Here is a 72089-nt window from a genome sequence, read left to right as displayed (position 1 = left end):
GATTTTGGAATAAGGAGTGGCAAGAGCCTAAGCTTGGGGATGACCAAGGCACCCCAAGATAAATTTCAAGGACAACCAAAAGCCTAAGCTTGGGGATGCCCCGGAAGGCATCCCTCTTTCGTCTTCGTCCATTGTTAACTTTACTTGAGGCTATATCTTTATTCACCACATGATATTTGTTTTGCTTGGAGCGTCTTGTATAATTTGAGTCTTTGTTTGTAAGTTTACCACAATCATCCTTGCTGGACACACCTTTTGGAGAGACACACATGAATCGGAATTTATTAGAATACTCTATGTGCTTCACTTATGTCTTTTGAGCTAAATAATTTTGCTCTAGTGCTTCGCTTCTATATTTTAGAGCACGGTGGTGGTTTTATTTTATAGAAATTATTGATCTCTCATGCTTCACTTATATTATTTTGAGAGTCCTTTAGAACAGCATGGTAATTTGCTTTGGCTATAAAATTATTCCTAATGTGATAGGCATCCAAGATGGGTATAATAAAAAGTTTCATAAAAGTGCATTGAATACTATGAGAATTTTGATACTTGATGATTGTTTTGAGATATGAAGATGGTAATATTAGAGTCGTGCTAGTTGACTAGTTGTGAATTTGAGAAATACTTGTGTTGAAGTTTGCATGTCCCGTAGCATGCACGTATGGTAAACGTTGTGTGACAAATTTGAAACATGAGGTGTTCTTTGATTGCCATCCTTATGAGTGGCGGTCGGGGATGAGAGATGGTCTTTCCCTACCAATCTATCCCCCTAGGAGAATGCGCATGGTGCTTGGTTTTTGATGACTTGTAGATTTTTGCAATAAGTATGTGAGTTCTTTATGACTAATGTTGAGTCCATGGATTGTACGCACTCTCACCTTTCCATCATTGCTAGCCTCTTCGGTACCGTGCATTTCCCTTTCTCACCTTGAGAGTTGGTGCAAACTTCGCCGGTGCATCAAACCCCGTGATACGATACACTCTATCACACATAAACCTCCTTATATCTTCCTTAAAACAGCCACCATACCTACCTATTATGGCATTTCCATAGCCATTCCGAGATATATTGCCATGCAACTTTCCACCGTTTCATTTATTATGACATGCTTCATCATTGTCATATTGCCTTGCATGATCATGTCGTTGACATCGTATTTGTGCCAAAGCCACCATGCATAAGTTTCATACATGTCACTCTTGATTCATTGCCCATCCCGGTACACCGTCGGAGGCACTCATATAGAGTCATATTTTGTTCTAGTATCGAGTTGTAATCATTTAGTTGTAAATAAATAGAAGTGTGATGATCATCATTAATAGAGCATTGTCCCAAAAAAAAGAGAAAGGCCAAAAAAAGGGTAAGGCCCAAAAAATAGAAATAAAAGGGACAATGCTACTATCATTTTTTCCACACTTGTGCTTCAAAGTAGCACCATGATCTTTATGATAGAGAGTCTCTTATTTTGTCACTTCCATATACTAGTGGGAATTTTTCATTATAGAACTTGGCTTGTATATTCCAACAATGGGCTTCCTCAAATGCCCTAGGTCTTCGTGAGCAAGCAAGTTGGATGCACACCCACTTAGTTTCTTTTGTTGAGCTTTCGTACATTTATAGCTCTAGTGCATCCGTTGCATGGCAATTCTGACTCCTTGCATTGACATCAATTGATGGGCATCTCCCTAGCCCGTTGATTAGCCGCGTCAATGTGAGACATTCTCCCTTTTTGTCTTCTCCAGACAACCCCCATCATTATACTCTATTCCACCCATAGTGCTATGTCCATAGCTCACGCTCATGTATTGTATGAAAGTTGGAAAAGTTTGAGATTACTAAAGTATGAAACAATTGCTTGTCTTGTCATCGAGGTTGTGCATGATGAGAGCATTCTTGTGTGACGAAAATGAAGCATAGCCAAACTATATGATTTTGTAATGATAAGCTTTCTTTGGCCATGTTATTTTGAGAAGACATAATTGCCTAGTTAGTATGCTTGAACTATTATTATTTTTATGTCAATATTAAACTTTTTTCTTGAATCTTTAGGATCTGAACATTCATGCCACAATAAAGAGAATTACTTAGAAATTTTTTGATTGTTCCATGCTATTATATTATCTGTTTTGGATGTTTAATGGGCTTTATTATGCACTTTTATATTATTTTTGGGACTAACCTATTAATCGAAGGCCCAGTGCAAATTGCTATTTTTTTGCCTACTTCAGTGTTTCACAGAAAAGGAATATCAAACGGAATCCAAATGGAATGAAACCTTCGCGAGGATCGTTTTTGGAACAAACGCAATCCAGGAGACTTGGAGTGGACGTCAAGGAATCAACGAGGCGGCCAGGAGGCAGGGAGGCGTGCACAGGGGGGTAGGCGCGCCCCCCACCCTCGTGGGCCCCTCGTGGCTCCACCGACCTACTTCTTTCGCCTATATATACTCATATACCCTGAAAACATCTGAGAGCACCATGAAACCCTATTTCCACCGATGCAACCTCCTGTACCCGTGAGATCCCATCTTGGGGCCTTTTCCAGTGCTCCGTCGGAGGGGGAATCGATCACGGAGGGCTTCTACATCAACACAATAGCCTCTCCGATGATGTGTGAGTAGTTTACCACAGACCTTCGGGTCCATAGTTATTAGCTAGATGGCTTATTCTCTCTTTGGATCTCAATACAAAGTTTTCCTCGGTCTTCTTGGAAATCTATTCGATGTAATTCATTTTGCGTTGTGTTTGTCGAGATCCGATGAATTGTGGGTTTATCATCAAGATTATCTATGAACAATATTTGATTCTTCTCTAAATTCTTATATGCCTTATTTAATATCTTTGCAAGTCTCTTCGAGTTATTAGTTTGGTTTGGCCTACTAGATTGATCTTTCTTGCCATGGGAGAAGTGCTTAGCTTTGGGTTCAATCTTGCAGTGTCCTTTCCCAGTGACAGCAGGGGCAGCAAGGCATGTATTGTATTGTTGCCATTGAGGATAAAAACATGGGGTTTATATCATATTGCTTGAGTTTATCCCTCTACATCATGTCATCTTGCTTAATGTGTTATTCTGTTCTTATGAACTTAATACTCTAGATGCATGTTGGATAGCGGTCGATGTGTGGAGTAATAATAGTAGATGCAGAATCGTTTCGGTCTACTTATCATGGACGTGATGCTTATATACATGATCATGCCTAGATATTCTCATAACTATGCGCTTTTCTATCAATTGCTCGACAGTAAATTGTTCACCCACCATAGATTATGCTATCTTGAGAGAAGCCACTAGTGAAACCTATGGCCCCCGGGTCTATTTTCCATCATATTAACCTCCTATCAACTAGCTATTTCTGTCGCCGTTTATTTTTGCAATCTTTACTTTTCAATCTATACAACAAAAATACCGAAAATATTTATCTTATTATCTCTATCAGATCTCACTTTTGCAAGTGGTCGTGAATGGATTGACAACCCCTTTATCGCGTTGGTTGCAAGGTTCTTGATTGTTTGTACAGGTACGAGGGACTTGCGTGTAGTATCCTACTGGATTGATACCTTGGTTCTCAAAAATTGAGGGAAATACTTATACTACTTTGCTGCATCACCCTTTCCTCTTCAAGGGAAAACCAACGCATGCTCAAGAGGTAGCAGCAGCGGGCGGCGGGCGGAAGCAACCAGTAGGGGCCGGCGGATGAGGGTGGCGCCGGCGGGTGGCGGGCGGCGGGCGGCGGGCAGAGGCAACCGGCGGGGGCAGGGGACGAGGGTGGGGCCGGCGGCCGAAGTGACCAGTACGGGCCGCTCGCCTTGCCCACGACCTCACCGTAGGTGACCTCGTCCATGGCCTCGGGGGTGGAGGCGAGGTAGGGGTGTGGGCGTGGAGGCGAAGCAAGGTAGGGGCATGGGCAGGGGCGGGGGTAGTGACTGCTGGTGGTGGTGAAGGGGCCGCTCACCTCGACCATGACAGGAACGGTGACCTCACCGCTCGCCTCGCCCACGACAGGAACGACGACCTCGCCCACGCATGGGGGACTCGCCGCCCCCGCAAGTAGACCTCGCCCACGTATGCACCCCTCTCCTCTCCCCCTCTCCTGTCTTTTTATGTCATTGTTTTGATGTAGATTTGTAAGGAGAATCTCCACACACACACACACACACACACACTGATTTGATGTAGGTTTGCTGTAAGCTTGCAAACTCTCTTGGAAATGGCATTGATGAATTTGGTAGAAATTGTGAAGAGAATTTCTGTTGATGAAACTATTTGGAGAATTGTTGTTGATGAAATTGTTAAGAATTCTTTTGGAATTGAGTCAATTGTTAGCGGTGAATTATGTTGTCAGAAATCAATAGAATAGAGCTCTCTGTTCTAGTTCTTCCATGAGTAAATTGCGGTGGTGAAATTGTTGTTGGTCTTTCCCTAAAATAGGATCCTTCTAATTATTTTGTCCATGAGTAAATAATGAATGCTGAGTAAATGGGATCCTGATCCATTTGACTTATTCATGCCATGAGTAAATATTGAATGCTGATTTATTTTGTCCACCAAGTTGGTCCTTCGCTGAAACAGGATCCTGGGGTTGATGTAGATTTGATGTAAACTTGGAAAATATGAAGGGAGTCATTCAACTTTGCAATGTTGTTATTGTTGGTGGTTTGATCACAATAGTTCTTTGTGGCAGCATATGTTGTCATTGTTGGTGGTTTAACCACAGTAGTTCTTTGTAAACCACCTCTGTTTTTTGTGTACTAGCAGGTTTTTGTTAGCTTTTCTTTTCTCCCATGTGAAATCTGTAATTCCTATGAACTGCTTTTTATTGCTCCCATGTGAAATCAGTAAACCATGTGAGCTGGACTAAAGTAGTGAGAAATTGGAAATAGCTGAATGTTGTGGTTAGGCAGTTAGCATATAAAGTTGGGTGCCATTACTGCCATCCATTTTCATTAATTAATGTTGATGCACTTAGATTGATTTCCTAAGTTGCAACAATTTGTTGTCTTTGGCAGATAGACAGAAGTTGGATTAGAAAAGGAGTTAGAAAGTTTTTGAAAGAACATATGAAAGGAGTTGATGATTTCGTGGCATTTGTTCGGGCAAAATTTGCCAACGATGCTCACATTCTTTGCCCATGCTGCGAATGCCTCAACCATTCAAGACAGGCTCAAGGAAGAGTGGAAGATCATCTCCTTCTTAATGGGATATCCAGCACATATGATAGATGGATATATCATGGAGAACCTTTAGACGGACAACCTCAACATTCTGAAGATGATACACATGCCCCTCGATGGGTGGTGGTGATGCTGGCATTGATTTCATGGAAAAGGTTTTGCGAAATAATGCTGGTTTGGAGGAAGAGGATGGGCATGAACATGATAGGATTCCTGACCTATTAAAGGATCTGTACGATGCTGAAGATCATGCTGATGGACAGAAGTCATTGTTTGCTGAGGTGTTAGAGGAGGCGAATCGTGCAGCTCATGAAGGGGGTAAATTTTCAAGACCTACATTCACCGTGAAGTTACTCCACATCAAGTCTTTATACCGGATTAGCAATGCTGCATTCAACGCAATACTCCGCCTTTTGAGCTTGCAATTCCCTGATAGCTGTGTTCCCAGATCTTATGACGAAGCATTGAGCATAATCCGTAGGTTGGGGCTAGGTTATGTTCCAATACATGTGTGCCCAAATAACCGTGTCTTGTTCGGAAGGATTTAGCAAAGCATGACAACTTTCCAAAATGCAATGCCTCTAGGTGGAAAGATGCTGATGGGAAGAAGTCAATACCAGATAAGGTACTGAGGCACTTTCCGTTGATACCAAGGCTGCAGCGGATGTTTATCTCGAAGAGATCATCGCTGGAGGTACAATGGCACAAGATGAAGCGGCAACCTGTGGACAATGAGCTGAGCCATCCAGCCGACGGAGAGGAATGGAAAGAGTTTGACAGTATACATGTAGATTTTGCTGCAGATCCAAGGAACATAAAACTTGGCATTGCCACAGATGGCTTTAATCCGTTTGGGAACATGAGCACGTCTTATAGCATGTGGCCAGTTTTTGTGGTGTCGTACAACCTGCCACCATGGGCATGCATGGATCAGTCCAACTTCATGATGTCGTTGCTTATCCCGGGTCCAGAGTCTCCAGGTAAGCATTTTGATGTCTTTATGGAGCCCCTCGTAGAAGAACTGCTCCAGCTCTGGACTGGTGTACCTACATACGATGCCTTGAGTCCGAAAGAAAAGTTCAATCTACGTGCTGCCATCATATGGTCCATCCATGATTTCCTGGCACTGCACACTCTGTCTGGGAGGATCACAGCGTGTTATCAGGCTTGCGTCCATTGTGACAAAGACTCTTGCTCAAAGAGAATAAGGAGCAAGATCTGCTATATTGGGCACCGCCGCTTTCTTCCCCGAAACCATCGCTGGCGAAGAAGCAAAGTTTTTAATGGTGAGAATGAAACCCGTGACAAGCCAGCTGAATTCACTAAAGAAGAGCTAGAGCAGCAACTTGGAAAGGTGAAAGATGTGAGACCGGGAAAGCTTGCAAAGGAAAGAAAGCGTGAGGAAGGTCAATGTTGGGACCGGAGGTCTTGTTTGTGGGACCTGCCATACTAGGCTGATCTGAAATTAAGGAATAATCTCGATGTAATGCACATTGAGAAAAACATATGCGAGAATCTGCTAGGGACGTTTCTGAACATTGAAGGGAAGACAAAGGACACGGTTAGTTCTATGCTTGATTTGGAGGACATGGGGATAAGGCAAGATTTGCATCTATAGCACAATGAAGATGAAGATTCATTTGAAATGCCACGAGCATGGTATACAATGAGTAAATAACAAAAGCTTGCATTCTGTGAATTCCTAAGAGCGGTGAAATTTCCAGATGGTTGTGCTGCTAACCTAGCAAAGGTGTTACGTCTGATGGATTCAAGCTTTCAGTACTGAAAAACCCATGATTTTCACATCCTCCTCCAAAGGATTTTACCGACGGGCCTCCGAGGAATCATGGACAAGGATATATATGAAGCGGTTGCTGAGCTGGGAAATTTCTTTAGAGAACTGTGCTGCAAAACACTCGAGTTAACTGTCCTGGAAAGACTTGAAAAAGAAATCCCAATTATTCTTTGCAAGCTCGAGAAGATTTTCCCTCTAGCTTTCTTCACCGTGATGGTCAATTTGGCGGTGCACTTAACAAAAGAGGCAATGCTTAGAGGCCCTGTGCAATACGGTTGAATGTACCCAATCGAAAGAAGGTTGCTTACTTGTAAGCGTTATGTGCGAAACACGGCAAGACCTGAAGGTTCGATTCCTTAAGCATATGTCGTTGACGAGTGCTTGACTTTTTTCTCTAGATACTTTGGCGATGTGGAAACAAGATGGAACCGGCCGAGCAGAAATAGAGAGCGGTCTGATTCACAAAGTGGTGATGTCTCTGTTTTCATCCATGGTGTGAACTTTCTTGGAGCCTCACAATACTTGGAGGCTGGTTATGAGTATGACAAGATGGTTTGGTACGTGCTCAGCAATTGCGCCGAGGTTCTACCATATATCGAGTACGTTATATCTTGTGCACTCATTATATATATTTTTGCTTGTGTTGTAAGTATGACAAGATCCATGTTGATAAAAGGGTTGCCAAGGGGTTTGCTAAGTGGTTTAAGAACCATGTATGATCTTTAGCCACATGTTTTATGTTTTTTGTGTTATTCACCAACTGTTAAATACCATTGTTGCTAAATAGTTTATTTGTGCAGATTGGAAAGTTGCATGAGGAGAAGAAGGTATGTGATGATCTATTTGCTTTGGCATGCTTACCAGATAAGCGAGTGAGAGTGTATTCAGCATGCATTGCTGACGGTGTCCGGTACCACACCATTGACCGCGAGGAAAAAAGTAAGACATAGAATAGTGGAATCATCACTGAGGGGTCACATGATCGTGAGATCATTGACTTCTATCGTCAGTTGAGAAGCATCGTAGAGTTTCAGTACAACTCTAGTGGAGGCATCCATCGCTCGGTTGTCTTATTTCGCTGTGACTGGTTTGAGCTTGGTAGCAAGAAGAAGAGAGACTCTTTTTTCAAATATGATGGCCACATCAAAAGCCTCAACACTGCAAGGTGTTGGTATAAGAGTGATCCCTTTACTCTAACAACACAAGCAACAATGGTGTTTTATCTGCCAGACACTCTTTTGCACGGAAAATGGCGAGTTGTGCAAAACTTTGAGCACAGACACTTGTGGAGTGTGACTGAAACTGAAGTGGAAAAGGGCCCCAGTGGTGGTGGACTAACATACCAGGATGATGACTCTACGGAAGTTCCGTTGCAAGCTGATGATGACTCTATGGAAGTTTCAGTGCAAAGCAGAGTGCGAAGGGACCGGGAACATGTGCTCATTGATGCTGCAACAGTTGAAGGCAGCAAGAAAAGAAGAAAGGTGGTAGCGGATGGACATGAGAGCAAGGATGAGGAAAACAGGACTGATCATACTATGGTGCAATATTGTAGTGATGATGAGGAAAACAGGAGTGGGCATAGAGTTCCTTGTTTTCGTATCGACGACGATGAGTAGCGAAGGTAATTTTTGTCTCCTTGGTGAGCTAATGCTATTTTGTCTCCTTGGTAGTTGTTGTTGATGTGATCCTGATGTAGTTTTTGTACTACAATTCTCTAGGTACCAAAATGCATGAGACTGTGTAGTGATGGAGAGGCAGATGATGGTTGAAGATACAATGCAAAATGATGTAGTTTTGGTGATCATGAAGTTTTGGTGATGGAAGATACAATGCAAAATGAAGATGTTGTTTTGGTGAACTGAATATGCAAAAGGATGCTCTAGTAGTGGTGATGTAGTTTTGGTGAACTGAAGATGTTATGGTGTAAAATGCTGTTTTTCTGAACTAAGTAGTTTTGGTGATCATGTAGTTTTGGTTGTGATGTAAAAGATTGCAAAATGATGTGATCCTTAAGTTTTTTTGAACTGAAGATGTTGTTTTTGGTGAACTGAAGATGTTGTTTTCGGTCAGAACTGAAGATGTTTCTTTAACTGAATTTTACACTACATGGGCGCGCTCCGTCAGACAGCCCATCTGATCCCACGCGTGGCTCCATTTCACTGTGCGCAAAAAAATATGCGCAAGCGGGGACTCGAACCCACGACCGTGCGCTCATTTCACTGTGTTTCTACCAGTGGGCTAGGGAGAGGCTACTGGTCTTCTCCTCTATTCCATCTCTTTTAAAATCATCAAACTAGTCAAGTATCAAACACACACCTCGCTAACAAGTGGGCCACTCGACCCACTTGCTGACAAGTGGGTCACTCGGCCCACTCGCTGACAAGTGGGCCATTTTGCTACTCTACCCAAGCTACCAAAAAATATGCGCGCGGCCAAACAATGCGCGAGCGGGGCTCGAACCCACGACCTGGCGCTTATTTCACTGTGTTTCTACCACTGGGCTAGGAAGAGGCCGTTAGTTTTGTAATCTATGCCCACCCTTTTCAATATATCAAACACAGAACTCGCTGACAAGTGGACCCACTCCTCCTCACTCCTCCTCTTTTCCCCGCTCCTCATCTCCATTCGACCCGCTCCTCCTCTCCATTCTCCACTCGACCCACTCCTCCTCTCTGCCGCCGGCATCCCCTTCTCCTCCATCGACGGCGACGGCCTCCCACCGCCACCGACTCTTTCCTCTCTCTCTCTCCTGACGTATGAATCCTTCCTCTCTCTCTCCTTCCTCTTAACTTAGTTTTTTGCTACTGGTTAGATTAGGGTTCTTGCCGCCGCCTAGATTGGATTAGATTAGATAGGGATTGGATTAGATTAGGTTTTGATTTTGTTAGGGTTTGATTAGAACTGCGTTAGATTAGATTAGGGTTGGATTAGATTAGGGTTTGATTAGTGGGAATTGATTCAGTTAAGGATTATGCTGTCAAGTTCATGTCTTAGTGCGGCTAAGAATGTTCTTTCTTTCTTTCTTCATTTTGTTTCTTTCTTTCTACCTTTCAGTTAAGGATTAGACTCCTTACTGCTACTACATCTCCACTTAAATACTCATAATGCTACTGTCCAGACTGACTATATATCTCTTGTTCAAATGGACTGACTATATATCTCTTGTTAAAATTGTGGTCTTGATCTTTTGTTTAAACCTGAGACATCATGCATAACTAGCTATTCCTTTTCAGTCTAAACGAGGAGCGGAGCGGGGAAGAAGAGGACCAGAACAGGGAAGAACTGGAGCAGAGCGGGGAGGTGCAGCCTATTCTGGCTGACGACGACCTTGCTATGGTGGTGGCTGACGACTACCTTGCTATGGTGGTGGCTGACGACGACCCTGCTATGGTTGCTGACGACAATCTCGCAATTGTGGTGCCTGACGCTGACCTTGCGATGGTGGCGCCTAACGATGACCTCACGATGGTGGTGGCGCTGGCGATCCCACAGCTGGGCGACAGGACCATGCCAATTGTGGTAGAGGAGTACATCCGCGTCGGCATTCGCCACTCTGAGCGCATCAGGATTATGAAGGAGAATAAGGAGAAGAACGAGTGAAGATGTTAAGAAATCAAGTGGCAATGTTAAGCGTGTTAATTTGAACATGTCAATGTTTAGTATGTCAGGTTTTAGCTTGTTAGTGTAAACCTCTTAAGTATGAGAGTGTCAGCCAAGGTTAGTTTGAAATTGATGAGAATTGAAATTTTGTGCATGCTCATGGATGCTCAACTATGAATATTCAGTTTCTTAATTATGAATATTCAGTTTGGTAATTGATGGGAATTGATATTTTGTGCATGCTCATGGATAAAAGATGAAAGTATGGGTTTTTGTGCATGCTCATGGATGCTCAACTATGAATATTCAGTTTCTTAATTATGAATATTCAGTTTGGTAATTGATGGGAATTGATATTTTGTGCATGCTCATGGATAAAAGATGAAAGTATGGGTTTTTGTGCATGCTCATGTATGAAACAATATAAGTTTCATTTTGTGATTGTTAAAAACATGTTTTTTGTTAAGATTGTTCATTAAGATTCAACAACATTATGAAACAATATAAGTTTCATGCTCAAGTATGACAGTGTCATATAAACATGGTTTTTGTAAAGAATCAACAATAGATTTGCACGATTCAAACCCTAGCCATGGAAGGCCGCCGTGACGAAATCGGCCGGTCTTTGAGATCATCGTAAAAAACTAAAAACATCAACAAAAGGGAGACCTTCGCATCACATCATCAAATGTGGCCTACCAACTAGCAAAAATACTAAACTTGGAATACCGATGTTTACTTGAAAAGGTGTTCTCAAAAACGGCCTACCATGAACGAAGATTCATGGTTTTCAAGCAAAACGAACAATGATATGGCCGCATTCGTTGAATAGTTTCTGATAATATGCCCAAATTTTGCGCATGCCTCCGTCTTGTGATGGCAAACAATGTTGCCAAAGCAAGGTTCCAACTTGTTTCAGCAAAAAAAACGTTTTTCATTTTTTGAATGCTAAAGACATGTGTTTTTCGTGAAGCGGCTACAAGGAGGGTCATCCCAAACGGCGCCATTCCAGGTCTAACTCAAAGCAGACCCTATTTTACGGACGGTCACCAAAAATCATGCATTTTCGACCTCGTACCTACTCCCGGCCATTCAGACAACCTTCGGTCGATTCAGCTGAAACCAGCTGGAATTTGAACTGTGGGTCCTCCATAGCTTGCCTATTATTTTTTCCAAAAATCATTTTTAGCTTCACAGGTAGGCATTTCATCAAAGAATCAACAACAGATTTGCATGATTCAAACCCTAGCCACGGACGGCCGCCGCAACGAAATCGGCCGGTTTTCAAAAAAATAAAAAAATAAGAGACCTCCGCGTCACATCATCGAATGTGGCCTACCAACTAGCAAAAATACTAAACTTGGAATACCAATGTTTTCTTGAGCTATTCGATATGATTTTAACCATCATTTCTACAAAGTTTACAAAAAAACCCTGAATTTTTCTGCCTCCAAACCTCTAAAAACAGGTGAAAATGTCCCTCCCACCCAACCAAAATTTCCCTCCTAGCACCAAATTTTCCCTCCCACCCCACCAAAATTTCCCACCACTTCTCTCCCACTACCATGCGGGACTCACCACCCCTCTCCCACTAAACACGCGGGATCCATTCCCCTCTCCCCAAAATTTCCCCATTCCCCTCCCCTCTCCCCGACAAACCCTAGGTTCTCCCCCTCTTGCTTCACGTCGCGCTGCCTTACATCGACCACATCGACTACATCGACGACGACGGCGGCTCATTGACTACATCGACGACAATGTCGGTTACATCGACTACATCGACGACGACGGCGGCTACATCGACGACGGCGCGATCGACGACGGCGCGATCGACGACGGCCACTACTGCATCATCAACATCATCCCCCCTAGGTACTTCTCCCCTTGATCCATATCCCCTCCTCTGGTGGATCCATCTCCCTTCTAGTGGTTCGATCGATCCCCCTCATGGGTTAGGATATTCTAGGGTTAGGATCTCCTGGTGGTTTGGTAGGTCCTTGTTCTTGGGGTTAGGGTTAGGGTTCATGTTTATTGTTGCGTGGGGATGATCTCCCTCTTGTTCACGAGGTTAGGGTTAGGGTTCATGGGGTCAGGGTTAGGGTTCATGGGGTTCATGGGGATAGGGTTAGGACCCCCTGGTGGTTCGTTCGATCCCCTTCTGGTAGTCCTCTTCATGGTTTAGGGTTCATGTTGGAGAGGAAGTGCATGATTTTAGGGGATGGGGGATGGATGATGAAGTGGATGATTTTAGGGGATGAGGAAGTGGATGATGTTAGAAGTGGATGATGTCTGGTTCATGGTGCTTGTATCAGTACTTGCTTGTGTATGGTTCAATTACTCCGCACTACTTGCTTGTGTCAGTAGCACTTGGAAAAGAAGCTACGTGCTTGCTTGTTTGTATCAGCAATTTGCTTCCTTGCTTGCTTGTTTCTGTCAGTAGCACTATGCTTGTTTCTATCAGTAGCACTTTCCATGCTTGCTAGCTTGTATTAGTAGCACTTATGCACTTTGCTTGCTTGCAACTAGGGTTTGTATCAACATCTACTTGATTGCTTGTAGCACTTTGCTATTAGTAGCACCACTCGGGTTTGTAGCAGTGTTCTTATTTTATGATATGGGCATGAAACTTGTGTTCTTCTTTCCAGTGAACAAGAGAATGCTTAGTACTTATTGTGGTATTGGAATTCCTGGTGTGTTAAGGCAGTATGACTAGTTTTAATATATACTAGATTGGTGCTAGATAATTTTGGATGTTGTAATATACAAGGTTGATTCTAATTGTCGAAATGTCTTAACTTGTGTCATCTAGTCTATAGCCATTTTTGGTGTGTAGAGGCAGCATAATCAATAGTTGAGTATAGTTTTTTCATTTGCTTTTGTACTGCTGCAAGTATAGTTGTTTCATGCTTTACTAGCGGCAACATCTAGTTGTTTTGAAGGTCCTAATGATATACACATCTAGCTTGCTGTCAGACTCTCTAAGCATGTGTACATGACACCAATTCACTAGTTCATGTTGCTTGCTTGCTAGCATACATGTAGCTTGCTAGCATACATGCTTAATTAGGGTTTCCATCAGCAGTACTTGCTTGTATCAGTAGCACTTGAAGAAGAAGCTACTTGTTTGCTTATTAATTAGGGTTTGTATCAATAGTACTTGCTTGCTTCTCTTCAATTTCCTTCATTGCTTGCTTGTTTCTATCAATGGCACTTTGCTTGCTTGCTTGCTTGCTTGTATTAGTAGCACTTACGCACTTTGCTTGCTTGCTACTAGTGTACATGCATGCTTGTTTAGTGCACTTACATGTTTGCTTAATTAATAAGACTACATCATTGTATTGTTGATCCATCAAGTTTGCTTCACATGTATTACATGCATGTGCATGATGGTCCAAATGCTTTCATTTATTGATACAAGTGCATCATTTTACTTTATCCATGTTGTATCTGATTGTTGGTTATTCTATTTTGCAAGCACCACCTCAAGATCATCCATGGCAAGGATGACAAGGTCAAACATGAGGCCAACCGTTGGTATGCAACTTGCTCCTTGTGGTTATACTGTCAGTTTTATAAAATCTGTGTCTTAATATGCTAAGTGAAATGTATTTCTACTTCTACAAGTATAGTTGTTTCATGCTTTACCAGTGGCAACATCTAGTTGTTTTGAAGGTCCTCATGATATACTCGTCTAGCTTGTTGTCAGACTCTCTAAGCATGTGTACATGACACCAATTCACTAGTTCATGTTGCTTGCTTGCTAGCATACATGCTTAATTAGGGTTTCCATCAGCAGTACTTTCTTGTATCAGTAGCACTTGGAGAAGAAGCTACTTGCTTGCTTATTAATTAGGGTTTGTATCAAATAGTACTTGCTTGCTTCTCTTCAATTTCCTTCATTGCTTGCTTGTTTCTATCAATGGCACTTTGCTTGCTTGCTTGCTTGCTTGTATTAGTAGCACTTACGCACTTTGCTTGCTTGTTTAGTGCACTTACATGTTTGCTTAATTAATAAGACTACATCATTGTATTGTTGATCCATCAAGTTTGCTTCACATGTATTACATGTATGTGCATGATGGTCCAAATGCTTTCATTTATTGATACAAGTGCATCATTTTACTTTATCCCTGTTGTATCTGATTGTTGTTTATTCTATTTTGCAAGCGCCACCTCAAGATCATCTATGAGGCCAACCGTTGGTATGCAACTTGCTCCTTATGGTTATATTGTCAATTTTATAAAATCTGTGTCTTAATATGCTAAGTGAAATGTATTGCCGCGATGTGAATAAGATGGCTTAATTGTGCATGTGTGCTGTTAGTCTTCCTTACCTGAATAACTAGGATTAAATGATAATAAAATCTCATAAGAAATGTTTGGCTGTCTGTCCATGCATTCCAAACATTCACCTAATAGTTATGTTTCCTTTATCATGCAAGGAAGAGCCTTTCACCGAGTACGAGAAGGTTAGGTGAGGCAGTCCTAGATTAGGGGATCCTCGGACAGCCGGACTATATACTTTAGCCGGACTGTTGGACTATGAAAATACAAGATTGAAGACTTCGTCCCGTGTCCGGATGGGACTCACCTTGGCGTGGAAGGCAAGCTTGGCAAATACGGATCTGTAGATTTCCTCCCTTGTAACCGACTCTGTGTAACCCTAGCCCCCTCCGGTGTCTATATAAACCGGAGGGTTTAGTCCGTAGGACAACAACAATCATACCATAGGCTAGCTTCTAGGGTTTAGCCTCTACGATCTCGTGGTAGATCAACTCTTGTAATACTCATATCATCAAGATCAATCAAGCAGGAAGTAGGGTATTACCTCCATCGAGAGGGCCCGAACCTGGGTAAACATCGTGTCCCCCGCCTCCTGTTACCATGCTCCTTAGATGCACAGTTCGGGACCCCCTACCCGAGATCCGCCGGTTTTGACACCGACATTGGTGCTTTCATTGAGAGTTCCACTATGCCGTCACCACAAGGCTTGATGGCTCCTTCGATCATCGGCAACGATGCAATCCAGGGTGAGGTTTTCCTCCCCGGACAGATCTTCGTATTCGGCGGCTTCGTACGGCGGGCCAACTCGCTTGGCCATCTGGAGCAGATCGAGAGCTACGCCCCTGGCCATCAGGTCAGGTTTGGAAACTTGAACTATACCGCCGACATCCGCGGAGACTTGATCTTCGACGGATTCGAGCCCATGTCAAGTGCGCCGCACAATCATGACGAGCATGACTTAGCTCTGCCATCGGACAGTGTTCAGTAGATCGCACCTGGAACTACTCCGGCCCTCAATCCGGAACAAATCGCACCATCTGAGGACGGGTGGATGGACCCCGCCACGGAGGCCGCACTCTCAGTGGCGATTGAGCCGAATACTGATTTCACCTCCTACGAGACCCGTGTTGCCGAACCGTTGGATTCATCCCCAGCCATGGGCTCCGAGCCGCCTGCGTCCGTGCCTATCGAACCAGATTGGGAACCGATCATGGTGTTTACCTCCGCGGATATCTTCCAGCATTCGCCTTTTGGCGACGTGCTAAACTCTTTGAGGTCTCTATCTCTGTCAGGAGACCCTTGGCCAAACTATGTCCGGCTAGAATGGGATGCGGACGACGAAGAAATTCGCTCCCCACCCACCACCCACTTAGTAGCCACTGTTGATGATTTAACCGACATGCTCGATTTCGGCTCCGAAGACATCGACGGTATGGACGACGATGTAGGAGACGAACAGGAACCATCGCCCACAGGGCGCTGGACAGCCACTTCATCACATGATATATACATGGTGGATACACCCAAAGAAGACAATGATGAGGAACGGGAGGATGCAACAAAGGATAATCCCCTCGAGAAGCAACCAAAGCAACGACGCAGACGCCGCTCCAAATCCCGCCTCGGCAAAAACATCAATAACAGCGCAAGAAAGAAGGAGACCCCGGTCGACTCCAATGCAATAGAGCAGGATGAGCCAGCGGACGGCGAACATAGTACGGAGCCACTGTCCGATCATGGCGACGCAAAGGGTAGAAATCATCAACCTGTCTCCGGAGAGGAGAATAGTCCGGATGACGATGTACATATCATCCCGGAAAGGAACTTGGAACAAGAGAACCTCCACAGAAGGCTTATTGCCACCGCGAGGAGTCTCAAGAAGCATAAACAAAGGCTTAAGGCCGCACAAAATACACTCATCAGTAGATGGTGGGAGTCGCCACACAAAGATTACCCAAAGCGCAAGCTGCTGCCTAAATTCGATGACGAGGCCTTAGAGCCTACACAGCCGAAAAATAAAACGGCTGATCGGTCGGATCGACCACCTCGTGGCCGTGAGAGGGCGGCTAATGAGGCTGCACATAAGTCAGCACACGATTTACGTGAGGACTTGCATCAAAAAGACGGCATTACCAAATCCATCTACGGATCTAGGAAGCACGCTGCAGCGCAGAATCAAAACTGAACACTACAACCGTTAGAACGCCACGATACATCCAAATACAGGGGTGCCGCACAGCCCCTATGCTTCACCGATGAGGTACTGGATCATGAATTCCCAGAGGGATTCAAACCCGTGAACATAGAGGCATACGACGGAACGACAGACCCTGGGGTCTGGATTGAGGACTTCATCCTCCATATCCATATGGCTAGTGGAGACGATCTCCACGCCATCAAATACTTGCCCCTCAAGTTGAAAGGACCAGCTCGGCACTGGCTGAAGAGCCTCCCTGAAAATTCCATTGGAAGTTGGGAGGAGCTTGAGGATGCTTTTAGGGCTAACTTTCAAGGGACCTATGTCCGACCTCCGGACGCAGACGATTCAAGTCATATAATTCAACAGCCCAGGGAGTCAGCCCGAAAGCTTTGGAATAGATTTCTCACTAAGAAGAATCAAATCGTCGATTGCCCGGATGCCGAAGCCTTAGCAGCTTTCAAACACAGCGTCCGAGATGAATGGCTCGTGACACACCTCGGCCAAGAAAAGCCAAGGACAATGGCAGCCCTAACAAGCCTCATGACCGGCTTTTGCGCGGGCGAAGATAGCTGGTTGGCCCGTAGTAGCACCAGCGACCCAGGCACATCTGAAGTCAGGGATGGCAATGGAAAACCACGACGCAGTAAAAGCAAGCGTCGAAATAACGAAGACAGCCCCGACAACACGGCGGTAAACGCCGGATTTAGGGGCTCTCGACCCGGTCAGCGGAAAAAGCCTTTCAAAGGCAGCAGAGATGGACCGTCCAGCCTAAACAAGATTCTAGAAAAATTATGTCAGATTCATGGCACCTCCGATAAACCTGCAAATCACACCCACAGAGAATGCTGGGTATTCAAGCAGGCCGGTAAGTTAAACGCCGAACACAAGGGGAGGGAAACACCAAGTGAAGACGAGGATGAGCCTCGCCAGCAAAGCACTGGGGGCAGAAAAAATTCCCACCAGAGGTCAAAACAGTGAACATGATTCACGTAACAAAAAGAAGGAGCAAACATGCACTCCGAGACACATGCACCATAGAGCCCGTCACCCCTAAGTTCAACCCTTGGTCGGCCTGCCCGATCACTTTTGATCGCAGGGATGACCTGACAAGTATCCGACACGGAGGATTGGCTGCCTTGGTGCTAGACCCATTATCGACGGATACCATCTCACCCAAGTCCTCATGGACGGCGGCAGTAGTCTTAATATGATATATCAGGACACAGTTTGCAAAATGGGGATAGACCCGACAAGAATTAGCCAAATCAATACTACCTTTAAAGGAGTAATGCCAGGCCCAGAGGCCCGCTATATGGGCTCTCTAGTACTAGAGGTTGTATTCGGTTCTACCGACAACTTCTAAAGTGAAAAGTTAACCTTCAAAATCGCTCCATTCTGAAGCGGCTATCAAGCACTACTCGGAAGAGCAGATTTCGCTCGTTTTAATGCAGTCCTGCATTACGCCTCTCTTAAGCTTAAGATGCCCGGTCCACGTGGCATCATCACAGTTAGCGGAAATGTTGAGCGTTTCTTACATGCGGAAGAAGGTGTGGTGGCTTTAGCAGCCGAACACTAAAACGGCCTCTCCAACCAGAATAAATGATCAGTCATCAAGACCGCGGACACGGCTAGACGAGTCCGGCGCATCACTAGCTGTAACAGCTTAGATAAACCTGAGATCGGTTTGAAGGATATACCCCTATAGGCGGTACCAGGGGCTTCCCACATGTAAAAAGGACTATAGTTCGGCTCGACCTCACTCATCTTGAATTTTAATGGTTTATTGAGAATAACAAATTTTCTGCACGACAACTTTCAACTAATGTCTTCTCTTTTACAGATGATAATCGTGCTACACCCTTCCAGGATACGGCACAACGGAGACACAGGCGCACACGTGCAGCAGGGCCCCGCTCAAAGGTTTCTTTTTAGATTAAGACCCCGTGTAAACCTTTTTACTGTCTCTTATTGCTTCACATCCTCCGGATACTCAGTAGAACCGAGAGGGATGCTGACGTTATTGGCATTTCGCCACGTCAGAATAATGCACGTACCTGGACACTAGGGGTTCATTATCAAGGGCGTTACCCAGCCCGGTATATGTTGTAAAGACCGAATACCTTAGGGAGTGTTCGGCGTCGTGAGTTTGACCTTATATGAATCAGCTCCGAATCATGTCTTTGGTCAAATGTTGGGTTTGCCCGGCTCCCGCGTTTTGCTACCTTACGTTCTGCTCTATCCGCTAAGGTGGCACCGGGAGAACTACTGCGATTGTGCCCTGGTTCATCCGGATGAGCACCTCAGTAGAGAAAGCCGAAAACTGACTGTCATGATAAAGCGCGAGACTGGTCAACCACTCGATGACTTAGCGGAATCTCCGGGATTCCTCCGCATTAACGAAGGGCCGGTTTTCCCGGTCAAGTACGTACGCGCCCCATATTCGGATGAGCGCGGAAGTACCAGGGGCTATATAGTAGCCCCACTGTCAAACTCCTATGGTTAAGTGAAAGTGTTTTTTTGACAGAAAGACTGTAAGGGAACCCCTTATAGTATAATTGGTGCAACAAACCCAAATTGCAAGTACCATGCCTTGAACCTGGGTGGGTGGGAAGGCATCAGCCCCTTCCCACCACTGGGCTAAAGCAATATAGTCTGATTGCCTCGTTCGCCGCGCTATCACCTCCTTAATGGACCAAGACGTTGGATCAAGTGTGAACATGCGCTTTTGCGAACACCCTACATTATGTGCGTGGGGGCTGAAGCCGACGACTGCAAACTTTCAGGTTATATACATATATACATAAACGGCCGCAAAGGAGGCACCATAATACTTTCAGGCAAAAGTATAAACAGAACCTTTATAATTCAAATAGCATTGTTATTACAATCTAAATACATGTCACTTGAACATGACACTCTTGGAGCACTGAGCCTCTATTAAACGAGCACCTTCCAGGACTTCTTCAAAATAGTGCTCGGCAGAAACCTGGCCTATGGCCGGATTCTGGGTTGCAATCGCGGTGGCCTGCATCTCCGCCCAGTATGTCTTGACACGGGCAAGAGGCATCCGCGCACCCTCTACGCATGCCGACCTCTTTACCGCGTCAATTTGCGGCACAACATCTAGGAATTGTTGCACAAGACCAAAATAAATATTCTGCCTTGGTCCTTCCGGCCAGAGACGATCCACGACAGACCTCATGGCAAGCCCGGACAACCTATGGAGCTCGGCCCACTCGGCCATTTGCTCATTTAACAGCAGCGGATGCGCCGGAGCATGGAACTGCGACCAGAACAACTTTTCCACTTCGTGATCTTTTTGATCTTCGAAAAACTTGGTCGCATCAGTAGCACTCGCTGCCAAATCCAGGTACGCATCTGCGGAACTCCATAATTGATCTAGAAGGGCATACTTAGGATCTCCGAACTTCGTCCGCACCAAAAAGGGCTTCCCAGCTGTGATATTTCCGGCTTGACGTAGCTCCTCCTTCGCTGCTCTGATTTTAGAGCGGGTTTCCTTAGCTGCTACCATGGCTTTCTCCAGGTCCGCCGTCTTCGTTTGACTTTCACTTTCGAGAAGCTCATAGCGGTCGGCGGCGTCTTTCAGCTCAACATCCATCTTGGCTATTTTCTCTTTGCTCTCGCAATGCGCAGCCTGTTCGGCTTTTAACTCTTCGACCGCCTTTAGGGCAGCCGCATCACTCCTCCTGGCTTGTTCCTTGGCTCGGGCAAGTTTCGCCCGAAGGGTCTCCACAGTGGCAGCTCCATCTACAGACACAGCATATTATAGATACTAGCATTAAGCTCCTCTTAATATATGTTGACCATCGGAGAATACATACCCTGTGCCTCATCAAGCCGCCTGTTTACAAGCACGATGTCGGCATCTGCCGCATCAAGTTGCCGCTTCTGTTCGGCAAACTCACCAGTCCGGCTAGCCACCTGCACATGAAGGCTTCATCATTATTACCTGGGACTATGATCCTCTGTTTGCTGCCTTTTTCGATAGCAACCAGAGTCTCAGGGGCTACTATCTACATAGGACACACCTGGCGTGTGCGGTACCGTCAAAAATATACATATTACTTTGTGTACCTCAAAGCCTCTCAGCAGGCTCATAAAAGCTTCAGGCAACCCGCTTTCGGCGGATGAAATCTTCTCAACCACCTTACCCATTAACGTACGGTGTGCTTCTGAGATAGCCGCTTGCTCCAGAAGATTCCGCAGTGAGTTTGGTCGCGCACCAGACAGCTCCGGACTCTTTTTGTTGCTCCCCTTAGGAGCCGAATACTCCGGACTCCGGGTGGCCGAAGGATTACCTTCCGGCCTTGGAGGATCAGGAGAAACCTTCGTGACAACACCTCATGGTCGCCCGCCTCATTAGGCGGGGAAGGATGGGGAGGTGTTTCGCTCTCCATCATCTCCGGAAGAAGATCCCCCGAAGACGAACTTTGTCGAGACGGGCTACGATCCGAACTGCAGGACATACGTCTCAGTTATTGTCCTTGGAAATAACGTAGGATATGTTTACTATAAAGTACTCTTGTCTACTTACAGCTCGGTGGGGGGCTGATCCCCTTGCGGGCACTGTGCGGTAAGTATACCCTCCGGGGTAGGACCCTCTGGCGAAGATTTCTTCCCTCGTTTGGAAACCATTGTTTCCAAGTCTTCAGAGGCGGTCCTCTTCCTTCCCTGGAGAGAGAGAATTTTAGATTCTTCTCCCCGGTTATCCTCCTTCGCAGAGGCACTAATTCCCCCGGTTTGGATGAATAAGAGTGAGGCCCGCTTTCGGCTTCTTTATTCCCCCTTTATCTTCCCCTGAGGGCGCTTGATAAGGCGCGAGCTCAAGCATTCTAGCCAGCACTAGATCTGCTGAGCCTTCAGGAAGGGGGGCCGAACACCTGATCATCTTTGCCTTTTTTACCCAGTCCTGGTCAAAGAGCGAATTTTCAGAACGATGTTGTGATAAATAGACAGCATGTTCGGCCGAAGAACAACTTACTTGGGTATCTGGACGATTGCAGCTCAGACCCACATCCTCGGTGGTGTCCGGACACTTTATTTGTGATCCGAAGAACAATCTGTACATCTCTTCGAGTGTCACGCCGAAGAAGTGCTGAATAGCTCGCAGTCCTTCCGGGTTGAACTCCCACATACGGAGAGGTCGACATTTGCAAGGCAGGATTCGACGAACTAGCATGACTTGCATTACCATGACCAGGCAGACATCTCTCTCGAGGAGATCTCGGATGCGACTCTGCAATATTGGCACATCATTTATTGGCCCCCAGTCCCGCCCCTTGTTGATCCATGACGCCAGTTGTGGCGGGGGGCCAAAGCGGAAGGCAGGGGCGGCTACCCACTTAGTACCTCGGGGAGCTGTGATATAAAACCACTTCCGTTGCCATAGGCTAGACACCTCCGGGAAGGAACCCTTTGGCCATGGAACATCGGCGTCTATGCTTATTACGGAACCTTCGCATTCTGCGTGTCGCCCACTAATCATTTTCGGCTTCACATTAAAGGTCTTGAGCCATAAGCCGGAGTGTGGGGTGACGTGGAGGAAGGCCTCACACACGACGATGAACGACGAGATGTGATGTATGGAATCCGGGGCCAGATCATGGAAATCAAGCCCGTAATAGAACATGAGCCCTCTAACAAAGGGATCTAGACTAAGGCCTAGCCCTCAGAGGAAGTGGGAGACGAATACGACACTCTCGTCGGGTTCGGGAGTGGGGATGACCTGCCCTTGAGCAGGCAGCCTGTGTGAGATTTCGGCGGTCAGATACCTGGCTTCTCTTAGCTTCTTGATGTCCTCCTCTGTGACAGAACAGGGCATCCACCGACCTTGAAGGTTGGATCCGGACATGATTGAAGGTCCGAAACGCCTAGCCTGAGCCTTGGGTGTTGGAACTCGGGGCGGGGGAAGGATTTGATTGAGCGCGAGAAGAAAAGGACAGGCCTTGGGCTCTTTATAAAGAGGGTGAATATCAAGCGTCCTCCGCATGGCCGTTTGGAACTTGCCTAAAATCGAGGAGTCATACCAACAAGCATGATTGGGTTACCCATACCCGTATTGATGAGAATCCCGTGATAAGGGGAACACGATCTCTGCTTCGACAAGACGTGCCAATAAAAACCGCCTCACGAAACGTGCAGTGGCAGGCTGGGAGAAACGGTTCGAATAATGACCAGGCCGTGATGTGATGTCATGTTATGAAAAGTTGTCAGCAGATTAGATTTTTGGAAATATTATTCTCTCTCCGGTGGTATGTGGAGTTTGTTTTGCAGAGCCGGACACTATCCTTGTGTTCAAAATCTTTCACGGAGTATTCGGAGGAGGAACCCGCCTTGCAATGCTGAAGACAATCTGCGCGCCGGACTCATCGTCATTATAGCCTGGTTCAGGGGCTACTGAGGGAGTCCTCGATTAGGGGGTCCTCGGAAAGCTGGACTATATACTTTAGCCGGACTGTTGGACTATGAAGATACAAGATTGAAGACTTTGTCCCATGTCCGGATGGAACTCACCTTGGAGTGGAAGGCAAGCTTGGCAAATACGGATATGTAGATTTCCTCCCTTGTAACAGACTCTGTGTAACCCTAGCCCCCTCCGGTGTCTATATAAATCGGAGGGTTTAGTCCATAGGACAACAACAATCATACCATAGGCTAGCTTCTAGGGTTTAGCCTCTACGATCTCGTGGTAGATCAACTCTTGTAATACTCATAATCAAGTTCAATCAAGCAGGAAGTAGGGTATTACCTCCATCGAGAGGGCCCGAACCTGGGTAAACATCGTGTCCCCCGCCTCCTGTTACCATCTGCCTTAGACGCACAGTTCGGGACCCCCTACCCGAGATCCGCCGGTTTTGACACCGACATTAGGGCTAGAAATGTGATGAGGAACAGTCGGATGTTTTAGTCCATTGGCATCGGTGCAATAACGTTAGTGATTAGGAAAACAAATGATGTACAAGAAGGTAGAAGTGATGAGGTTCAAGATGGTAGTGGAGTTATCAATGATGACCCAAAGTACAATCCTAAGGAGGATGAAGTTATTGATGGAGAGGAAGTGGATGATGTTGTAGTGAAGAAGACTGTTAAGGTGCAAACTTTGTCTTGCTTGGAGGGTTGGGGTTCTTTTATGCTATGTGTTTCCTTGTGCTCACATATTTATCTTGTGATCTAATGTTTTTTTTCCGTGCTAATTATACGAGGCACTGAAGGAATGTAGGACGAAGAGGCCTGGTGTTAAGAAGACAGTCAGCAAGAAGAAGAAGAGCTCAGAAACATCTGCTACAATGCCTCCAGGAAGGGTGATGGCCCCAGCTCTAGGACAAAAAAAGAGGATCCTAGAACCTGATGAACCTGCCCTGATAGAGTCACAAGGCAGAAAGCAAAGATGACGACTGCGACGGACCATGAGGAAAGTCTGCTGCGCATGGACTCTGAGACCTTGGTGCAAATGGGTGATGATTTGCCGCCCATGGATGAAGGAACCACTCTCCGCATGGATGAAAGTGTCACTGTCTGCCTAGATGAAGGAGGAACTATCTGCATAGATGAAGCACGCACTGTCCACACAGACCTCAGCCCTGTTGCACCTTCTATTGACAGGAATGCTATCATCAGTGAAGAAGAACAGCAGCTTGTGCTTCAATCAGGCAAGTTGACCTTTGCAATGCTCTCTTTTACTAGTGCATTTTCCAAATGGAATGATCATGTATGCTTACCTGTTTAGCACAACCATTCCTGCATTTGTCGATTTCTCTTCTAATTTATTAGTTCAATTTCATTTTCAGATGCAATGACTACCAAGACTAGACTTAGAAAGGGCAAAGGGCTAGAGAGAATTACCAAGTGCCTTGGTAGCAAGGTGCCTATCCAAATTGCCGAAGGGATGAAGCGTCCAGAGAAGCCTCTGCAGGCAGCAAACCTTGCTTCTGAGTGTGGGCTCGTTGCAAGAAGCCATCTGCCGGTTCTTCCCCACTTCAGGCAATACAAAAAAATGCGAGTCTATTGGAGAACTACATTGGGAAAGTTTATGTAAGCTACTTGTTTCGTAGTTAATGTGCTATCTATTTCCTGTTACGATCACTAATATTGTTCCTACCTTGTTTGCTGTCTTCTTAGGCAAATTTTGAGATGAACACGGACTCGGAGACCATCAAGACCGCGTGCAAAGACATTCTACAGAAAAATTCAAAGAACAGATGACATCTGATCAAGAAGAAGTATTTTGATACCATAGCCCCAAACAAATTCAACATCAATTCTCCGATGCCAGATCTGACGGACGGTGAATGGCAAGCTCTGGTGGACATGTGGTCTACCCCAAGACACAAGGTTAGTCTTTGGTTTGTTTGTTGCTTTATGTTCTGCACATGATATGCTAGTGCTAGACGATGCTCACAGTATGTTTTTTTGTAGGAAACCTGTGTGTCGAACAAGATGAATCGAGAAAAAGTTGTGTACAATCAGAGAACTGGTTCCAGGCACTACACATCACACATTTTTGCCACTGTGAGAACTTTTCTCTAGAGATCTTACCGTTTGATCCTCATTGAATAACATTTCTGATTCTTGCTGAATACCATTTTGATTTTTGTTGAAAAACATTTCAGAAAGAAGAGCGTAAGGGTGAGGAGCTGTCTGCGATTGACTTGTTCAAGGCCACCCACAACAGCAAGAAGCACGGGTTTTCGAATCCAGTCAAGACTGCTATAGTAAGTCACTCCATGCTTTGTCCAGCCAGTTCAAACTTTCATCTAGAAACCTTAGCCCTATTTGATTCACAACCAGCTTTGATGGTCTGATGCCGTTTGATTCAGAGCTAGTCAAGAACACACACTATGTTCCATGCGTTGATGTTGTTTGCCAGAGCCTAAGATAGTTCCACAAAGATATCAGTACTTGATGTAGCTATTTGTTGCATTTTTTATGATATGATGAAATTTGATTTGAATGTTAGTTTGATGATCGGCTCACTCGGGAAGCCATCTTATATAGAACAGCCATTCTAGGCTTAATGAAGCGATCATATTGTTCCAATTACATGTCTCCAGATCACATAAGTGTGTACAATTGCTATAATGAATCTGCTATTGGTAATATCTACATGCAGATTCAAATAATGCTATCAAGTTACTAGTCATCATCTTCTTTTGTTTGAGTTTGAGTAAAATATCTATGTATAGCTTTTGTGTGCTGGTTTGGTTACTTCAAATAATCCATTTCCTGTGCTGGTTTGGTTTCTCTTGCTTGGTTTTGTTTGCAAAATGTGAAATAGATCTGCCACTAATGCCAATCATTTTCCTCCATATGCTAGATTGAGATGGAAAAAATGAAGGACGTGCCGTTACCATAAGGTCAAGAGCCAAAGTTTGCTGCTGAAATTGTTGATGAAGTGCTCAAGAGCGAAGTCAAGCAAAGCACATTCCTCAGGAATGTTGGGATCTAGCCATCTAGGAACAACCCCGGCAAAGCAACTCATGATGTGGCTGCTCATGTTCATGATCTTGAGCAGAAGATGGAGAGGTCAGAGCTTCAAGCAGAGGTGATGAAAGATGAATTGGCGGCAATCAAGATGAAGGCGGAAGAAGCTAAAGCTGCACGCGACAAGGAACTTGAGCTGCTGCGCAAGAAGTCTCAAGAGTAGGATGAGAAGTTAGCCCACTTGATGGCTCTCTTTGGAGCTAAGGTAGTTTGATGGCTGTGTAGTTTGTCTTTGAACATGTGAACTTATGTCGTAGTAGGTCGTGAAGTTATGTCATAGTAGGTCATGAACTTATGCAGTTTGTTGCATTTTGCACTTGGCAAGTGAACCTGGGAGCACTTGTGAACCTGGTATCTTGTGAACCTGGGAGCACTTGTGCAGCTAGGAGCATTTTGCATTTTGCACTTGGCTGTTTGAACCTGTGATGGCTCATTTTGGAAGATATGCCTTTTCTGTGAAGTTATGCATTTTCTGAATTATTTTCTGAATATTATTTGGATTAAACTTAGTTGGACTGCAAAAAGGCCGAGGCCCAAACAAGAATTAGACTAAAAAGGCTTGGGCCTAAAAAAAGATTGTAAAAGGCTGCATCCCAGAAAATAAAAAGGCTAAGGCCCAAATTAGAACTAGACTAAAAAGGTTGTGGCCCAAAATAATAGTGGACTATAAAAAAATTGATCAAAAAAAGGCTCCATCCCAGAAAATAAAAGGCCAAATTATTGGCCCAGGCCCATGCAGATAAGCAAAATAAAGAGAAAAAACATTAAATGGGCTGAATTATTGGGCTTGGCCCATGTAGACGGTCGAAATGGACCGGGCTGATTCTATTTTACGAACTTTTCATTTGGTCATAATTCTACCACGTCAGCTTGCCACGGTGGATCTGACGCGGTGTGGGCGGATTGCTAGTGACCAAAATAATTGGTCTTTAAATCTATGACCTTTTTTTGGGTCATAAACGTCTACGACCATTCCAGAAGAAAGGTCGTTAATTTCCGTTTCCGACGGCCAGCTTTTGACCATCTGCTTTTGGTCACAAACAGGTCACAAATGGAGAACAATGATCATTCAGTGACCAATAGTGATGGTCACAAGTTGACATATTTCTTGTAGTGCATGGCTTAGGGCGGCGCTTATTTGGTGGAGGGGTCGGTGATTTGGGTGGAAGGTGTCGCGCTCGCGCCGGCGGTCGTGGCATGTGGGATGTGGAAGGAGGAGGATGGGGGTCGGGTATGGATTATCTGCCTGGATATACGAGGCCGAGCAGCGTGAAGGAGGGTCGCCGATGAAGAGGCGGCGCTGCAAGCAAGGAGTGAAGGTTTCAACTTGGAAAGGAAGACGAAAATAGGGGAAATGTGGCTTTTGGTAAGGGGGAGGGGGCGGGGAGGTAGGTATTTCCGCGGATGCCGAAAATTTGGAATCGCTTCAGCGAAAAAACTAGCGCGCAAAGTGTCATCAGACCCGGTGCCTTATTCTGAAGTGTGTATGATATGTGAATATTACAAATGATTCAGATAGCTTAACCCGTGTGTGTTGAGTTTGAATGTCAATAATTTTGGTTCGAATTTCCACCGCCGTCTCCATGTCCAGCTCACGCCCGACGGTCTCCTGGGGAAGGGGCTCCATGGCATCCCTTGCACCATACTAGGCAAGCATCTTGCCATCCACGTCCGCCATCTCTTTGGAAAAGGCCGACACGAGCTGGGCGTGGGCGGACGCGATCTGGGCTTGGATGGGCTCCGTCGTCGCAAGGTATGTGGCGGAGGAACGGACGGCTGCTCGAAGGCTCTCGGCGATTGCCAGCTCTTTGGCCGTGGGTTGCCGACCGTTGTCGGAGAAGCTTCGTTCGATTTGTGCGGTGGCCGCATGGAGCTGGGCATGGGTGGCCTCGACATGGTCGTGAGCGGCCTCCATCAGGGCTAGGGCCGCCGCTGCGAAACGGACAGCTGCTGTGCTGCTCTCGCCAGTTGCTATCCCCGAGGCAGATGTTGCTGCCGCCACCTGAGAAACAACAGCGGCCATTTTGGCTGCCTTTGCCGCCCGGTCGCAGATTGCGGCCGCTCTCATGCACCTTGTTAGCACGCGCATGGCGGCTGCGGCCGCGCTCTCGCCGGAGTGGGCCACCGAAGTTGCCCTCACAACGCGGGTCCACGTGCCCATCTTTCACTGGCGACGATTGAACAGTGAAATGATATTTGGGGAGCGAGCTAGTGTGCTTGAGACGCCGGCGGTGGACTATAGCCAACGCACCTTCTCGCGTAAGCCATAGGCATACTATACACCGACGGGGCTCCAGGATATTTTGTGCTGCATCTCACACGGTTGGTGATAATAAACTATGTGCGATCTACTTTATTTTTCATCTTGATTTGAATTACATAAACTGTGTATGATGTTTGAATTGCTAGACCTTTTATCTGGAGTGAACATGAAACAATATGTGTGTCGTAAAAGAATTGGAATTATTCAGGGTTCGTTTGAACATTTTATAATTTAAATTGGTTTCTAGCCATTTCAAGTGCACAATTAAAAGTTAAGCTACATGCACATGCTTCGGTGCACCAACATGGGTTGTAAAATCATATATGTGTCCATGGGTTTATGCTTATCTCCCATGCAAGAAATGGGGATGAAATTCATACATCACGGCACGTCGCTCTCTCGCAAACGTCGACGTACTTGCTTTTGTAATTCTAGTAAATCAAAATTCGTCCGAAATTCATGAAACTTGGCATGCTATCATGGAGCGGCATCAACATGCCGTGGTAAAAAATTTGTCCCATTTGGGGTAGGTTTGGGTATAAGCTTCTCATAAACCAGAGCTTCTCACAACAAGTGTGATGGTTTCGGTAGGGAATATTTCACCTTAGTGGACGAAACGATATCCATTGCCTCTTCTCGATTTCAAATTTTTTCCTAGTGTCAACATAGAACAACAGGAGTGTTGTGTCAATTTTTGGGATTTTTCGGGGTTCGCTTGGACATTTTTATGCATTAACTGAGTTTTCTATGCATTCATGTGCATAATTCAAATTTGATCTACAGGCACATGCTCTAATGCATATAAATTAGTTGAAAATTCAAATCTGTGTCCTTGGTTGCCTGCTTAGGTCCCATGCAAGAAATGGGAATGAATGTCGAACACCCTGCCACCGTCACTCCGCCGCAAACATTGAGATACATGGTCTTTAAATTCTAGTAAATCCAAAACTCGTCTCAAATTCATGAAACTAGGCATGCTATCATGGAGCGGCATCAACATGTCGTGGTAAATTTTTTGTCCCATTTGGGGCAGCTTTGGGTCTATGCTTCTCACAAACCAGAGATTCTCACAACAAGCATGATGGTTTCGGTAGGGAACGTCCCACCTTTGGGGACGAAACGATATCCATTGCCTCTTATTGCTTACAAATTTTTTTCTCGTGTCAAGATAGAACAACAGGAGTGTTGTGTCAATTTTTGTGATTTTTCGGGGTTCGTTTGGACATTTTTATGCATTAACTGAGTTTTCAATGCATTTATGTGCATAATTAAAATTTGAACTACATGCACATGCTCCAGTGCATATAAATTGGTTGAAAATCAAATCTGTGTCCTTGGGTGCATGCTTAGGTCCCATGCAAGAAATGGGAATGAATTTCAAACACCAGGGCACCGTTGATTGCTGGCAAAATGTTGAGATACTTTATTTTTAAATACTAGAAAATCCAACTCGTCTGAAATTCATGAAACTTGGCATTCTATCATGGAATGGCACCCGACATGTTGTGGTATTTTTCGTGTCCATTTTGAGAGAAGGCACACTCGAATAATGACAGCTAACAAAGGCATTTTGAAAAAATAACTGCCACTTTAATATCTCAAATGTTTGTATAATTCAAACCATGTGCCTTCTGTTAACCATTCACGTGACGCCACGTGTCTTGGTTTTAATGGTTGCAGGAGGTGCCGTGCGGACAGCTGCTTGACCTTCACTAAACGGGAGGCGTGCGAGTGCAGTCCGGTGCACAGGCCGACCGAGAGGAGTGCAAGCTATCCTCTAATGCGCAGACTCACCGGGAAGCGTGCGAGCTGTACGCTGTGTAGGCTCACTAGGAAGTGAGCCCTTTGACTTGCATGGCCGCCCGCTTTCCTCTCCGTGCCCGCGCCCCCTCAGCGGCATGGGACGCCGCTGTCGAACGCTACCTCTCAGCGCCGCCAGCTGCCGTCCTCCTGCGCCTCGCCCGTCGACCACGGGACGACATGATGCAAAGTGAGAGCAGGACTTGTGCATCTCTTCAACGCAAACGGTTCTTTTGGATGACCCGTGTGCAACCACTTACAAACAATTTGGTGCGATTTGCATCTGTCATATTGGGTATGTTACCATTTGTCAAACTAGAAAGATTGACATTTGTTGATCTAGTAACATTGCCATTTGTCAACCTTGTAACACTGCGATTTGTCAAAATATGAAGCTAAAAACCACTAGCAGTATCTAATTTTTGCAGCTAAAATTCAGAAATTAAGCATAGATTTCATTCATAGATTAAGCAGTTGTTCTTAATTTATCCAAACAGTTCAACTCGACAGCTGAACTGAGCAAACTTTTCCCCAATTGTTGCCAACCACATACTGAAATAGCTAGTTCAACTATATATACTAGCTAATTTTAATTACGTTGTACAGTTCCACCACATCTATAGTCAGATGAACTGAACAAAATAGCCACTAAATACTACTACTACTGCGGAGGGGCTTTTGTACTACTTCTGGCTGCCTCTCCTCTGTCGAGCAGCTCAGTAAAAGGCGGAAGAGGAGGAGCCTACCGACGAGCTGGGCAACCGCAATATGGTGCCTGCCACTCTTGCAGCTTCAGCGACACTCACCTCAAACGCCCTTTGCCTCTCCAGATGACCCCTCTCGAAGCGGTCGTTCTCGTTGTAGAACTCCTAATTGCTCGCCTCTGAGGCAGCTTTTTCCACGGCCACGGCGGTGGTAAGGCAATTTGCATGCTCGATGAGGCGCTCCTCTTCCTCCCGCAGGAACTCGGTGCAGCGCGCAATGTCGCTGACACACGTGCGGGCATCCACCTCCGCCTCCCGCCTTCGGGCAGCGGTGGCGGAGCAGGTGATGACCCTAGCAGTCGACGGTGGGCTGGCGACCACGGCGGCCGACGACGGGATGGCAGCCATGACAACCACCTCCCGCCTTCGGGCCGCGGTGGCGGAGTGGGTGACGGCCACGGTGGCCGGCAGTGGGGTGGCGGCCACGACGGCCACCTCCCGCCATCGGGCTGTGGCGGCGGAGCGGATGATGGCCCTGGCTTTCGATGGTAGTGTGGCGGCAACGGCGGCCGGCAATAGCTGCCGACGGGCACCGGCGGCGGAGCATGTGGTGGGTGTTTCGCGCACACACAACAGGGACGCCATGAGCACTACACCGCGCTGGGGACTACGCCGCCATAGCGGTGTAGCCTCCCAGCTAGAGTTTTCCTCTGATCACGGGGGAGTGGCTGGGTGACAATGATGGACCGGTGCCATTGGCGATTGTGGGAGAAGCAGATGAGATATGCTACAGGGAGGGAGGGGAAAGTGCGATGGAGGACTCGCCGGCCGTGAGGGTTTTTATAGCAGGCCGATAAGCATTGGAATTTTGGGGGATTTCACCGATTCGGTCGGGAAGCTTGCGTGGAAACCTGCGACGTTGCACCGTAATGGGGTCACCGACGATTCATTGGCGCCACCGTTTGGCCAAAAGAACGCCCCCGCGTGCTACGCAAGCTTGCGCTGTAAGCCGTCTGCGGCAGTGGGGTGACAAGACGTGCGAGAGGAGGACGAAAGGTCACATACACATAAGGTTAATAAAAAAACTTTTGCGATTTAATTACCTAATATACCCCGTCCTACTTTATAAGTATGATTTAATTAATAATATACAAATGCATGTCGCCAAAGATTATATAGTTGGATTCGTATTTGAACATAGTTTCCAATTATATAATTTCTATAACATGCGTTACCATTTTGTTGGTTAAATTTGAGGGCAAAGTATGGCACAGAATATAAAAGGGACTATAGACCAGACAGAGGTGGTAGCACACGGCCGCTCTCTACACAGCGACGCAACTGTCGCTCGGCTTGTAGGCGACCATTTCCTGCGTGTTCAACTTCTCTATGTGTGTGGTTGCTTGCGGTTCAGGCGGTCGCGACGCGCTATGCTCGCGTCCTGCCACGCGCGCTCTGCTCTCGCGTCCCTCCGGGTGCTCTTCCCTCGTCCCTCCATGCGCGCTACCAGTGTTTGGGGCCGGCGCACGATCACGCACGTTCGTGTGCATGCGGTTGCGCCGGGCGCGGCGCGACGATGCAGTTACCTGCTACAAAAACTACCATGCGGGTGCGCCGGGAATCCACACTGCCCGGCCCCCTTTTATTCCTGCAGCCATTTACCTTGATCTCTCGTCTCACACGACACAATAAGCACACCCACGAGGACACATACAGAGAGGACATCCAGCGGTTCCAGTGGCGCTCCCCGTGGCTCCAATGGCACTCCCAGCGGCCGACGACGACAACGGCGGGCAGTTCACCACCCAACACGTCGTGGACACCCACGTGAGGGGTAAGGCCCTCTCGGTGGTGTACACAAACGATCTGGTCTCGGTGGAGAGCTCCATCCAAACTATGGAGCAGTTCCTTGCCGAGGACTAGTACCAAGTGGTCGGCTTCGACCTCGAGTACACCATCGGTCGTGCCGGGCATGATCAGAAGGATGCCGTCGCCTAGTTGTGCGTGTGACATGACGTCCTCGTCTACCACTACCACCTGGCCACAAGGCCTTGTGAGCGTTTCTCCAGGTTTATCAACAGCTCCGACTACAGTTTTGCTATGGTGGGCACCACCAACGATCTAACAACGCTCATGGTTTCGGGCTTGGAATGCCCGAATCTTCTCAACATCCAGAACCACTACAAGGTCTGGGGCAGCGGAAAAAAAATCTGAACTCCTTGGTTGACCTCACCTCGGCCATCATCGACCCCTACTACATGAAGATGAAGAATGAGAGCAATAAGGACAAGAACGCCGAGCATAGTGTGTGGCAGGAGAGACTGGATGAACAACATGTCAAGTACGCGGCCATCGACGCGTACACAAGCTACGAGATGTATAGGTGGATCGTTGACATAAGGAACTGTCTTCTTCCTGACCCAGACGAGGGATCGAGGCACATGGCAGTGGCGGGAGCGTCACAAGAAGTAGATGACTGGACGATCGTTTCTCCTACTTTAGAATGCATGCAATTGTTTATTGAGGTGTGTGCGAATGATCTGTATAGTCACTTATGTAATTGGATGTTTCTTTCAGTTATATATATTTATATATATACATGTTATTCTACTGTAGACAGAGCAAATCACACGTCTTATTAGCAGCAATCGTCTGTGTTATTATTGGTCTTCGCACACATTTGTGATTACAGACCTGTTTGCCGCGTATCAGACACATCTTGTTCAGTTGAACCGTTTCCATTGTGTTGCCTAATCACACACAGTTCATCGTAGTGAACTGTATGCTGTATACCACACATGCCTTCATCTGGCTGCCCGTTTCTTTTGTTTCTCCTCATCCCAAACAGTTAATTGAGCTGAACCGTATGCCCTGCATCGCACACGCAACTAAAATCTGAACCGTATGCCCTGCATCGCACACGCAACTAAAATCTGAACCGTGTTGGATGCATCCGTCATCGCAAACATTTCGCACCTTTTTTGACGGTTTTTTTACACCACCGTTTGTGATGATGGCATCGCACACAGTTTTGTCGAAGGGTCTTTGATTGTAGTGTCACGTTTGGACCATCCTGCAGTAGTGAGGCCTTGCCTCAGCTTCATGTAACCCCTTGTACAAAGCCGGGGCAATGACCCCGTGCAAGAGAAAATAAAGAAGCGTTGTAGGGGGCCCCAACTAAGTTTGCATGCATGCATGAGCACACCAAGATCGTCGCATAACCATTTCATGGGCATTTGCATATGCATATAGATAGGATTGCATCCTGCATTTATTCTCATCTACATGGAGTTGCAGGTTCCCGCCGTGAACTTGGCTTCAACAAAGGATGAGAAGATTGCACGTCACAGCGATCCCCGGCAAAGCCAAACAGATAAGTTTTACCTCTTGTCCATTAGTGTTCTGTAAGGCTATGACTTTGCATGAGAAAACCTTGCCTCTCTTTTGAAACTTAGGTGCTCCCATCCATGACTCGAACGTTGCTTCAGTTAGGATGGTCACAGTAGCCTTTGACAAAAAGGAGCCGGCGAGGGGCTGGCCCCTCTGTCTGTTCCCCGGCAGACGTAGCTCTCCAGCAGACAAAGAGGGTGTCGGAGGATATCTTGCCGGGGAAAACTCGTTTATTTTTATTAAAGAGGCATTCCACCTCTGCATGGGCATAGACATGCACGGGTTCCTGGCAAGGTTCATCTTTTTCATTCATATCCTAATATAGGTACAAGTATTACAGAACACAAAGATGGACTCGAGAGATTACATTACTTGAATTAAAATTTGGCAGTTGCCTATAAGTTTAAGATTGAAAAAAGATAAGTGCCCCGTAAACTCCTCTCCCTGTCCTTCTTATCCCCGGTATTGAGGTTTTGAAGAGAAAAGGACGGGCGCCGTGACAGCACAATGCCACCCCGATCCTTGTCAGGAGCTGGCAACCCCAGCCTGACAAGGTCGGGAGTGGCGAGGCTGCGAAAGAGGAAGACATGCGGAGCACCTCAACGGCCCCCTAGTCACCATCCCCAGAACTGAAAGGGGGGCTCCAGCACAGGCATCAGTAGAGGAAGGCACCAGAGCCCAGCCAAAAGGCCCCAAAAGAAGCGGAAGCACCAGGGGGGCGAACTTTTTCCCGGCAGCCGGAAGAAATGATGATTACGGTGGCGGAAAAAGGGGGAAGAGCCAGGCGGACGGGCAGCAGGCCGACGGTACAAGACGAATACGTCGATGCGGTCGTGCTCCTACTGGATGACCTGCCTCCCGTCTTCTCCTTTTCCCTAGGCTTTATCTCCATCCACACTGTCCCGGAGGAAGGCCGAAGCTCCAGTCCAGCACCCTGAGGAGGAGTAGGGTAATAGGCCTGACCTATACGTCCTACCTAAGGTCCTTGTCCTAGAAGCAAAGAAGTTCAAGAGCAAATGGAGAGGGCTGATCAAAGGTGTCGAGTGCAATCCACTCGACCTACCATTCACTCGGTGATCCCTCCTTATTTTGGTCACTCGGCCACTCAACTGCTCGACGTGCAGGAGACCTAATGCCACTCCGCGCAGCAACAGTCGGGCGTTTACTCGTAGACTTAATGATCATTTATAGCACTTTATTATTGACGTTACCTGTAACGCTCTCACTTTATGCACATTGAATCCTGTGTAACGGAGGGGAGTTGGGGTCCTGGCGCACTCTATATAAGCCACCCCTTCCTCTGAGACAAGGGTTCGCACCCCCTGTAACACACACGCATATAATCCAGTCGACCGCCTCAGGGCTCTAAGACGTAGGGCTGTTACTTCCTCCAAGAAGGGCCTGAACTCATAAAACTCGTGCGTCCAGCTTCTCCAAAGCTAGGATCTTGCCTCTACATCCCTATGCCCCATTCTACTGTCGGACTTAGAACCACGACAGTTGGCGCCCACTGTGGGGCAGGTGTCTTAGCGATTTGTTGGAGAAGTTGCAATTTTTTGATCCCTATCAGCATGGTTTTAGGCAGAGGATTGACCGAGGGCCGTGAGATCCGTCTCGGCGTGCTCGTGTTCGTCACCGACGACTCCGCTTGGCTCCAAGAAGCTCCACTCGACGCCGAGGTGCTCCCCGTCCGCGGGGCAACACACTTTCGCGCGTGCGTCCGCGGCATCCTCCTGCGGCAGCCGTCGACTCAGTACCGGTCGGCTCTGGTGGGGTCTTCACTCCCTGCTGCCCGCCGGCACATGCGTTCCGGTCGGTCGAGGCTCCAGCGGTGGGTGAGGCACACGGTGGCTCGCCAATCGACCACCCCCAAGTCGCGGCAATCGAGCCCGACGAAACTCTCTACGGCCTGTTCGACTGGCTCCGTTGAGACTGCGTCCGAGTGCGACAACAGTGACCCCGCGGCGGAAGTCCTGATGGTCAACGGACCGCGCAGTACGCCTGGCTTCCCCCGCGAGGATGGTGGCGACGGCGGAGGCGATCCATCGCGTGCCCACGAGGAGTACCGCCCCGAGCACCTCTCTTCATAGTAGAGGGAAGAGCTTCGCCTCCGCAACATGGATGCACTTCACACTCCTATCATTGGAGAAACACCCCAGGCCAGGGCCTTGGAGGAGGTGCGCCTGGCCAACTTGGACACAAGGCCTTGTGAGCGTTTCTCCAGGTTTATCAACAGCTCCGACTACAGTTTTGCTATGGTGGGCACCACCAACGATCTAACAACACTCATGGTTTCGGGCTTGGAATGCCCGAATCTTGTCAACATCCAGAACCACTACAAGGTCTGGGGCAGCGGAAAAAAAACTGAACTCCTTGGTTGACCTCACCTCGGCCATCATCGACCCCTACTACATGAAGATGAAGAATGAGAGCAATAAGGACAAGAACGCCGAGCATAGTGTGTGGCAGGAGAGACTGGATGAACAACATGTCAAGTACACGGCCATCGACGCGTACACAAGCTATGATATGTATAGGTGGATCGTTGACATAAGGAACTGTCTTCTTCCTGACCCAGACGAGGGATCGAGGCACATGGCAGTGGCGGGAGCGTCACAAGAAGTAGATGACTGGACGATCGTTTCTCCTACTTTAGAATGCATGCAATTGTTTATTGAGGTGTGTGCGAATGATCTGTATAGTCACTTATGTAATTGGATGTTTATTTCAGTTATATATATTTATATATATACATGTTATTCTACTGTAGACAGAGCAAATCACACGGCTTATTAGCAGCAATCGTCTGTGTTATTATTGGTCTTCGCACACATTTGTGATTACAGACTTGTTTGCCGCGTATCAGACACATCTTGTTCAGTTGAACCGTTTCCATTGTGTTGCCTAATCACACACAGTTCATCGTAGTGAACTGTATGCTGTATACCGCACATGCCTTCATCTGGCTGCCCGTTTCTTTTGTTTCTCCTCATCCCAAACAGTTAATTGAGATGAACCGTATGCCCTGCATCGCACACGCAACTAAAATCTGAACCGTGTTGGATGCATCCGTCATCGCAAACATTTCGCACCTTTTTTGACGGTTTTTTCACACCACCGTTTGTGATGATGGCATCGCACACAGTTTTGTCGAAGGGTCTTTGATTGTAGTGTCACGTTTGGACCATCCTGCAGTAGTGAGGCCTTGCCTCAGCTTCATGTAACCCCTTGTACAAAGCCGGGGCAATGACCCCGTGCAAGAGAAAATAAAGAAGCGTTGTAGGGGGCCCCAACTAAGTTTGCATGCATGCATGAGCACACCAAGATCGTCGCATAAGCATTTCATGGGAATTTGCATATGCATATAGATAGGATTGCATCCTGCATTTATTCTCATCTACATGGAGTTGCAGGTTCCTGCCGTGAACTTGGCTTCAACAAAGGATGAGAAGATTGCACGTCACAGCGATCCCCGGCAAAGCCAAACAGATAAGTTTTACCTCTTGTCCATTAGTGTTCTGTAAGGCTATGACTTTGCATGAGAAAACCTTGCCTCTCTTTTGAAACTTAGGTGCTCCCATCCATGACTCGAACGTTGCTTCAGTTAGGATGGTCACAGTAGCCTTTGACAAAAAGGAGCCGGCGAGGGGCTGGCCCCTCTGTCTGTTCCCCGGCAGACGTAGCTCTCCAGCAGACAAAGAGGGTGTCGAGGATATCTTGCCGGGGAAAACTCGTTTATTTTTATTAAAGAGGCACTCCACCTCTGCATGGGCATAGACATGCACGGGTTCCTGGCAAGGTTCATCTTTTTCATTCATATCCTAATATAGGTACAAGTATTACAGAACACAAAGATGGACTCGAGAGATTACATTACTTGAATTAAAATTTGGCAGTTGCCTATAAGTTTAAGATTGAAAAAAGATAAGTGCCCCGTAAAGTCCTCTCCCTGTCCTTCTTATCCCCGGTATTGCGGTTTTGAAGAGAAAAGGACGGGCGCCGCGACAGCACAATGCCACCCCGATCCTTGTCAGGAGCTGGCAACCCCAGCCTGACAAGGTCGGGAGTGGCGAGGCTGCAAAAGAGGAAGACATGCGGAGCACCTCAACGGCCCCCTAGTCACCATCCCCAGAACTGAAAGGGGGGCTCCAGCACAGGCATCAGTAGAGGAAGGCACCAGAGCCCAACCAAAAGGCCCCAAAAGAAGCGGAAGCACCAGGGGGGCGAACTTTTTCCCGGCAGCTGGAAGAAATGATGATTACGGTGGCGGAAAAAGGGGGAAGAGCCAGGCGGACGGGCAGCAGGCCGACGGTACAAGACGAATACGTCGATGCGGTCGTGCTCCTACTGGATGACCTGCCTCCCGTCTTCTCCTTTTCCCTAGGCTTTATCTCCATCCACACTGTCCCGGAGGAAGGCCGAAGCTCCAGTCCAGCACCCTGATGAGGAGTAGGGTAATAGGCCTGACCTATACGTCCTACCTAAGGTCCTTGTCCTAGAAGCAAAGAAGTTCAAGAGCAAATGGAGAGGGCTGAACAAAGGTGTCGAGTGCAATCCACTCGACCTACCATTCACTCGGTGATCCCTCCTTATTTTGGTCACTCGGCCACTCAACTGCTCGACGTGCAGGAGACCTAAAGCCACTCCGCGCAGCAACAGTCGGGCGTTTACTCGTAGACTTAATGATCATTTATAGCACTTTATTGTTGACGTTACCTGTAACGCTCTCACTTTATGCACATTGAATCCTGTGTAACGGAGGGGAGTTGGGGTCCTGGCGCACTCTATATAAGCCACCCCCTCCTCTGAGACAAGGGTTCGCACCCCCTGTAACACACACGCATATAATCCAGTCGACCGCCTCCGGGCTCCGAGACGTAGGGCTGTTACTTCCTCCAAGAAGGGCCTGAACTCATAAAACTCGTGCGTCCAGCTTCTCCAAAGCTAGGATCTTGCCTCTACATCCCTACGCCCCATTCTACTGTCAGACTTAGAACCACGACAGTTGGCGCCCACCATGGGGCAGGTGTCTTAGCGATTTGTTGGAGAAGTTGCAATTTTTTTGATCCCTATCAGCATGGTTTTAGGCAGAGGATTGACCGAGGACCGTGAGATCCGTCTCGGCATGCTCGTGTTTATCACCGATGACTCCGCTTGGCTCCAAGAAGCTCCACTCGACGCCGAGGTGCTCCCCGTCCGCGGGGCAACACACTTTCGCGCGTGCGTCCGTGGCATCCTCCTGCGGCAGCCGTCGACTCAGTATCGGTCGGCTCTGGTGGGGTCTTCACTCCCTGCTGCCCGCTGGCACAAGCGTTCCGGTCGGTCGAGGCTCCAGCGGTGGGTGAGGCACGCGGTGGCTCGCCAATCGACCACCCCCAAGTCGCGGCAATCGAGCCCGACGAAACTCTCTACGGCCTGTTCGACTGGCTCCGTTGAGACTGCGTCCGAGTGCGACAACAGTGACCCCGCGGCGGAAGTCCTGATGGTCAACGGACCGCGCAGTATGCCTAGCTTCCCCCGCGAGGATGGTGGCGACGGCGGAGGCGATCCATCGCGTGCCCACGAGGAGTACCGCCCCGAGCACCTCTCTTCGTAGTAGAGGGAAGAGCTTCGCCGCCGCAACATGGATGCACTTCACACTCCTATCATTGGAGAAACACCCCAGGCCTGGATCTTGGAGGAGGTGCGCCTGGCCAACTTGGCTGAGCGCAATCGACTGGAGAACCTCCAGCACGCACTCGACGAGCGTGCTCGGCAGCGGATTCCTGAGTCCAGTGGACGACAACTTTTTCCGCCTCCAACTCAGGTATACCGAACTCCGATTCAGAATCTCACAGCTGCAGCCCGAATAGCAGAGTCGATTCAGCCCTCCCAGTCAGAGGCAGGCAGAGGTTTGATGCAGATCAGGGCTTCACTCCGGGCAGCAGGGGAACAAAACACAGCAGTATCTCAGTCGCGGAATAGGATCCATAGTAGATCCGTGGTAGCAGACACAGTCCAGTCGGCTCACAGTCCAAGATCGCCCCCCAGTCCAGTTGGCTCCAAGAAGCTCCACTCGACGCTGAGGTGCTCCCCGACCAACGAGATCAGTACAGAAATCATGAGCAGTATGATCACCGACTCGACCACGATGATCGTCGTCGAGTGCCCACGCCTCCCCCAAGGACTGGGTCATACGTGCCTCGGCAACACGATGACAGACGCCCTCACAGTGGTGGGCGAAGGATTCCAGTCAACCCCCGAGAGCCGGGCTTTGATGCGAGATCTATTCTCGTTCAAGGTCTGGTTGACAGGAACAGAGCGCATAGAGAAGGCCATGACAGAGATTACCCGACTGGTAGCAGAGTGCATGTTTCAGGCCTCGAGTGTTTCAGCAGAGCCATCAGGGCTACAGTGATTCCTCCCAACTTCAGGTTGGCGACTGGAGTCAGCAAGTTCACTGGTGAGTCCAAGCCTGACACTTGGCTTGAGGACTATCGAGTGGCTGTTCAGATTGGTGGCGGCAACGGTGAAGTGGCCATGAAACACCTTCCTTTGATGTTGGAAGGCTCGGCCAGGGCGTGGTTGAATCAGTTAGCACCGGGCAGCATATATAGTTGGGAGGAACTCGCCCGAGTGTTTGTTAGGACCTTTGAAGGTACATGCAAACGGACGGCAGGGTTAACATAGTTGCAGTCCTGTGTGCAGAAACCGAATGAAACCTTGAGAGACTATATCCAGAGATGGATCACATTGCACCACACGGTGGAGAATGTGTCTGATCACCAAGCAGTTTGTGCCTTCAAGGAAGGCGTCAAGTATCGAGAATTGAATCTGAAGTTCGGTCGGACCGGAGATATGTCTCTGATTCGAATGATGGAAATTGCCACCAAGTATGCTAATGGTGAAGAGGAGGATCGGCTCCGGAGTGGCAATCACAAAACAGTCGCCCACGAAACTGGGGGAGGGAACTCCAGTCGGAAGCAGAAGTGCAAAGCCGAGCCAGCTGCTCCCGTAGAAGCCTTAGCCGTGACTCAAGGAAAGTTCAAGGGGAAGCCCAAAGGGCCATGGAACCCCAAGAAAGTAAAAGATCAAGATGGAAATGATGTGTTGGATTTACCATGCCACATTCACACCAAAAAAGATCAGGAGGGTAATCTCATTTACCCGAAACATACCACTCGACAATGTCGGCTCCTAATCCAGCAGTTTCGAGAGGAACAGCCCAAAGAAAAGGAGAAAGAATCGGACAAAGTTGAGGATAAGGATGAGGACCATGATGGTTACCCACACGTCAATTCCACTCTGATGATTTTTGCTGATGTTGAGAGCAAGAGTCGACTGAAAGTCATCAACAGAGAAGTGAACATGGTTGCTCCGGTGAAGCCCAGTTACTTGAAGTGGTCCCAGACTGCCATTACATTCGACCAGTCTGATCACCCGACACACATAGCCACCCCTGGGAGGCAAGCGTTGGTGGTCGACCCAGTCGTCGAAGGCACTCGGTTGACTAAGGTTCTGATGGATGGTGGCAGTGGTCTGAATATACTGTATGCGGAGACTTTGAAAGGAATGGGCATTCCGATGTCCAGACTCAGTGAAAGCAATATGAGTTTCCATGGGGTTATTCCTGGCAAGAAGGCTGAGTCACTCGGCGACATCGCCCTCGATGTGGTTTTCGCTAATTCCAAGAATTACTGCAAAGAAAAGTTGACGTTTGAAGTCGTCGATTTCCAGAGTGCTTATCATGCTATTCTGGGTAGGCCAGCTTATGCACGTTTCATGGCTCGACCATGTTACGTTTACCTCAAATTAAAGATGCCTGGCCCTAAAGGAGTGATCACTATCATTGGCAATCGGAAAAAGGCAGAAGAGTGCTTCCAGAAGGGCTCAAAGATCGCCGATGCGCAAATGGCAGTAGTGGAATAGCAGGAGTATCAAAAAAATGCAGATCCGAGTGATTTGTTGCGAGCTAATAAGCCAACCACGGATTCAGCGTTTCAGTCGTCTGGTGAAACGAAGCCGATTCATATTCACCCGACCGATCCCAATGCTGCTCCGACTCACATTTCGCAACACTCGACTCCAAATAGGAAGAAGCGCTCATCCAGTTCCTCCGTGAGAACTGGGACATCTTTGCATGGAAGCCTTCTGACACGCCGGGTGTTCCCAGGGGGCTGGCTGAGCACCGTCTACGAGTCGACCCAAATTTGAAACCGGTCAAAGAACATCTTCGACGGTCCACCGTGCAGAAGAGAAAAGCAATCGGTGAAGAAGTGGCTCGGCTCCTTGCAGCTAAGTTTATCCAAGAGATTTACCACTCCGAGTGGTTAGCCAATGTTGTCATGGTCCCCAAGAAGGAAGACTCACTTCGCATGTGCATTGACTTCAAGCATATCAATCGGGCCTGCCCGAAAGATCACTTTCCTCTCCCCCGCATCGATCAAATAGTCGACTTGACTGCAGGGTGTGAGCGCTTGTCCTTTCTGGATGATTATTCCGGGTATCATCAGATCCGACTATATGGACCCGATGAGATAAAAACAGCTTTCATCACTCCATTTGGGTGCTTTTGTTATGTCACCATGCTGTTCGGCTTGAAGAATGCCGGAGCCACATTCATGAGGATGACTCAGAAGTGTTTACTCACTCAAATCAGTCGGAATGTGGAAGCATACAAGGATGACATTGTGGTCAAGTCACGTAAAGGTTCCGACCTGTTGGCTGACCTTGCTGAAACTTTTGCCAACATCAGAAGGTATGATATCAAGCTTAATCCATCAAAGTGCACATTCGGAGTTCCTGGCAGAAAATTACTCGGTTTCCTCATTTCTGAATGGGAGATCGACACTAACCTAGAGAAAGTTGGTGCCATTCTCCGAATGAAACGCCCTGTGCGTGTGCACGATGTCCAGAAGCTTACAGGTTGTTTGGCCGCCTTGAGTCGATTCATTTCTCACCCCGGTGAAAAGGCATTGCCTCTTTACCGACTAATGAAGAAGTCTGATAAGTTCGAGTGGACTCCTGAAGCTGATGCAGCATTTGCAGAGCTCAAAGCCCTGCGTTCCACCCAGCCGGTGCTTGCTGCCCCAATCAGCAAAGAGCCTTTACTGCTTTACATTGCTGCCACTAGACAAGTTGTCAGTACGGTACTTACGATCGAGCGGGAAGAGGAAAGAAAAGCCTATACACTACAACAAAACCCCCCCTTCAGCAACGCATCAATGCGTTGTTGTATGTCCATATATGTGTTGCTAAGGTCTACACCAACGGATTAATATACGTTGCCGTTGGTGGCGTTGGAAGGGTCTACAACAACATATATGCATGCGTTGGTAAACTGCATGTAGAAGCGTTGGTAGATAGCAACATATAGAGCTAGAGCCCAACAACGTTTCATATGCGTTGGTGGCGACAAATGACAAATAAAACAGATCACTGCTTCATATGAATTGTTGGCGACCATGGACGAACGTATTTTTAAACGGACATAACAGATCAGTAGCCCAATTCTGGACCTTGCAATGTTGACAGTTGGAGGCACAATATAATAAACAGAAAGATCTCATATATTAAATTGACTATTGTGCATTACAAATAACATGATCCAAAGATTACAAGAGGTGAAACTGTCTATCAGTAGCCCCGTTCTTGACCTTGCAATCAACTATAATGTTTGAAACATTGACCCTAAAAATGTCATTCTAATTTATTTTATCCTGATATGACATTCTTATTATCTCGTACTAGCCCCATTCTTAACCTTGCAATAACCATCTGAGCCATGCATCGTCAATTTATCTTCGTGGTCTACAACAACAACAAAAACAACAATAATATGAGACGAGCAACTTACATGAGAGAAATCAGGTTATCATAGAAATATAATTTAAAGGAGCACCCTACAAATGTGATTTATCGAGACATAGACTTATCTATAGACAAGGGGATAATTAATAATCTGAATACAAAACGAAAATCCAACATGAATTTATCAATAACATCTTAGATTATGATATTTATATCCATGTACTAATTAATTTTGCATCTTGCATCAACTCAAAACTATATGAACTATTAATACATGTTTTTAGTGTTCCAGTCTATTTTCTCTAAAAAAATACCAAAATTCAGATGTGGAAACTGCATATACTTGCAATGTCAGTATCATCACTCTGTAAAATAATAATAATAATAATAATAATACATGCTAGCAAAAGGGCCATCACTATGCTATGGAGTACAAACACACAGACTTCAAGTCACCCATTCTTTGTAAACTGAGGGCATTCTATTTATTTTAATTGCCTTGCACATGTTTTGAATATCCATGGCTTGTTAGAAGCTGCATATTACTCAGAGCAGCTTTGACCAATCAGATGTGGTTGTTCATTGTGAACAACCATCAGCTTGCATATACTACTAAAAATTATATTATATTAAAAATGAGATGAATTTAGCAACTAACTAAATGACAAGTAGCTAACTAATAATATTGAATATACTGAATTGATTATTTCCATTTTTGAGAGGTCTCTACACTAGCTAGCTTTGCGTTAGATTGCTCCCATACTACTCTTACTTGTGATGATTTATTAGTCATGCATGTTATGGTGTATTAGGAGAAATCTAAGTGCAACAACTTGAAAATCTTTAAATATTCTACATCACACAAGAGATCGTAATTACTGAGATTCACCAAGTCATAGATTAGAATTCCTGATCCATAAATAAAATTCTCACAACCTGCAGAAGCAACAACACGAGAAAAAAATTCATCATCAGATTTGGGACAGCTGGAGTTATCAACTCATGCATAGAAAGAATACATGCATAATGAACTAAGAAACACAGGAGGGCACGAGAACTACGAACTATCTAACCCACTTCTGCTCATCATGACGCCAACCCGAAGGCCATGACTTGATCTTGAAGGGATGTAGGATCTAAGTAATATAGAAAAGTGCACCCTAATTATATACTAGAAAGGACATATAAAAATAATAATTCATTAGCAGCTGGGAAAGAAGAGTCTACCAGACTGAGCCACCATAGGAAGTCTGGTTTCTACATGGGGTTTGGCTTAAACTTAACTGGTTGTTTCATGGCTTATAGAGTAGCATTATGTATAATGTCAAATAACTTTCATGTTCCAAGTTCAGCTGGTGACATCATGACCCACATTCCTAACTAAACTGGAACCCCAAACAGATCACAATGTTAAATGTAAGTGAAATGGAACAATCATGTAGTAAGTAGTCAGAATTAGTTACCCCTACTCTAGCTAGGAGACCGATGGATGGAGGACCAATGGTTTTCTGGTTGATCACCACAAAAGTATTGTATCTTACTGACAGAAACTGCATGTCATGGAAACGCGTGAGCACAATCTTTTTCGAGAGAGAGAGATAGAGAGCAGGGGAGACACTAAGAAAAATACCTTATTTTTCAATTCAATGATCTTATTGACAGGTTCATCAACTTGAGTCTCTCGGAAGAAACCATCTTTTCTCCTTGTTTGGTGTTTGAGTAGAAGAATCCTGCATTTATTTCACTGAGAAACATATGTGCCAATTAAACTCTCCCCTTCAGTGATGCGCATGAAACAGGAAATCTAAGGGCCTATTTGGCAGCTAAGTTTTTTCTTAGTATTTGGAAAGTACGATGGTTTCTAAAAATACTATAGTTTTAAATACTTTAGGGTGTTTCTGTGGCAGAGCTACAAACAAATAGCTGGGCAGGACAGGCTGAAGGAAAGCTGTTATGCACTCATCCTAACAACAATTTTTCACTAGATACAATTTATTTTGACGCACTGTGGATAAAAGTTGGAAATTTGACGCAGTTAGAATGTTCTCATGTTAAAATGCTTCACTCAAATACAGTTTACACTTAGATTGGTGCCATGCTAACCGGTGCTAACAAGAATTCTGGATATGAATGAGTTAAAGGAAATTACCTATGTTGTCTGGCAAGTTCTTTTCCCCACATGTAGCAGTACTTATATCACTACACCAAATCTCTCCTGCAAAAAAGCAAGACTCACATCAATTGCAAATAATATCCATGAAAAAGGGCGATTTTATCAAGACATATGAGCACTCAATTCAAATTAGCAGCGCAAGTCGCAAATCAAACAGTGGGAGGGACTCGGGATTTTGGAGAGGTTGAGAGGATTTGCTCGTTTCCTTTGGGGCTGAGTCGCTGGCTGGCCGCTACGAGCTGCGTCGGTCGGTGCCTCGGGTTGTGACTAGTCGGCTGCTATGTACCGGTTGGCGCCGTCGGCAAGGACCAGAAACAAACATTGATGAGAGAGAATAGGGGGCGTACTACTGAACTAATGCAGTTGAGGACGGGGGCGTCGGTGCTTGCGTCGTCCCTGGCTGTGCAGAGGAAGAACGGCGGCCTCGGCATCTTAGGTCGCGCGGAGGAACAGCGGCGAACGCACCTTCCCCGACGCGAGGAAGATGGCGATGACGCTGTGTGCGTCCCCGACGCGAGGAGGATGGCGAAGATGCAGTATGCGTCCTCGACGGGCGGAGAAAGTGGGAAGGGAGGCGGGCTCGGCGAAGGGACAGGGGGAGGCGGGGCAAGGAGACGGCGGCGGTGGGAACCCTAGCTACTGAGGGCAAGGGGACGGCGGCGGTGAGGGGAGGGGATGGCGGCCGATGCAGGGTGTCTTTCATTTAGGATAATCTAATTTTTTTAAGATGAAGGCCAAAACGAAGGGATAATATAAACTTTGGGCGCCTGCGACTAGACAGAAGAGGTGGAGGTGGGTACGAGGAGGTTAGCGCTAAGTGGGGAATGTGGGAGGTTCAACGAAACAACACATCATGCTATCTTCGTTGCTAGACAGGCATTGCAATATGGGGTTTTTTTTGTAGTGATAAAGTTCAACGCCTAGTATATTATGTTTCTGAAGTTTTTACTCCATCAAAGCAAAGATATCCACATTATCAGAAGCTTGTTTATGGGATTTATATGACCACGAAGAAGGTTGGACATTATTTCTCTGACCACTCCATTACAGTCGTCAGCGACGCTCCATTATCAGAGATTCTGAACAACAGAGATGCAACTGGTCGAGTGGCAAAGTGGGCGATTGAACTCCTTTCCTTGGATATTAAGTTTCAGGCAAAGAAACCTATCAAGTCCCAAGCAATAGCAGATTTCCTCGCCGAGTGGATCGAACAGCAACTGCCGACTCAAATCCACTCGGAGCACTGGACCATGTTCTTTGATGGTTCCAAGATGCTGAATGGTTCCGATGCTGGGGTGGTACTGGTATCCCCCCGAGGAGACAAGCTCAGATATGTTCTCCCGATTCACTTTGATTCGTACAATAATGAAGCGGAATATGAAGCACTCTTATATGGGTTACGTATGGCTATCTCACTCGGTGTTTGTCGCCTCATGGTCTACGGCGACTCAGATTTGGTAGTCAATCAAGTGATGAAGGAGTGGGACGTCAGAAGCCCAGCTATGACTGGTTACTGCAATGCGGTGAGGAAGTTGGAAAAGAAGTTTGAGGGGTTAGAGCTCCATCATATACCCCGACTGAAAAATCAAGCAGCCGATGATTTGGCAAAGATAGGTTCCAAGAGGGAAGCCATTCCCAGCAACGTGTTTTTAGAACACATTCATACACCTTCAGTTCAAGAAGATCCTTTCACTGAAGAGCCCCCGCAGCCTAAGAGTGCCACAGATCCGACTGAAGTCGAAGTCCCAGCCGTGGTCGACCTGATCATGGAGGTTTTGGTCATCATTCCCGACTGGACAGTGCCATACATTGCGTATATCCTTAGGAAGGAACTACCAGAGGATGAAGAAGAGGCTCGACAGATCGTCCGTCGATCCAAAGCCTTCATTGTGTTAAGAGGACAACTGTTCAGAGAAAGCATAACTGGAGTCAGCCAGAAATGCATAACACCAGAAGAAGGTCGAATGATCCTCAACGACATCCACTCGGGGACCTGTGGTCACCATGCCTCCTCTCGGACCATTGTGGCCAAAGCATACCGAGCTGGATTTTATTGGCCACGAGCAAATGAAATGGCGAAAGATATAGTCGACAAATGTGAAGGCTGCCAGTTTTACTCCAATATGTCCGACAAGCCTGCGTTAGCCCTGAAGACCATTCCACTCGTCTGGCCCTTTGCTGTTTGGGGATTGGATATGGTTGGACCCTGGAGGACTGGTAGGAGCGGCTTCACTCATGTGCTTGTAGCAGTCGACAAGTTTACCAAATGGATTGAAGCCAAGCCTATCAAGAATCTTGAGGCCAGTACTGCCGTCAGTTTCATCAGAGAATTGACATTCAGATATGGAGTTCCGCACAGCATCATCACTGACAACGGGTCGAACTTCGATTCTGATGAGTTCAGAGCCTTCTGTGCTTCCCAAGGCACACGAGTCGACTATGCTTCGGTCGCCCACCCCTAGTCAAATGGACAAGCGGAAAGAGCAAATGGCTTGATTCTCAAAGGACTGAAACCTCGACTGATGCGTGATCTCAAGCAGGCAGCAGGTGCCTGGGTCGATGAACTTCCATCCGTTCTTTGGGGATTGAGGACGACTCCCATTCGGTCGACTGGCCGAACTCCATTCTTCTTGGTTTATGGAGCAGAAGCTGTTCTACCGAGTGACTTGCTTCACAATGCACCCCGAGTCGAGCTCTTCTCTGAAGATGAAGCAGAACAGGCCTGGCAGGACGCAGTCGATCTCCTAGAGGAGGAAAGAGAGATGGCCTTAATCCGGTCGACCATTTATCAGCAAGACTTGCATCGATTCCACGCCAGAAACGTGAGGGGCCGAGCCTTTCAAGAGGGAGACTTGGTTCTTCGAGTGGATCAACAAAAACCACACAAGCTCGCCCCTTCTTGGGAAGGTCCCTTCATTATCACCAGAGTTCTCCACAATGGAGCATACCATCTTTACAATGTCGAGCATCAGAAAGACGAGCCACAGGCTTGGAACGCGGAGCTGCTCCGCCCCTTTTATACTTAAGTACCCATTCGGATGAGATGTAATAAGAAATACCTTTGTAGTTTGTTTATCAAAGACAAGAGCTTTACAGTCTTCCTAAATGGTTGTTGTTACTTTTGTTTGTGTCTGAAATCCCCCAGTGGGTGACTTTTCCGCGAATCCGTTTCGCCTAAAGTTTGAAAAATCCTACCGAGTGGTGAGCAAGCCTCTCACTCGGGGGCTTAGCCGCGAATCCGTTTCGCCTAAGTTTGAAAAATCCTACCGAGTGACGAGCAAGCCTCTCACTCGGGGGCTTAGATGCGGTCCAGTACTCGCCTAACTGTGAAAAAATCCTATCGAGTGATGAGCAAGCCTCTCACTCGGGGGCTTAGCTGCAGTCCAGTACTCGCCTAAGTGTGAAAAAATGCTACCGAGTGGTGAGAAAGCCTCTCACTCAGGGGCTTAGCTGCAGTCCAGTACTCGCCTAAGTTTGATGAATCCTACCGAGTGATGAGCAACCCTCCCGCTCGGGGGCTTAGCTGCAGTCCAGTACTCGACTAAGTTTGAAAAATCCTACCGAGTGGTGAGCAACCCTCCCACTCGGGGGCTTAGCTGCAGTCCAGTACTCGCCTAAGTTTGAAAAATCCTACAGAGTGGTGAGCAAGCCTCCCACTCGGGGGCTTAGCTGCAGTCCAGTACTCGCCTAAGTTTGAGAAATCCTACCGAGTGGTGAGCAACCCTCCCACTCGGGGGCTTAGCTGCAGTCCAGTACTCGCCTAAGTTTGAAAAATCCAACCGAGTGGTGAGCAACCCTACCACTCGGGGGCTTAGCTGCAGTCAAGTACTGGCCTAAGCTTGAAAAATCCTACCGAGTGGTGAGCAACCCTCCCACTCGGGGGCTTAGCTGCAGTCCAGTACTCGCCTAAGTTTGAAAAATCCTACCGAGTGGTGAGCAACCCTCCCACTCGGAGGCTTAGCAGCAGTACAGTACTCGCCTAAGTTTGAAGTTCATCCGCATTTGCAAGGATGACGAGGTGCAGGTCGACTGCACCCTTCTCCTTCGGAGCTGCGCCACAAGTACAATGTGCACTATAGCCCTATCCACAAGAACGACAAGGTACAGGTCGACTGTAACCTTCTCCTTCGGAGCTGCGCCACAAGTACAACGTGCGCTCCATCCCTATCCGCAAGGACGACGAGGTACAGGTCGACCGTAATCTTCTCCTTAGGAGCTGCGCCACAAGTACAACGTGCACTCCATCCCTATCCGCAAGGACGACGAGGTACAGGTCGACTGTAAACTTCTCCTTCGGAGCTGCGCCACAAGTACAACGTGCGCTCCATCCCTATCTGCAAGGACGAGGAGGTATAGGTCGACTGTAACGTTCTCCTTCGGAGCTGCACCACAAGTACAACGTGCGCTACATCCCTATCCGCAAGGACGACGAGGTACATGTCGACTGTAACCTTCTCCTTCAGAGCTGCGGCACAAGTACAACGTGCGATCCATCCCTATCCGCAAGGACGACAAGGTCGACTGCAAACTTCTCCTCAGAGCTGCGCCATAAGTACAATAGCTGCATCTCAAGTACAAAGATTATTTCAATTGAAGAGCAAATTCCACTCGAAGGCAAACACAAGCATATTCAGAGATAAACCAAGTTCAGATAAATCCTAAAGTTCCGGACGACGGATCAAAATTATTCGAGCATCAAGCCTGAAGAAGTTTAACGATTACACAATCACTCGGCATTCCGAGGCAAATAAAGGTGGGGCATAATGTTTCTCGGTCACGTGTCGGGAGAAGGACTGGCTGGGTCGCAGAAACTGTCAAGGTCTGTGCTGTCTCCAATACGAGTGGCGGCGTCAAGGAAAGTGTCCATGAAGGATTGGAAGGTGTGCCTCTTTGTGTTAGCAACCTTGAGCTCTGCCAGCTTGTCTTCTTTGACATCTTTGCAGTGCACTCGGACCAAGGACAACGCGACATCAGCGCCACAACGAGCAGATGACTTCTTCCATTCTTGCACTCGGTCAGGTATTTGATTCAGTTGAGCCATCAGAGACTCGAGGTCTTGAGACAGTTCCGCTTGAGGCCAGAGTTTAGTATCAACCCGGGTCATCGCTGCCTTCAGGCGGGCAAGATAAGCAACCGCGCTGTCCATGCGAGATTCCAGCCGCAGCACATTCATCACAACATCTTCCTTGACTGGACAGTTTATGGGATCGAGACCTGTCTCGACCCGCCCAGTTTCCGCTTCAAAGTCTTGGAAAAGCTCTGCACAGGTGAATAAATAGTGAGTCGACGATACGATCAAGGTTGACAGTCGACCGCAATAAGTCAGTCAATCATCAGTACCTTCAAGTTTTAGGACCAGCTTTGCAGCAAGCTGGCCGAGATAAGACTCCCAAGCTCGTCAGTCAGCTTGTCCTTGTCTTTCTTCAGTCGCTCGACCTCCCGATTGGCATCAGAAACATCAGTCTTTGTTTTGGAGTTCTCTTCTTCTAACTTGCCGACTGAAGCAAGCTTCTTGTCAGCAAGTGACGTCTTCTCTCGTGCTTCCTTCTGTGCAGCAGCAAGATCCAGATCCTTCTTCTCCAAAGCCTGCTTCATTTTCTCTAAAGAAATAACATTCTTCAGACGGGCTTGGAGTTAACGGTTTTCACTACATACATCTGCTCGAGTGGAGTCACTCGGTTCAAAAAATGGAAAGGAATAGTGCCAGCAGTGAGATAGACAGTTGACGATTCATTACCTCCCATGGCAGCTACTTCATCACGAGCAGTCTAGAGATTCTTCTTGGCCAATTCCAGATCAAGGTTGAGGCTGATTTGCTGCTTGTTCATTGCAGAAAGCTAAGCCCCAAGATCACAAGATTTCTGCAGTATAAGCCATATCAGTTGACTGAGATAAAAAGACATCATAGTGATAGCTACTCTAAGACTACCACCGAATCAAACATTCAACGGCAGTCTCGGGGACTACACCCAGTGGGTGCACTTAGCGTGCCCCCACTGGTTTGAATAAACACTCGACATGGCCTACCCAGCGCAAGAGTAAAAAAAGCAGTTCTCAGACCATAGTCGACTGCCCGCAGTCAACCACGGTCTAGGGGACTACACCTAGCGGGTGCACTTAGCGTGCCTCCACTGGTTCTGGTTTCATTCGACCTGGTCTGTCCAGACCGAGTGACAAAATTCAGATTCTTAGACCACAGTCGACTGCCCGCAGTCAACTATGGTCTCGGGGAATACACCCACTGGGTGCACTGAGAGTGCCCCCACTAGTTCAAAGGTTCAATTCAGGACGACTCAATTTGACTCGTACAACTTCAAAATAGTCACACCCGAGTGGGTGATCGGATGAGAAGTACGATCAATCAAGAATCAACTGACCTGGACATTGGTCTACAGAGCTGCTCCCGTGTTGAAGGCCACCTGACTGGCCTCATGCACCACTTTCCTTTGCCCCATCACAAGGTTCAACTGAAGAAGAGCTTCTTTGGCGGCAGACGGTGGGTCATCCGGGGTTTGATATGCAGTGAAGAGTGATGATGGCAGAGTAGTCGGAGCAACCGCTGGGTCTGATGCGTGGAGTGGTATTGGTGCAGCAAAAGTCTGAGCAGCTGATCCTGATGGGCAATCAGTCAACAGCGGGATAGCGAACGTGACGTTCGTATGTGCCGGATCTGTCGATCTCTCGACTCCCGTCCCAGGCATCTCTGTCGACTGAGGAACCTGGGCCTCAGGCGCTTTCCCGCTCAGTTCCTTGTCCCTCCTCCTCCTTCCCCTCAGCGGTACTTCATCATCATCATCATCATCTGGGAGCACAACAACATCTCGTGGTGCTGCAACAGACAGAGATAGTCAAAAAGATAGCTGACAAGCAATCCAGTCGTCCAAATAAATTCGAGTCGGGCAGACTTACTGGCTTTGGAGGTAGCTGCATCGGTGGTTTCCTCGTCGTCCGGGGTCTTGTCAATATCCATATCAGTCGCAGCCGAGGCCGGGCTGTAAAGGTTCATCATCCACTCGGTCAGTACAAGGGAATCGATCAGAACAAGAAAATACGGGGAGAACATTTACCCAGAAGCAACAGGAACGTCCATCTTGATTCTAGGAAAGGTCTTCCGAGCCTTCGAAGGATTGATCTTGGGCTGCTTGGTGACCTTCTCAGCCAATTCTGGAGTCGAAGACCGAGCGCGCTTTTGTGATGGAGCGCTCGAGGCCGCAGCCTTGCCGCGCCTGCCCGCGGGATCATGGTGCTGCTTGGATCGATGCTCGGAACGAGGTGGTAAGTCGGCTACCTCCTCGTCGTCCGACTCATCGCTCTCATCTTCATCATCGTCGGCTGGTGACTCCCACTCGCCGCTCTCCTCCGCGATGTCCTCGCCTTCATGGTCTTGCTCCAGAGCTTGCTCGCCATTGGGCATTGAGTACATCTCTGTATAAATCTATAAAACAAGGAGCCGAGTGGAAATCAGTCGGATCAACAAACAGTCAGAAAACACATCCAAATTTAATCAATTGTAGTGGCTAAACCTTGTCTGGCTAGTTGCTATCACTGAAAGGTTTGACTCTCCTAGCGCCCATGGGGTTGTCCTTGTTCCCGGTGATGCCCCTCAGCCACTCGGCCACTGTTTTGGCCTCCACCTCCTCCGGATGAACCCGAGCGGTATCACCAGCCCCGGAGTACATCCACATGGAGTGGTCACGAGCTTGGAGTGGTTGAATGCGCCGACTGACGAACACCTCTAGTAGATCCATGCCGGTCACACCTTGGTTGATCAGTTGAACTACTCTCTCGACCAGCATGCTCATCTCCGCCTTCTCCGCGGCGGTCACATTCAACGAAGATGGAGTTTGAACACGATCAAAAGAAAAAGGGGGAAGTCCAGTCGACTGGCCTGGGGTCACGATATCCTGGCAATAGAACCAGGTCGACTGCCAGCCCCTGACCGACTCAGGAAGAGTCATCGAAGGGAAGGAACTCCTCTTCCTCTTTTGAATACCCAAACCCCCACACATCTGGATGACATGGGTATTTTCGTCGTTCGAGTTCGCTTTCTTCACTGTTTTTGGAGCGGATGGTGAAAATGTGCTTGAAAAGACGCTAGTGCGGTCGACACCCCAGAAAATTCTCGCACATGGACACGAATGCGGCAAGGTATGTGATGGTGTTGGGAGTGAAATGATGGAGTTGATCCCCGAAGAAATTCAAGATACCTCGAAAGAAGGGGTGCGGAGGAAGCGAGAAACCGCGGTCGACATGAGTGGCAAGTAGAACACACTCACCCGGTCGCGGATGTGGCTCCGTTTCCCCCTCCGACAGCCGCGCGGACTCATGGACGATCAGCCCTAACTCGGCCATATCATCCAAGTCTTCCTGCTGAAGCGAGGATCGGATCCAATCTCCCTGGATCCAACCCCGCGGCAGCCCCGAGCGCGTTGAAGATCCACGATTCGTCTTCTTGCCTTTCGCCGCCCCTGTCGCGTTCTTCGTGCGTTCCAGCGCCGCCATTTTCTACTTCCCCATGGCGGCGGAGCGGAGGCGTCGAGAGTGGAGAAGCCGGATGAGGTGAAGGAGCGAGAGGAAGAAGAAGGAGAGTAGGCACGCACAGTGCGGACGCCTCGGCCTCGCCGCTTTTAAAGGCCCACTTCCGAGTGGCTGACGCGTGGGTCCGGGCAATCCTGTCAAATCCCGCAATAGTCGCACACGGGATATGTCGCGAAAAAGGTGGTGCAGAAATTGAAACGTCCTGTTTATCCACTCCGTTTACCACAGCACGCTCCGCGTGGCGTGCTTCCACCGAAATTTCGAATCCCGCGAAATCCGGGATCCCCTGCAACCGATCAAGCCAAAGATTTCACGTCAAAGACAACACTCGGCGGGTGACGTTATAAAAACCAATCGGCAATTTCTGAATCGATCAAGGCGACTGAAACGAAGCCGAAGTTCCAACACTAGCCTCCATTCAGAGATGAATTTTTGAGAAAGGCAAGAGTCAAAGCAAGATCAACTTCAACCTTCTTTTCACTCGGACCTCAATCCATTCGCTGGCTAATGATGAGGACATAGACCTGGGGTAGGGTAATAGGCCTGACCTATACGTCCTACCGAAGGTCCTTGTCCTAGAAGCAAAGAAGTTCAAGAGCAAATGGAGAGGGCTCAACAAAGGTGTCGAGTGCAATCCACTGGACCTACCATTCACTCGGTGATCCCTCCTTATTTAGGTCACTCGACCACTCAACCGCTCGACGTGCAGGAGACCTAAAGCCACTCCGCGCAGCAACGGTCGGGCGTTTAGGTGTAGACTTAATGATCATTTTTAGCACTTTATTATTGAAGTTACCTGTAACGCTCTCACTTTATGTACATTGAATCCTGTGTAACGGAGGGGAGCTGGGGTCCTGGCACACTCTATATAAGCACCCCCTCCTCTGAGACAAGGGTTCGCACTCCCTGTAACACACACACATATAATCTAGTCGACCACCTCTGGGCTCCGAGACGTAGGGCTGTTACTTCCTCCAAGAAGGGCCTGAACTCGTAAAACTCGTGCGTACAGCTTCTCCATAGCTAGAATGTTGCCTCTACATCCCTACCCCCCATTCTATTGTCAGACTTAGAACCACGACATACCCCCCACGGGAAGACAGCAAGTGGCCAGGGCGACCAGGAGGCTCGAGGCGTGCCACACCCCACCTTGGCGGGCAGAAAGGTGCGCCTCTCGTCGACAATGGCCCCAAGACTTTCGGGAGGAGCAACGTTGGGATTACCAATGATCTCCAGCCCCGCCTCCCGGCCGAGCCTCGAAGAGACCAAGAGATTCACCACGCCAAGGACCAGACTCACTCCCCGATTGCCATCACTAACATGGGGCAACAACGGCCCCAAGCAGGGGCCGGGGGCTGACCCTAGGCTCCTATCTTCGGCATCGCCGGTGGAAGCAGAGAACAAGGAAAGAAGAAGAGAAATGCAAAGATGGATAACTCCGCCCTCCTCCGCCCCTCCTTTTATAGGCGGGACGAGGAGGGGGGATGCTCCATCAGCGGGTGACCACCGCCCTCCTCCGCCAATTCAAGGCGGGCGAACCAACCTCAAGATGCTCTCCCGCGCCACGTGCCTCCGTTACCTACCCCGCGTGATGCATGTAGCATACATGGCTTAGGATAAGGGCGCGCTATGGGAAGAGTAAATTGGCGGTTTCTACCCTGTGTGTTAAAGTCATTCACGGGCCATCACTGGAGCGGCCCCACCACTATTGGCGCACGCGCGGGGAAATTGGAAACCGTTCCGAAATCAAGATTAATGAAGCTTCAAAGGAAACCTTAAAGGGCCAACCCCTTCAGCGATCCTGCCAGTGCACTTATTAGGCCCTACCCCGACGACACTCAATAGTGCGTTCGGGGCAGGCCCGGGGGCTTCTGTCAGTGCAACAAACCCTGGGTCCGTTGCCTAGACTGTGCACAGGCACAAGGTCAAGATTGAAGCACTAGATTAAGTCAGAGATTGAAGAAACAAGAGATTTGAAGAGCCAATATGCTGCTCAGAAGGACCAAGATCAAGCCAGAGGAGCAAGATATCGGCAAGAGAAGGGCCTCCCTTGCCGGGCAGGCGAGCCCGGCAAGGGGCCAGGCCACCACCAGAAGCAGGCAACCAGAGCACCCCAGCAAGGTCTGCCAGGGCTCGCGGGGGCTGAACCACCCCACCAACCACTCAAGCACAACCCACGTCGTCGATCGGTGCGGTGTCAAGCCACAAGGTCATTAAGTGGTAGCCATTCGCCACATGGCAGCCATTTCCTACAGAAGAAGCCTACAAATGACACATGTCCTGTGAAGTGTCAATGGAACAGGCGTGGAGCTGGCGAGATAGCCCGGCAAGCCTTGCCGGGCAAACAGTGAGGTGACACTAAGAGATGCATTTAATGCACCCTGTCAGCTTGTAGAGTTAGGTATGATAGCACTGTTTGATATCATATCAGTGGATAATGACCGCTTTGCCATTGTGGTGACCCCTTAATCTATAAAAGGAGGCCCATGCACCTGTAGGAAGGGTTGGAAAGTTGAGGAACCCACACCACCATACGCGCATAGTCGCTGCGGCCCTACAGCAACCCTACCGGGCAAAGTGTAATGCGTTCCACCATTCCCATTTCACCATCAATCCCCTAAAGTAGGAGTAGGGTCTTACGCCTCGCGGCGGCCCGAACCTGGTAAATTGCTTGTGTGCTCTCTGTTGTGCTGCCGTGTGATGTTCTGCTCTTTGTGCAACGTGCCATCTCCCTGCCGAACCAGCAAGGGGCCTTCTGGTCCCATAGGTGGTCGTGGATATCCCGCAACATTTTTCTTCTTCTTTTTTTGAAGGACTACGTGCATCAGTGTTAACTCTTTGAGAGTCTAGTTCAATTCTTTTTGGGTGTCCCTCAGGATAAAGTGGTTCCTAAGTCATCGTAACTCCTCTAGTCATTACTCTAACAACATGATCATTGATATTATTTTTCAATTCATCAAGCAACTCTCTTTGAGATTTAGCAACTTGTTCTAACTGAGTTTGAACCATAGAAGCATGCTTCCCCACACCACTAACATCATTTGAGATTCTATATAACAAGTCACTCAAGCGAGCAATCATATCAAAATTGTATATCAATTGTTTGATAACATTTGCATTGAAGTGACCTTGCTTTCTAATATAATTCTCAAACTCATAAAGGCATTGGCTAGGGTGCATATTGTGAGGATTATCATTATCATTGAATTTCATTAGAGAATTTACCTCTACCACCTTAGGTGGTGGTGGTGTATTAAGCCCATGTATTTCTTCAATAGGAGGTAAATTCTTAACATCCTCAGCTTTAATACCCTTTTCCTTCATAGACTTCTTTGCCTCTTGCATATCTTCAGGACTGAGATACAAAATACCCCTCTTCTTTGGAGCGGGTTTAAACGGTGGTTCATGAAGAGTCCAATCATCATAATTTTGCAATATGTTACTCAATAATTCTTCAGCTTGCCCAATAGTTTGTTCCCTGAAAACACAACCAGCACAACTATCTTGGAAATCCCTAGAACCATAGGTTAGTCCATTATAGAAGATATCAAGTATTTCATTTTTCTTAAGAGGATGATCAGGCAAAGCATTAAGCAATTTGAGAAGCCTCCCCCAAGCTTGTGGGAGACTCTCTTCTTCAATTTGCACAAAGTTAAATATTTCGTGTAATGCAGCTTGTTTCTTATGAGTAGGAAAATATTTTTCAGAGAAGTAATAAATCATATCCTGGGGACTACGCACATAGCTAGAAGCAAGAGTATTGTACCAAGCTTTAGCATCACCCTTTAATGAGAACGGAAATAATTTGAGGATATAGTATAGTGAATTTTCTCATCATCAGCAAAGAGGGTGGCTATTTCATTCAACTTAGTAAGATGTGCCACAACAGTTTCAGTTTCATAACCATGAAAAGGATTAGATTAAACCAAAGTAATTAACTCTGGGTCGACAGAGAATTCATAATCTTTATCATCAATAAAGATAGGTCAAGTAGCAAACTTAGGATCATATTTCATTTTAGCATTCAGAGATTTTTCTTTATACTTGCATAATAATTTCTCTAGATCATCTCTATCCTTACAAGCAAGAATATCTCTAGTTGCCTCCTCACCCATAACATAACCTTCCGGTACCTTTGGCAATTCATATCTAGGAGGGCTAGTTCTAGTAGGTGTTTCAAGCTCATCATTAGTTTCAACAATATCATATTGTCTTACTCTATCAATTTGTTCAGCAACAAATTCACCTAGTGCCACATTATCATCAAGCACGGTACAAGCATCATCATAAGCATTATTCATAGCAGAAGTAGCATCATCAATAACTTGCGACATATTACCTCCCCTCGTCTTAGAGGGAAAAAATCTTAGTCTTAGCATCCTTCAGATTCTTCATAGTGATAAATTGATAATAATCCCAAGTGACTCAACAAATATATCTATGCTCCCCAGCAACGACGCTAGAAAAAGGTCTAGAAAACCCACAAGTATAGGGGATCGCAACTGTAGCGACCATACCTCAAACAGTCTGTGCTGCTGTGCACCAGTGTCATCCCTGGATTAGTAATGCTGACACGCACAGTACAAATGGAGGATTTATAACAGAGTAGCAATCACACACTTATTACAACGAATATCTCAAAAGGGAATAAGTATGATAAATATGGCTTAAGGCCATCTAATACGATAACAGCGGAAGACTTGGAAGAATAGAGAGTCCATCAACTCCAACGGCATCACTGAGTATAAGACCACGACCTAAGGCACCTTACTCGTCGTCTGAAAAGTCTGCAACATGAAACGTTGCAGCCCGGAAACGGGTCAGCACATGGAATATGCTGGCAATGTAACACATAGGGAGTAATGAACATAATAATGCAATACTACATGCATATATGGCTAGTAGAAAGCTCTATGGTTACAGTTTTGTGAAAAGCCAGTTTTTCCCAACTGCAAAGGAATAAATTTTATTTAACTATCATGGTGGTTGTTAAACATTGAGATGGTTGACAGCATATCAATCCCAATTAAGTATCATCATTAACCCAACAAAATTAATTAAAGTAACATGATGAGATTCACATGATAATCCAAGTACTAGATACTCAAGATGTCCATAACCGGGGACACGACTAACCATGATTAGATTGTACACTCTGCAGAGGTTTGCGCACTTTTCCCCACAAGACTCGATCTCCTCCGTTGGATTTCTCGCACTACATGCTGTTTGAGAAACGGATGACCGAGACACAGTCTTTCAGAAGCGTTAGCACCTTACGATGGGTAGACCGGTACACCTACATCCCCTACATCTGCTAGTCTACCACTATAAGAGTTCACACAACTTAATCAACTATGCTAGAGCCCATAATAGCTTGTGGCTGCACACGGAAGTTTCTAGCATGAATAATCTGTTGATCCCTTTGCACCTGGGTGGCGGTCCAAAAGAAAACAGGCAATCCTGGAATACCCAGGTACCTCAATCCACCCAGATGTGAGTTTTAGTTGCCACCTTAAGTTTAACCATATATTAAAAATCTCACAACTGTCATGGATATCTCTCAAACTCAATCCACGTCTACAAGCATAGCATAGCAATATAAGCAACGTAGAAGTAACTCCCAAGGGTTTGATAATAAAACAGGTGATAGGTACTACCTCAACTACATCCCAATACCCACAATTTAATTAGATCCTAACCATGCAATGTTTGAGGGTTGATCTAATGCAACAAAACTGGGTAGTAAAGGGGTATGATCAAAGTGTTACTTGCCTTGCTGATGATCCGCGAAACCTAGCGATTCGAAGTAGCAAGCGGCGCACTCCGGGTACTCTATCGTAAACAAACAAGCAATCAATAAGTACTCATCTAATGCACAGGTAAAACTCAAATAAGAGAACTAACCATAAATTGAACTTAAGAACTCTGGTTTGGAAAAAGAATCAATCAAACGAAGCAATGAAAATCAAACGGCGAAAGAAACAAGCTTTGTTTACTAATCTGGATCTAAATCAAATTTTACAGTAGCAAAAACTTGTTTGAGTAGGTTAAACGGAAAGAGAATTTCGAGACAAAACTCTAGGCGCTTGACTCGCCTGATTCCGATAAACGAGTGAAAAGTTAAACTAAAACGAAAATCTGATCAGAAATCGCGATCTGGAATAATCGTGGAAAATTCGTCGAAAAAGAAAACTGACGAACAGTTAAACGAACGGACGTTCGTTAACAGCGTCAATCCGACGAACACGTTCGTTAAAACGAACGGGTCGGTGAACGTTCACTAGATCATTAAACCGAAAAAAATAAACCGAACTAGGGTTTCGAAAGAAAAAAACGAACGGTTTTTTTTAAAGAAAACTGGCACGGCGGCGGCGGTGGCTCGGCTACCTTGTCGGCAGCTCCGGCGGGCCTCCGGCTGGTCAGGCGAGGGCGGCGAGGGGCGGCGGGGTTCGGGCGTCGGCCGGGGGCGACGAACGGGCGGCGGGCGGCGGCATACGGCGGCTCCGGCGGCTCCTCCTTTGGGCGGCGGGGCGGGCGGCTCCTGGCGGCGGGGACGGGTGCGGGTCGGGGCGGCGGGGTGAGGAGAAGGACGGGGGGCTCGGGGTATAAAAGGAGGGGGTGCGTGGAGGAGGGGGCAAGGCGGCGGCGGCGACGAGTCCGGGAGGGACACGGGCGGCGGCGGCGTCTCCGTCTCGGTCTCCAGGAGGGAGAAGAGGCACGGGCTGCTTGGGCCGCGCGGCTGGGCTTCGGCCAGTCGGCGCTCGGCGTTTTTTTTTATAAATAATTCGCCGAATCTAAAAATAATCGCAGAAAAAAAATCCAAAAATGCTAAAACAAATTTTCCCCGTCTAATTAAAATAATTAGAACAAGATGAACATTTTTATTGGCCCAAAAATGCAGTTTTGAAAACGTGCAATTTTTTTAATGCAAACAAAATTGCAAATAAAATCCGAATAAAATCAAATATTTGATTTTAATATTTTTCCTCCAATATTTCAATTATTTTGGAGAAGTCATATTTTCTCCTCTCATTTATTTTAATATGAAATATCTTTCGGAGAGAAAATAATTAAAACCAAAATCCTTGTTTCCTTATTTGATAAAAATCAAATAGGAAAGTCAAGAAAATCCCCAACTCTCTCCGAGGGTCCTTGAGTTGCTTAGGATTTTTCGAGGATTTGCCAAAAATGCAATAAAATATGCTATGCAATGATGATCTAATGTATAACAATCCAAACTGAAAATTTGGGATGTTACAAACCTACCCCCTTATGATGAATCTCGCCCTCGAGATTCGGGTTGGCTAGAAAATAGGTGAGAGTGGTTCTTCCGTAGATTTTCCTCTCGCTCCCAGGTGGCTTCATCCTCAGTGTGGTGACTCCACTGAACTTTGCAGAACTTGATAACCTTGCTGCGGGTGACTCGGCCGGCATACTCAAGAATCTTAACTGGTTTCTCCTCATAGGTGAAATCACTTTCCAACTGAATCGCTTCTAGTGGCACTGTATCTCTCAGTGGTATCTCAGCCATCTCTGCGTGGCACTTCTTCAACTGGGAAACGTGAAATACATCATGAACTTCTGAGAATCCTTCAGGCAATTCCAGCATGTAAGCAACTTCTCCCATACGTTCCAAAACTCTGTATGGTCCGATAAAACGTGGCGCTAACTTTCCCTTAACTCCAAAGCGCTTCACTCCTCGAAGTGGTGATACTCGAAGATAAACTCTGTCTCCGACTTCGTGAACTGTCTCCTTACGTTTAGAATCCGCATAACTCTTCTGCCTGGACTGGGCTACCTTGAGCCTATCGCAAATCAACCTCACTTTCTGTTCAGACTCTTTAATCAAATCTGGTCCAAACAACTGACGGTCTCCAACTTCGTCCCATAACAATGGTGTTCTACACCTCCTTCCGTATAAAGCTTCGAAAGTGGCCATCTTCAAACTGGTTTGATAACTGTTGTTGTAAGAAAACTCTGCATATGGCAAATTGTCGTCCCAACTTGATCCATAATCTAGCGCACAAGCTCTCAACATGTCTTCCAAAATCTGATTGACTCTCTCGGTCTGTCCATCTGTCTGTGGATGGAAGGCTGTACTGAATTCTAGCCTGGTTCCCAAAGTTTCATGTAACTGATTCCAAAACTTCGAGGTAAAGTGGGTTCCTCTATCTGATACAATGGTCCTCGGAACTCCATGCAAACATACGATTCTGGTCATGTATATCTTCGCCAACTTAGCACTGGTGTAAGTGGTCTTCACTGGAATGAAATGAGCTACTTTCGTCAAACGATCGACTACAACCCATATTGAGTCATAGCCTGAACGAGTCCTGGGCAATCCCGTGATAAAATCCATGCCTAGTTTATCCCACTTCCATTCGGGTATCGGCAATGGCTGTAGCAATCCTGCTGGCTTCTGATGTTCCGCCTTCACTCTCTAACATACATCACAAACTGCTACATACTCCGCAATATCCTTCTTCATTCCGGTCCACCAGAAAGTATCCTTCAAATCCAAATACATCTTGCTATTTCCTGGCTGAATCGAATACGGTGAATCATGGGCCTCTTGCAAGATCAACTTCCTGATCTCCGGATCATTGGGCACATAAACACGGTCCTCAAACCATAAGGTATCGTGATCATCCTCACGAAATCCCTTGGCTTTTCCTTTGCTCATCCTTTCCTTTATATCGTTAATTTCCTTGTCTGTCTTCTGAGCTTCCCTGATCTTTTCCATCAAAGTAGACTGAATCTCCAATGTTGCTAAATAGCCTCTTGGAACTATCCCCAAACATAGCTCGCGAAGATCCTCGGCTAATACTTTCGGTAACTCTCCGGTCATGAGTGTGTTGACATGGCTCTTGCGGCTCAACGCATCTGCTACTACGTTAGCCTTCCCTGGGTGATAATGCAATCTCATATCATAATCCTTAATGAGCTCCAACCATCTCCTCTGCCTAAGATTCAACTTCTTCTGTGTGAAAATGTACTTCAAACTCTTGTGATCCGTGTACACCTCACAATGGTTTCCGATGAGAAAATGTCTCCATGTCTTCAACGCATGCACTACGGCTGCTAATTCCAAATCATGCGTGGCATAGTTCTTCTCATGGGGTTTAAGTTGTCGTGAAGCATATGAAACAACTCTTCCTTCCTGCATAAGCACTGCTCCAAGTCCTCGACGTGAAGCATCACAATAAACTTCATAATCCTTGCGTTGGTCTGGCAAAATCAACACTGGTGATGTAACCAAACGTTTCTTCAACTCTTGGAAACTAGCTTCACATTCCTCAGTCCAATTGAATTTGGTGGCTTTCTTCAATAGCTCAATCATGGGTTTTGCAATCTTTGAGAAATTCTCAATGAACCTCCGGTAGTATCCTGCAAGTCCAAGAAAACTCCGGATCTCTCCAACTGACGTGGGTGATTCCCAACTTGTTACTGTGTCAACTTTGGCGGGGTCTACTGCTATTCCTTCTCCGGATATAACATGTCCGAGGAATCCAACTTCCTTCAGCCAAAACTCACACTTGCTGAATTTGGCGTATAATTGATGTTCTCTGAGTTTCTCAAGTATGAAACGCAAATGCTCCTTATGCTCCTCTTCATTCTTTGAGTAGACCAAAATATCATCAATGAACACCACGACGAACTTATCCAAAAACTCCATAAACACTTTGTTCATTAGGTTCATGAAATAGGCAGGTGCGTTAGTCAGACCAAATGACATAACGGTATACTCATACAACCAATACCTGGTGGTAAAAGTCGTCTTAGGTATATCCTGCTCTCGAATCTTCAACTGATGGTATCCTGATCATAGATCGATCTTGGAAAATACCTTAGCTCCTTGTAAGCGGTCAAACAAATCATTGATCATCGGCAGTGGGTACTTGTTCTTGATGGTCACTTCGTTCAATCCTCGATAATCAACAACCATCCTCAACGATCCATCTTTCTTCTCCACTAGAAGTACTAGTGATCCCCAAGGTGACGAACTTGGGCGAATATAGCCTTTATCCAGTAACTCCTTAATCTGCTTCTTAATTTCCTCCAAATCTTTTGCGGGCATCCTGTACGGTCTCTTAGATATTGGTCCTGTGCCTGGCAAAAGTTCAATCAAAAACACAATGTCTCTATCCGGTGGCATGCCTGGCAACTCTTCTGGAAATACATCCGGGTAATCCTTCACCACTGGTACTTCCTCCTGTACAACTCCTGATAAGGAATTCACCTGAGTCCTCTTCGGCATATGCCAGGATACATACTTAATCCTTCTTCCTTCTGGGGTGGTAAGCGAAATCATCTTACTGGCGCACTCGATGTTTCCTCCGTACATCGATAGCCAATCCATACCCAAAATTACATCCAAACCTTGCGACTCCAAGATTATCAAGTCTGAGGGGAAAACATGCCTACCTATGGCCAATGGCATCTGAAAACATCCTTGGCTTGCCATATACTCTGCTCCTGGTGAACTTACTAACATAGGTGTTTTAAGAACCTTGGTGGGCGGTTTATACTTATCCACAAATCCCCTTGATATGTATGAATGCGATGCACCAGTATCGAAAAGAATGAGTGCAGTAAATAACTTAACCAAAAACTTACCTATTAATGCATCAGGCTGTGCTTCAACCTCCTCCACATAAACGTGGTTCACATGTCCTTTGTTGAAAGGGTTCGGCTTCTTCCCAGAGCTTCCATTTCCATTACCATTCTGGGCTTCAGGACATTCATTGGCATAATGTCCAGTCTTCTGGCACTTAAAGCTAGTGACTTGGCTCAGGTCTCTCTTAGCTGGGGTTGAAGGGTTGGTACGGTTCTGTCCGTTGCTTTCTCCGTTCCCATTTCCATTCTTGGAGCCATTATGGTTGTGCGAACTACCTCCTCCATGTGTATGCTGAAACTGTCCTCCCGATTTCGGGGTAAAACGTGGCTTCTGCTGAGCTCCAGAATTATACTTCCCTTGTCCATACTTCCTCTTACGGTTTTCAATCTACTGTTGCTTCCCTTCAATCATGAGAGCTCTATCTACCAACTCCTGGTAGTTGTTGAAGGTTGCTACCATCAACTGCATGCTCAGCTCATCATTCAGTCCTTCCAGAAACTTCTCCTGCTTGGCTGCATCTGTAGCAACGTCATCTGGAGCATAACGTGCTAACTTACTGAAATCCTCCACATACTGGCCTACGGTACGTCCTCCTTGGCGTAGGTTGCGAAATTCACGCTTCTTCATAGCCATAGCTCCTGCTGAAACATGGGCAGTACGGAAAGCTTGCTGAAACTGGTCCCATGTGATGGTGTCAATAGGGTGTGTGGCTGTGTAATTCTCCCACCATGATGCTGCGGGTCCATCAAGTTGATGTGCGGCAAAACGCACTCTCTCCGCATCTGTGCATCCTGCAGTGGTCAACTCCCTTCCAACTTTGCGGAGCCAATCATCTGCAACAATCAGCTCGGTGCTGCTGGAAAACACCGGCGGATTTAGCCTCAAGAAACGGGCTAAGTGATCAACAGGTGGTGGTGGTGGGTTGTTGTTGTTGTTGTTGTTGTTGCCTTGGTTCTGTACTAACACTTGCATTAGGGCATTCTGCTGCTGAATCAACTGAGTGATCTCTGGTGGGAAAACAAATCAGGTGTCGCATCTCGGAGGCATCTGATAGGTTTAGAAAAGATGAGAATTTAGAATAGAATGAAGTCTAGAGAGAAAACACTACCCATATGCTCATGAGACAAACATAATCAATATCACTCAATCAAATCAAACAAGGCATACAATCGATCTAACTAGCGTTACAAAAGTGCTCGGACTATACTATATACATGGGGGAATACAACTACTGATATGGTGGTCTACTAGAAATTTTGATCAGTCGAAGACTCCATGATATCTGCTCCAGCTTCATCAACAAAGTCATCTTCACTTGGTTCCGAGTCGGTATCGTCGATGATGATGTAGTTATCCAGGCAAGCGCATTCATCATCTTCTCCTTTTGATGCTGGATTTCCCACGAATACTCCAATCTTCTTCTCCAGGTCGTCATTCTTCCCTACTAGTGCGACGATTTCCTCCATATAATCCTCGCGTGTAGCCTTGAGTTCTTCCTCCAACTCCTGATCTTGGTCAATGCCTTCTTCAGATCTATCATGTCTGAGCACATCTGGTTCTCCTGGCGACGAATGTGCTGGTTTTGCTCCTGGATGAAAGCTGCAATTGATCCATCCTTCTTGGTGCTGATCATCTCCCATTGCTCATCTCGACGTCCACAAATCTGATAAATAGTATCCTTAAGCTCCCTGTGGTAGACGTCTCCGATGCGTCCCATAGAGATGTGGGCTGCCATGCTCTTCCCTAAACTCCAGGTTAGTGCTTCAAAAGAAAATTTTATAGGCTCAGTGACTGGCGTAAACGTCCTTCCTGGAATTTGAACTTGAATCTTCCAGCGCTCCTCTTCTGGTAGTGTGGCGTTGTAGGTTCCGGTGAAGCTTGGTATTCCAATGTTCAGGTACTTAGTGACTTCCTTCAAGTGTCGTCCAAAAGGTGTATCTTCATCAGGTTGCATGAACTTGTTCCTTGCATTCGCCATTCCTAAAAGAGTAGAAAGTGGAGAGGAGTCAGAAATGAGAAGAGAGTAGTGTTCTAGGGTTTAAGCTTAGTGGTCGTGTCCTACAGTCAACGTGTGCTCTGATACCACCTTTGTAGCGACCAGACCTCAAACAGTCTGTGCTGCTGTGCACCAGTGTCATCCCTGGATCAGTAATGCTGACACGCACAGTACAAATGGAGGATTTATAACAGAGTAGCAATCACACACTTATTACAACGAATATCTCAAAAGAGAATAAGTATGATAAATATGGCTTAAGGCCATCTAATACGATAACAGCGGAAGACTTGGAAGAATAGTGAGTCCATCAACTCCAACGGCATCACTGAGTATAAGACCACGACCTAAGGCACCTTACTCGTCGTCTGAAAAGTCTGCAACATGAAACGTTGCAGCCCGGAAACGGGTCAGCACATGGAATATGCTGGCAATGTAACACATAGAGAGTAATGAACATAATAATGCTATACTACATGCATATATGGCTGGTAGAAAGCTCTATGGTTACAGTTTTGCGAAAAGCCAGTTTTTCCCTACTGCAAAGGAATAAATTTTATTTAACTATCATGGTGGTTGTTAAACATTGAGATGGTTGACAGCATCTCAATCCCAATTAAGTATCATCATTAACCCAACAAAATTAATTAAAGTAACATGATGAGATTCACATGATAATCCAAGTACTAGATACTCAAGATGTCCATAACCGGGGACACGGCTAACCATGATTAGATTGTACACTCTGCAGAGGTTTGCGCACTTTTCCCCACAAGACTCGATCGCCTCCGCTTGGATTCTCGCACTACATGATGTTTGAGAAACGGATGACCGAGACACAGTCTTTCAGAAGCGTTAGCACCTTACGATGGGTAGACCGATACACCTACATCCCCTACATCTGCTAGTCTACCACTGTAAGAGTTCACACAACTTAATCAACTATGCTAGAGCCCATAATAGCTTGTGGCTGCACACGGAAGTTTCTAGCATGAATAATCTCATGATCCCTTTGAACCTGGGTGGCGGTCCAAAAGAAAACAGGCAATCCTGGAATACCCAGGTACCTCAATCCACCCAGATGTGAGTTTTAGTTGCCACCTTAAGTTTAACCATATATTAACAATCTCACATCTGTCATGGATATCTCTCAAACCCAATCCACGTCTACAAGCATAGCATAGCAATATAAGCAACGTAGAAGTAACTCCCAAGGGTTTGATAATAAAACAGGTGATAGGTACTACCTCAACTACTTCCCAATACCCACAATTTAATTAGATCCTAACCATGCAATGTTTGAGGGTTGATCTAATGCAACAAAACTGGGTAGTAAAGGGGTATGATCAAAGTGTTACTTGCCTTGCTGATGATCCGCGAAACCTAGCGATTCGAAGTAGCAAGCGTCACACTCTGGGTACTCTATCGTAAAGAAACAAGCAAACAATAAGTACTCATCTAATGCACAGGTAAAACTCAAATAAGAGAACTAACCAGAAATTCAACTTAAGAAATCTGGTTTGGAAAAAGAATCAATCAAACGAAGCAACCAAAATCAAACGGCGAAAGAAACAAGCTTCGTTTACTAATCTGGATCTGAATCAACTTTTACAGTAGCAAAAACTTGTTTGAGTAGGTTAAACGGAAAGAGAATTTCGAGACGAAACTCTAGGCGCTTGAATCGCCTGATTCCGATAAACGAGCGAAAAGTTAAACTAAAACGAAAATATGATCAGAAATCGCGATCTGGAATAATCGCGGAAAATTCGTCGAAAAAGAAAACTGACGAACAGTTAAACGAACGGACGTTCATTAACAGCGTCAATCCGACGAACACGTTCGTTAAAACGAACGGGTCGGTGAAAGTTCACTAGATCATTAAACCAAAAATAAATAAATAAACCGAACTAGGGTTTAGAAAGAAAAAAACGAATGGTTTTTTTAAGAAAACCGGCACGGCGGCGGCGGCGGCTCAGCTACCTTGTCGGCAGCTCCGGCGGGGCTCCGGCGGGTCGGGCGAGGGGCAGCGGGGTTCGCGCGTCAGCGGGGGCGACGAACGGGCGGCGGGCGGCAGCGTACGGCGGCTCCGGCGGCTCCTCCTTCGGGCGGCGGGGCGGGCGGCTCCTGGCGGCGGGGACGGGTGCGGGTCGGGGCGGCGGGGTGAGGAGAAAGACGGGGGGCTCGGGGTATAAAAGGAGGGGGTGCCGTGGAGGAGGGGGCAAGGCGGCGGCGGCGACGAGTCCGGCAGGGACACGGGCGGCGGCGGCGTCTCCGTCTCGGTCTCCAGGAGGGAGACGGGGCGCGGATTGGTTGGGCCGCGCCGCTGGGCTTCGGCCCAGTCGGTGCTCGGCGTTTTTTTATAAATAATTCGCCGAATCTAAAAATAATCGCAGAAAAATAAATAAAAATCAAAAAATGCTAGAACAAATTTTCCCTGTCTAATTAAATAATTAGAACGAGATGAACATTTTTCATGGCCCAAAAATGCAGTTTTGAAAACATGCAATTTTTTTAATGCAAACAAAATTGCAAATAAAATCTGAATAAAATCAAATATTTGATTTTAATATTTTTCCTCCAATATTTCAATTATTTTGGAGAAGTCATATTTTCTCCTCTCATTTATTTTAATATGAAAGATCTTTCGGAGAGAAAATAATTAAAACCAAAATCCTTGTTTCCTTATTTGATAAAAATCAAATAGGAAAGTCAAGAAAATCCCCAACTCTCTCCAAGGGTCCTTGAGTTGCTTAGGATTTTTCGAGGATTTGCCAAAAATGCAATAAAATATGCTATGCAATGATGATCTAATGTATAACATTCCAAATTGAAAATTTGGGATGTTACAGCAATAGTTTTCGAGGGTAGAGTATTCAACCCAAATTTATAGATTTGACACAAGGGGAGCCAAAGAATATTTGTAAGTATTAGCAGCTGAGTTGTCAATTCAACCACAACTGGAGATTAATTATCTGCAGCAAAGTGATCAGTAGCAAAGTAGTATGATAGTTTTGATAATTGTAGTAGCAGTAATAGTAACGGTAACAGTGATAGCAGCGATTTTGTAGCAAATGCAACAGTAACAATAGCAGTAGTAACTTAGCAAAAACAATATAAGATAAATTCGTAGGCATTGGATCGGTGATTTGTTGGATGATATTCATCATGTGACAGTTATAAGGGCGATACGGCACTAGCTCTAGTTCATAAATATAATGTAGGCATGTATTCCGTAAATAGTCATACGTGCTTATGGAAAGAACTTGCATGACATCCTTTGTCCTACCCTCCCGTGGCAGCGGGGTCCTATTGGAAACTAAGGGATATTAAGGCCTCCTTTTAATTGAGAACCAGAACAAAGCATTAACACATGGTGAATACATGAACTCCTCAAACTACGGTCATCACTGGGAGTGGTCCCAACTATTGTCACTCCGGGGTTACCGGATCATAACACATAGTAGGTGACTATAACTTGCAAGATCAGATCTAGAACATGGATATAATAGTGATAACATAAACGGTTTAGATCTGAAATCATGGCACCCGGGCCCAAAGTGACAAGCATTAAGCATGGCAAAGTCATAGCAACATCAATCTCAGAACATAGTGGATACTTGGGATCAAGCCCTAACAAAACTAACTAGATTACATGATGAATCTCATCCAACTCCTCACCGACTAGTGAGCCTACGAAGGAATTACTTACTCCCGGTGGGGAGCATCATGGAATTGGCGATGGAGAAGGGTTGGTGATGACGAAGATCGAAGATCCCCCTCTCCGGAGCCCCAAACGGACTCCAGATCTGGCCTCCCGATGAAGAACAGGAGGTGACGGTGGCTCCATCTCGTGGAACGCGATAATTCTTTCTCCCTGCATTTTTTTCTAGAAATATGTGATTTTATGGCGTCGGTTTCAGGGTCTGCGAGGCCACCAGGTGTGGACAACCCACTTGGGCGCGCCTGGAGGGGGGGCACGCCCTGGTGGTTTGTGCCCACCCAGGTGCCCCCCTTTGCTGGTTCTTGGCTCTAGAATTTCTCTTTTATTGTATAAAAAATCCTCGTAAAGTTTCATTCCAATCTGAGAACTTTTATTTTGGCACAAAAAACAACACCATGGTAGTTACGCTGAAAACAACGTCAGTCCGGGGTTAGTTTCATTCAAGTCATGCAAACTAGAGTCCAAAACAAGAGGAAAAGCGTTAGGAAAAGTAGATACGTTGGAGACGTAACAGAAAGTGTGTGAGCAAACACACCATT

This window comes from Triticum aestivum, chromosome 4D (assembly GCF_018294505.1).
Source record: "Triticum aestivum cultivar Chinese Spring chromosome 4D, IWGSC CS RefSeq v2.1, whole genome shotgun sequence".
In the NCBI taxonomy this organism is placed as follows: domain Eukaryota; kingdom Viridiplantae; phylum Streptophyta; class Magnoliopsida; order Poales; family Poaceae; genus Triticum; species Triticum aestivum.
The sequence above is the reverse complement of the archived record's forward strand: the minus strand, read 5'-3'. Positions refer to the sequence as shown.